The sequence below is a fragment of the Silurus meridionalis genome, chromosome 14, assembly GCF_014805685.1.
Source record: "Silurus meridionalis isolate SWU-2019-XX chromosome 14, ASM1480568v1, whole genome shotgun sequence".
Lineage (NCBI taxonomy): Eukaryota > Metazoa > Chordata > Actinopteri > Siluriformes > Siluridae > Silurus > Silurus meridionalis.
This window is the reverse complement of record NC_060897.1, coordinates 9275039-9347127: the sequence shown is the minus strand read 5'-3', so window position 1 is coordinate 9347127 and position 72089 is coordinate 9275039. Positions and strand designations below refer to the sequence as shown.

The 72089-nt window shown below is 37.0% G+C and overlaps 3 protein-coding genes and 1 long non-coding RNA gene across 7 annotated transcripts; 3 read left to right on the top strand and 1 right to left on the bottom strand.

The window, feature by feature from the left end:
- The first annotated feature begins 22559 nt into the window (after positions 1-22559).
- On the top strand, positions 22560-34263 carry cbx1a (chromobox homolog 1a (HP1 beta homolog Drosophila)). Of its 2 annotated transcripts, none has more exons than XM_046865442.1 (6): positions 22560-22748; positions 24941-25044; positions 28002-28176; positions 30704-30905; positions 31085-31176; positions 33709-34263. In XM_046865442.1, exons 2-6 carry the CDS (start codon positions 24996-24998, stop codon positions 33851-33853), a joined length of 663 nt encoding a protein of 220 aa, XP_046721398.1. In that variant the 5' UTR covers positions 22560-22748; positions 24941-24995; the 3' UTR covers positions 33854-34263. The 2 variants fall into 2 exon arrangements, with proteins under 2 accessions (XP_046721398.1, XP_046721400.1); XM_046865444.1 differs by having other exon boundaries at positions 22565-22748; positions 30728-30905.
- LOC124396343 lies at positions 25052-27388 on the top strand. The gene is made up of 3 exons (XR_006927760.1): positions 25052-25404; positions 25493-25580; positions 25700-27388. It is a non-coding gene; the product is annotated as an uncharacterized LOC124396343 (long non-coding RNA).
- A 1310-nt stretch (positions 34264-35573) lies between the features above and the next one.
- On the bottom strand, positions 35574-45331 carry nfe2l1a (nfe2 like bZIP transcription factor 1a). The gene is made up of 6 exons (XM_046865441.1): positions 45087-45331; positions 43150-43803; positions 39552-39740; positions 38588-38677; positions 38278-38421; positions 35574-37856 (listed from the first exon to the last, which is right to left on the bottom strand). The coding sequence occupies exons 2-6, from the start codon at positions 43672-43674 to the stop codon at positions 36645-36647; spliced, it is 2160 nt and encodes a 719-aa protein (XP_046721397.1). The 5' UTR covers positions 43675-43803; positions 45087-45331; the 3' UTR covers positions 35574-36644.
- Positions 45332-47396: 2065 nt separating this feature from the next.
- copz2 (COPI coat complex subunit zeta 2) lies at positions 47397-57235 on the top strand. Of its 3 annotated transcripts, none has more exons than XR_006927759.1 (10): positions 47397-47548; positions 48900-48968; positions 49365-49449; positions 50418-50509; positions 50706-50761; positions 52483-52560; positions 52987-53038; positions 53435-53621; positions 54812-54850; positions 56198-57235. XR_006927759.1 is itself a non-coding variant. In XM_046865445.1 (10 exons), the coding sequence occupies exons 1-10, from the start codon at positions 47456-47458 to the stop codon at positions 56243-56245; spliced, it is 645 nt and encodes a 214-aa protein (XP_046721401.1). In that variant the 5' UTR covers positions 47398-47455; the 3' UTR covers positions 56246-57235. The 3 variants fall into 3 exon arrangements, 2 of the variants coding, with proteins under 2 accessions (XP_046721401.1, XP_046721402.1); XM_046865445.1 differs by lacking the exon at positions 53435-53621 and adding an exon at positions 55189-55221 and having other exon boundaries at positions 47398-47548; XM_046865446.1 differs by lacking the exon at positions 53435-53621 and having other exon boundaries at positions 47398-47548.
- The last annotated feature ends 14854 nt before the right edge of the window (positions 57236-72089 follow it).

Below are 72089 nucleotides of genomic sequence, written 5' to 3'. Positions count from 1 at the left end.
ACATTCTTTTCCAACTACTGATTATGTAAATCTGAAACAGATTTTAAACCACATTATCCTTTGGATTTATTCACCGAATTCTTGACATACCCAGCAAGTCATATTGAAAGAGGCTATTTACAATGCTTGATCTAGACAAATAGGACTTCCTGCACCAAACAAGGCACAAGCTTGCCCTTAGCATATGCTACACACACCACTATGTCAGTTTTCCTTTGCGTAATTCTTTTTTTAGAGGTGACATGAACATTCAAGGTTCGACTTAATGATCACAACATAAGCATCAAGCTTTAGAATGGCCACTGTGTACTTTACTTGCTGAGTCCTTCATCACATCTGTCCATCTTCTGTCCTCCTGAACAAAAGGAGGAATGAGAAATGAAAGCCTGAGGGAATGTACAGACAAGATAAGCTAGGAGATTGGGCAAAGAAATGAAGTGTGGAAGAGGCGGACAGACTGAGCAGAAGCTAGGAAAAGAGAGAGAGAAAGAAAGAGAGAGAGAGAAAGAATTCCATCAGCAGGCAAGAAGCAGCATTATGCAGCGTAGAGAACGTGCTTCATTTTTCCTCCTGACCTCCTGATGACCCCAGTACTGATGGGGTAAAGAGCAGGTGGAGAGAGAGAAAGAGAGAGAGAGAGAGATGCAGGGGTTGTTAGTTAGGCACTAATAAGGAGTTTGAGGGAAGTGTAGCTGCCTGCTGATTATGGATATTGCCATGGCAAAGCCACATGGCGTACCTCTGATGTCATTTGTGGACCACTAGTCAATTTAGCACACATGCTCTTTTCGTGATCTACAAAAGAGAAAGAATTTTTTGCCAAAATACATCTGTTCTTAATGTTACCTCGATGTCTGTGAGAGCACCTCACCTCACTTACTCTTTCTAAACCTTGTTCGTTTTTTTTGTTCTTGCCTTTTCATCTGCTTAATACCCCCTTTTCTTTCCTTTATTTCCTCTCTCTGTCTCACACTCTCTGTCTCTTTCTTTCTCTCACCCATGCAAACACTCACGCTCACAAGGCAGCGGCACTGCGCGCCCCAGGGGACTACAGTGTGATTGAGAATGGAGAGTCTGTCATTGCCCTGCCGATGAACTCGTTGCGTACTAGATCCTCCTCCTGCTTTCTTACACATACGCACTCATATTCTCTCTTTATTTCACATACACCCAGACACATGAACACACACACACACACACACACACATACACACACACACAGTGAGAAACATTATCAAATATGCAACTGCCAAAGATGTTAAAGATTTTGGGTCACACAGCAATGTGTTTTACCCACAAATGTATTTTCTTTTCCAATGAATTCTAGTTAAGGCTGAATTAAGACTATATAATTATTTAGTTCCACACATTACCTTTAAGACCACCTGATACACTCCGTACTGTCAATCACGCTCATGGCACATTACTGCCCACAGTAAAAATGCATAGTGCATCCAAAACATAGACATGGATAATTACCATCCAGACTGCACTGTCTAAGTCGCACTAAAGCTCAAAATGACTTCATCCACTTTCTTTCTCTCTCTCTCTCTTTCTATCTCTCTCTTATGCTCATTCCTTGTCTTTGTTTGTCTCTTCCACTCTTTTTCTCATTCCCCTGGAGAGTGCATTATGGATGGCCCCTTGGAGTTATAATGGTGCTTTAAAGTGGACGTGAGTGCCTGTGACGAGTGGTCCTAATGATGCCTGTTTACGCCGCTCTCCACCATTTGTAATGATTAGAGGCAGGATAAATGAGGCTGCGAGCTCACCTGACAGGCAGTCTGCCGGCCTGGATGCACTGCCACCCTACAGTGGCTCAGAGGGCACAGTCTGCACTGACCAAAACCTAACCCTCAAGATGACCGCCAAGTGACCCCTGACTACACGTAGGTCAGATGCTGGTCAAATGCACTTCAAATAGATTTGAATAGCCATGTCCAGACTATCATCCAGTCAATTTGCTTCTTTAGGATGTTGAGTAACATCGAAAGGGGCTTGCACACACCCCACCCTGGTGACCGCCAGACAACCTGCCCGAATTCAGGTGAATATAAGGTCGCATTAATATTCATGGACGTGCAACGTAAATAAAATTTTTCCCATATATGGTATGTAACTCAAACACTATAGCAACAATATAAGAATATTCTACTATCTACTATATACTACTAACATCTTCACAATCTTAATATAGCAATTCAAATTGATAAGCCCTTACATACATAGAAGTTTCGAAACCCATCTTCATACTTGTATCTTAGAAAACGAGGCATCAAACTTCCAAAATACAAACTACAAACATCTAAATCAGCATTTAAACAACAAAAATATGGCTCTCCTGCAAAACAATGGCAAAAAAAACTATATTCTAAAAGAGGTCATCAATGTTACAAAACACTTTTTTAACTTTGCGTGTGATGCTGACCAGAAGATGACCCACAGCTGCAAATAGATTGCTTCTGGGGTCCAATCACATCAGTTTGTTTCTGTGAAAAACAATATTTCTTGAGTGTAACATACAGCTGACTGAATGTATGTCTCAACCTTAGCTACTGGATGACCTCCAGGCATGGTTGAAAGCAAACCTTTTAATTTCTCACAATGCTAATTACAACATGTGTAAACCCTGTCTGTCCTAAGTGTCTCCCTGTGGATGACCAAAAAATGACCCTAAGTTGACTTGGAAGTGGACAGGGGTTATCCCAAGGCCAGTAATACTGGATATGGGAAAATGTATGCTAGCACTGAGGCTAGTATTGAGCACAGAGCTCAAATAATCACAATTCTACACATTTGGAACTGACTACTGGGCAAACAATTTTCTGAAGTAATTTCTTCGAGTACTTTTGAGCCCAATTATATGATGTGTTTATCAGATGAGAAAGAAGGTGACACTGTTTCTTTATGTCTAAAATCTCTGTAAGTAAATGCATTCCTCAAATACAGTAACTTCAGATAAGATTAAGTTTCAACACACCTGCAAACCTAAATTCACGCTACAAAGCTGCTTTTTTATAAGAGATATCCTTCCCCCCAAAAAAGGATTTTGTCGCTTTAGGGTCCCAAACTAACACCACTGATGTTGACTGCTAAATGACCTGATGTTGACCACAAGGTGACCCGAGACCGCAGACTGACCCCTCTATCACCATGTCCTCTGGATGACCCGTAAAGAGGTCAGTAAGGGCACTGCCTGAGGTCAGGACAGGCACGGACACAAAGAGTCTCTGATAACTGAGCAGAAAAGAACAAGTGGAGAAACATAGGGTGGGAGAGAGAAAGTGAAAAAGGAAAGGAAGACTGGGGGCAAAGGTCAGTTTCTTGGCTCTTCCTTTCTTCATTATTCCTTTCGCCCACCATGCGTTCTCCTTCTTTTCTCTTCCTCTGTTCTCAAACACCTTTGACTTGGGTGTGCGCTGAGGCAGTGATGGGGTTGACCTGACCGTGAACGCAGTCTCCCCAAAACTTGAAATATTACCATGTCCTGAAGCAATGGACACAAAAAAAATCAATCTCACAATTTTGCTTGAACTTAAAAGATCAATGGAAAACAGCTAAAAGCGAATAATTACTCATGAAGCATTATATTAATCTGTGAACTCAGATGAAAGCAAGCAGGCTGACCTCATTATCAATCACTTGTTTTCAGGCAAAACAAACATATTTACTTCAATAACAAGCGCATGACCTGATGTCATATTCTAAGATTACATTTGAAATTCAATGCAAACCGTTTGATCATGCCTACCAAAGTGCAAACGCATTTCATTTATAAAAGATAGAGGACGGCCATGGAGATTTTTTTAAGTGGGGGGGTGATGGATGTCAAGAGGAAGTTAACACAAAGGGAGGAGGATCAAGTGGTAAGGATGAGGTGAGAAAAAGAAGGGAGAGGCTTGGGATGAACAAAAGAAAGATGAAGACATGACAGGACAAAGATGTCAGGCAAATGAGTGATGTGGTTAAAACACAAGGATGAAGGTGAGAACGTTTAGAGCAATGTGGGTTTTTGTGTTCCCTTTGCCATTTCAAACTCTGCATGACCTTACTTTTTAACCTTTCACAAAGATAGTGAAAATTAAACCGAGCTAGAGGACAGAAAAGACAAGAGACTCTCTCTGTGTGAGATGTGATGTATGTGAATTGTACTGCACCAGCATTGCTTCATTGCAGGGAAAAGAATGTAAAGTAGCATTGCACATATGGAGCATGGACATATTATACCACCTGACACAGCAGGACACAGAGAACAGAGAAAGAGAGATGAGGAGACAAGACAAGACATATGTTTTACAAAACATTCTTCAGGTGGAATATTTCATTTTGTGAACTCAATACAGATATGCCTGAGAACTATTCTGTGTAAAGCATGACTGTAGAGGGCTGTAACTGGTGTAAGGAAGGTTATCATTAACAAATATCATCAGGTACTCTGTAACATAAATAACAAATAATTTGAAAAAAAATAAAAATAAAGAATGGCCAGTAGTTATATGACCAATATAATATTAATATATATATATATATATATATATATATATATATATATATATATATATATATATATATATATATATAAAATATTAATATATATATATATATATATATATATATATATATATTAATATTTTATATATATATATATATATATATATATATATATATATATATATTAATATTTTATATATATATATATATATATATATATATATATATATATATATATATATATATATATATATATATATATATATATATATTAATATATATATATATATTAATATTTTATATATATATATATATTAATATTTTATATATATATATATATATATATATATATATATATATATATATATTAATATTTTATATATATATATATATATATATATATATATATATATATATATATATATATATATATATATATATATATATATATATATATATATATATATAATTTTTTTTTTAAGCCACTATTACCTGTTGTTTTAGATTGCTGTCTAACTTAATTTATTTTATGATATCTTTTCTCTGTAATTTCCTTTTAATTGTTTTGTTAATTTAAAAAAATATATTTTACTTTCACAACACATTTGCCTGTGTTGTGTATTGGTTTAATCCTGGTATTATTTTGACTGTTATTGGTGATGATGATGATGATGATGATTATTATAATTTTCTTTTTTTTTATTATTATTATGTCAAATCTGGAGCTATTCTGCACAATTATCTAATCTTTCGTTTTCAAGTTATTTAATCGTTGTTTATGGTTTAATTCATTGTTAATTTTACTTCATATTATTATTATTATATTATTATATTTGCTATTAAAGTTATTATAACTTATTATACATCTTCAAAGGTATATTTTTTACAACCATCATTATTATTATTATTACTACTACTACTAGTAGTAGTAGTTAGTAGTATTACTATTATTAATGTTATATAATTTATAATTTTTTTGTCGTTGTTATTTTTAATAATAATGATGATGATGTTGATGGATCGAATTAAACATGTCCTGAGCGCACCTGCTCTCAAGCGTCACCTGGTGGTCAATAACCGCGAAATCACGGGACAGTCGCTTGGAAAGATCCATAAACCCTCCTATTGGACAGCAGGGTTTAATTCTAGTCTGTGGTGTGAACAGAGCATCAGATAAACACAGGCTGAGCAAGGATTCCACTCCTGGGCTGCTATGATGATATATTGATTTTCATTCCCCACCAGGCCCATGCTGTAGATTATTAGTATGAGCGGCGCTCAGCTCCACGGGAGCATCAGGCAGGAGATGATAGAAAATTATACACCATGGATCCACATGCTTGAGATTTATTAAGTTTAAGGAACAGCAATCTCCCCAAAGAATAATAAATCCATGGACTATAATCCTCCGTGTTGTCATGGTGGATTAAAGTTGAAATACAAAAATATACTTGGCAGTTTTCTGTTCTGTAAAACGTTTTATGTTGGGTTTTTTTCACTTCATAATCGACTATAAAGAGTGTATTGCCTTATCATCTGTGTAATCTGTATAATCCACTATAATTAATGACTATGGAAGCGGTTGTTTCTGATGTAAAACAGCAGCAATCCGGATAATAGAAATTAAACCTAAATGTTTAAAGAAATTGTTTATACGGCTGGAAATCTTATAGCCAAATGATGGCGCCATTGGACAGGTTTTTCAGCACTCTGCATCATGCACTGTAATATTTTTGGTTGACGGTAGGTGGTAGCAAAGTATAGCATTTTGGTTCAAATTGTATTTTCGAGTAATAAATGTGTGAGAGAGAGAAATAAAGAGAAGGAAATGTATTTTATACCAAGACAGTAAATGTGTCCTGCTTCAGAAATTAGCACAAGTTATAAATATGTGGAAAAAGTTTTGAGATAATGAGATTAGGATAGGATAACGCATATTATTATACTAGTTTAAAAGCTGGTATTCAGCTGTCAAAAATCTTATTGTTTTTCTTTCAGCTTCCCCCGTTAGGGGTCGCCACAGTAGATCATCTTTCCCCAAACCCCCCTGTCCTCTACATCTGCCTCTTTCAACCCAACTACCTGCATGTCTTCCCTCACCACATCCATAAACATCCTCCTTGGTCTTCCACTTTTCCTCCATCCTCAACATTCTCCTACCGATATACCCCATGTTCCTCCTCTGCACATGTCCAAACCATCTCAATATCACCACCCTCACCTTGTCTCCAAAACGTCCTACATGCACTGTCCCTATAAAACCACGTTTCTAATCCTGTCCATCCTCGTCACTCCTAATGAAAATCTCAACATCTTCAGCTCTTCTACCTCCAGCTCCACCTCCTGTCTTTTACTCAATGCCACTGTCTCTAAACCCTACAACATTGCAGGTCTCACAATAGTCCTATACTCTTTCCCTTTCACTCTTGCAGATACCCCTCTATCACAAAACACTCCTGCCACTCTTCTCCACCCACTCCACCCTGCCTGCACTCTTTTCTTCACTTCTCTAACACACTCTCCATTACTTTGAACTTTTGACCCCAGATACCTAAACTCCTCAACCTTCTCCACCTCTTCTCCCTGCAACCGCACCCCTCCACTGCCCTCTCTCTCATTCAAACACATGTACTGTCTTACTCCTACTGACTTTCATTCCCCTTCTCTCCAGAGCATACCTCCACCTCTCCTGGCTCTTCTCAACCTGCTTCCTACTTTCACCACAAATAACTATTATAATATCATCCGCAAACATAATAGTCCATGGAGACTCCTGTCTGACCTCATCCATCAACCTGTCCATCACCACTGCAAACAGAAAAGGGTTTAGAGCCGATCCTTTATGCAGTCCAACCTCTAGCTTGAACCTGTCTGTCGTTCCTACCGCACACTTCACTGCTGTCACACTGTCCTCATACATGTCCTGCACCACCCTCACACACTTCTCTGACACACCTGACTTCCTCATACAGCACCATAACTCCTCTCTCGGCACCCTGTCGTACGCTTTCTCTAAATCCACAAAAACACAATGCAACTCCTTCTGACCTTCTCTATACTTCTCTATCAACATTCTCAAAGCAAATAATGTGTCTGTGGTGCTCTTCCTTGGCATGAAACCATACTGTTGCTCACAGACGGTCACCTCTTTTCTCAGCCTGGTTTCTATTACTCTTTCCCATAACTTCATGGTGTGACTGATCAACTTTATTCCCCTGTAGTTACTGCAGGTCTGCACATCTTACTTATTCTTTATGATCAGTACCAGCACACTCCTTCTCCATTCCTCAGGCATCCTCTTACCTTCCAAAATCCTGTTAAACAATCTTGTTAAAAACTCAACTGCTCATATGCCCTTTCGCCACATCCATCTTTACCTGCTGCTTTACATCTCCTTGCACTCCTGCCTACTTTTCTCATCACTCTGTCGATCCCGATTCTGTTTTGCCAACCTCTTTCTCCTTATGCTCTCCTGCACTTCCTCATTCCACCAGAAAATTGCACCACTTATTCCAAATCTCTTTGTCTTCCTTTCTATTTCCAGATGTCACACCAAGTAACTTTCTAGCTGTCTCCCTTATCACTTTTGCAATAGTTGCCCAATCATCCAGCACCTCTTTACCACCAAGCCCCTGTCTGACCTCTTCCCTGAATCTCATACTACAGTCTTCCTCCTTTAGTTTCCACCATCATATTCTTCTTTTAGTCCTCACTCTCCTCCTCTTCTTCTTCACCTCCAAAACCATCCTACAGACCACCATCCGATGCTGTCTAGTTACACTGTCCCCTGCCAACACCTTACAGTCTCCAATCTTCTTCAGGTTGCATCTCCTGCATAGAACCTGTGTGCACCTTCCTCCACTCTTATACATCACTCTATGATCCACCTTCTTTCCATCCTTTTAGCAAAATCTACCAACATCTGCCCTTCCACATTCCTCTCCTTAAAGCCATACCTACCCATCACCTCCTCATCACCTCTGTTCCCTTCACCTACATGCCCAATAAAGTCTGCCCCAAACACTAATCTTTCATTCCTAGGTACACCATCTACCCTATCATTTATGACCCTATCAGCATCTCTTAACCATTTCTCTTTCCATCCACACCATGATAGAACAGTTTAAACCCACATCCAATCTAACCGCCACTCTCCTCCACTTTTCCTTTTCCTGCTGTCTCTGTAGACATCTTCCCTCTCTTCTTCTCCTCACTCTGCCAACATTAGCCCAATTTTCATCGGTACCCTGTTGGCTAACAATACCTGTGGCGGTCGTTGGTAAACCGAGCCTCGACCAATCCATATGAAATTCTGATTCATGATCCGCATGTTTGATTCGGCATGTTAAATGCTGAATGCCCTTCCTAATGCAACCCTCCCCATTTATCTGGGGCTTGGGATCGGCAATAACATCTGTTAAGCTTTTAAACTCCAAAAATCCACAGTCAGACAGATTGTGTACAAATAGGGAAAATGTAAGAACATTGCTACCCTTCCAAGGAGTAAAACTAAGAAAGATCACTCCAAAAGCAACTTGTAACTCTTTCTTTTGCACTATCATCTCTGCACAACCATGTTGTGCATGGCAGAGTTGCAAGGAGAAAACCACTACTCTCCAAAAACAGCTGAACATCTACATTTTGCTAAAGATCACGTGGACAAGCTAGCATACTATTAGGAAATGTTTTGTGAATAGATAAAACCTAATCTTTTTGGTTGAAATATTTTTAGACAGGAAAACACTGCATTCCAGTAAAGGAACCTCATGCCCTCTGTGAGACATGGTGGTGATATCATGGTTTGAGCCTGTTTTGCTGCATCTGGTTTAAGACAGTTTCCTATTCATTCATCTTATATCATTGATGGAACCAAGAAATTCAGAGATATACCAGCAAACTCTAAAGGAAATAGTCAGAACATCTGTCCATGAACTGAGTCTCAAGAGCAAATGGGTCACGCAGCAAGACAATGACCTCAAGCACATAAGTTGATATACTAAAGAATGGTTAAAGATGAAAATAGTAAATGTTTTGAAATGGCCAACTGACCTTAATACAAAAAATGTTGTGGAAGGACTTGTGCATGTGCATGTAAGGAAACTAACCGACATCCTAAAGTTGAAGTTGTTCTGTACTGAATGGGCTGAAATTCCTCCAAGCTGTTGTGCAGGACTGATTAACACTTACTGGAAACGTTTACTTGCAGTTATTGCTGCACATAAGGATCGTACTTGGAGGACTTGTCTGAAAATCTGTTGATGTTTTGGGTCATATTTATGAAACAATTAAAAAAATTGTAAAGATTTTACAAACTTTTATGCACCACTGTATCATCGGTCAGAAAATTACCAAAAATTAAACAAATAGATAATGTATTGTTTTTTACTGTTTAATCCTTGTGGGTAAATTTGTGGACAACTTTGTTCCATTTAGTGTTGATGAGTTTCAAAAAGCTGATGACTCTTTTGAAATTTTTACTTAACCCAGACATGTGGGAAATTTTACAGTAAATTGCTTTATCATTTTACCTTTGCATACAAAAATACTATATACTGTAGGTAAATTTCCCTGTTTGTAGTTTTTCCTTTTACCTCACTGCAGCAAAAATTTAATGAGCAAATGGTGGTACATGAGGTCTCAGGAGTACATTTGTTTTATTTTATTTTTCTGAGCAATAGTTTCCCGTTAAGACCATTTATAACATCAGATTTGTTTCTCAGGTTTGTATATGGCCAAATGTATCTTTCCTAATGATCAAGATCAGATGTTTCAGACACACTCACTTCTTGCAGGTGCATAATAATCACACACACACAGCCATGTAGTCTTCCCAAAAAAAAAAAAAAAAACATTGGCAGTAGAATGGGCCATACTGAAGAGCTCAGCAAATAAGCATGCTATATTTTCAACAAGTCAGTTGGTGGACATTTCGTCTATGCTAGGTCTACCTGGTCAATTGTACTATTAATACTATCAAATGGAAGCAACAGCAGCATATCCACAGAGTGGAGGACTATACAAACACACAGAGCAGGGCTGCTCATATAGTTCATCAAAATCACCTACCCATAGTTGCATCACTGACTACAGAGTTGCAAACTGTTGCCTGAAGCAACATCGGCACAAGAACTGTACATTGGAGCTTCATGAAGTGGCTTTCCTTGGCTGAGCAGCTACGCACAAGCCTAAGATGACTAAGTGCAATGCCAAGTGTCAGCTGAAGTGGTAAGATATGCTGCCATCAAACTATGGAGTAGTGGAAATGTGTTCTCTGGAATTAATCACACTTCACTACCTGGCAGATATGGGTTTTGCAGATGCCAGGACAACGCTACCTACCAAAATACATAGTGCCAACAATAAAGTAGGTAGAGGAGAATTGTTTTTCACAGTTTGCACTACACTCTTTAAGTTCCACGGAAGGGTAATGCTACAGCATACAAAGACATTTAAGATAGTTGCATCATTCTAACTTTTGGGGGGGGGGACATTACACAATGCCCCTGTGTGAAAAACAAGGTCCATGACGATATAGTTTGATGAGCTTGATGCGGAGAACTTCTGTGCAATGCAAACAGCCCTGACCTCAACCTCACTGAACACACTGATTAATTGAAGTGTCTACTGCAAGTCAGGACTCATCGCCCAACATCAGTACATGACCTCACCAATGATAAATGCCATTCCCACAGAGACTGCTTTAGGTGTTAGGGGGAGGAGGGAACCAATATTTTGGAAAGGGACGGGATGCCCTCTTTAACTGTCGGTCATACAGTGTTGCAATTAAGCACAGGATCACTAGATTGTGTTTGAAATTTGGTCATATTCATTAAAAAAAACGATCTGTCAGCTACAGCTAATCAAAAATAAACAAGGTCAGTTTAGCGTCTTCAATCTCCACATATTGATTTTATCATTTCCATGGAATGAATGCAGGTTCCAAAGATATATATTATTCACTTCTTCTGAGCCTCATCTGAGGTACTCAACCCTTTGAAATGGGAAGTTCTTAACTGCATTGAATAGTACACTTTTTTAAACTATATATATTCAATGAAAGATAAGTGAACATCGATTACTAGTCATTGGTTTAAAATTCTTCACTGTTACTATTGCAAAACTCTTTCTCAAAAAAAAAGTATTAAGCTCTCCTCTGTCACTTCTGCAGTGAAGTATCACTGTGGCCCTCGACACTCAGAGTTGCTGACTTACATGAATAATGGGGTAATTAACTCAATCATGGTGCTTGTGCCAGTGATAAATTTTGTTATTACGCCTCCTTTGCTCTCCACACATTCCATATCAGAACTCTTTCCTCTACATTACCCCAGCTCACGCATACCTAAACACACACAGACACACATATGGGCACACCTATTCTACAATTTTATGTTTATTTTTTAGCTGCTTATCAGCATTCCATCATTTATGCCATGTTTACCCTACACTCCTTCAAATACAGACCTACATTTCTGCATCTGTGTGCAGTTCTTTTAGCTTTAATTTCTAATACTGTTTATTACTAGCACTCAGTGTTCCCGGGATTCGATCCCAATCTCCCACCACTTTAATGAGGATAAAACCATTACTCAATATGAATGAATGAAACAAGGTTTGATCTAAGTTATTTTAACTAAGTTATTGAAGGAAAGTAGTAAACACCAAACATCACATCCTTTATAGTCAGAGTTATAGGACCCAAGTTCTTTCAAGACATGTTTTATAGTTGTTGAAGAGCATAGGTATTGTACTAGGCAATATTAATTAAGATCGGTAAAAGCAATTCTGTGAAACTTGGAACAAACCTACTGATTCTACTTCTGCTATTTCTGATTAATTGTCTGTGTTGAACACGAAAAACTTTTCCTTTTTTTCTGTGTGTTTATATGGAGATGGTTTTATATCTTGTTGGGTACCCAATGTCCCCATAAGGATATCTTAGTGTTTTCAGGTTGTGGGGACAACAAAATGGCTGAAAGAGTTCAAGAATGATAAATTTAAAATTAATATTCAGTGTAGCATAGCATTAATTAGAAGCAGACAGTGCTTCTAGATAGCTGTGTTTATAGTCTTACTAGCAAAAAAAAAGTACAGTACATTTTACACAGCTTTTTTTCCCCGTCAGACTGAAATGGTGAAACTTGAAGATTTATTTTAAATGATTTCTTTAGAGCAGCTGCTGTTACTATTCAGACCGAGACATGAATCTGAAGTTGAAGAAAGTAAAGGTCTCTATTGAGCTCATTGATCCTTCACACTTCAAAAAAGTCTCAAAGAAAACTACAAAAACCACAGAAAGCACACAGACTATCTTACTTTTTTCTCCTGACTGCAACTTGAACACAAGATTAAGTATAGGCTTTTTCTTTTATCCACATAATATACACCTTCCACATATTGCAATGTCATGAATCACATATGTAAAAAATTACTAATATAAAAAGAATGCAAAAAGTCTATCAGTTAAAAATTGAAGATTTTTGTAATGTGGTAAAACAAATACCCAAGATAAATCAGATTGTTTTACAAGTAAAGTTTTTTGTCTTCTTTTGGTGGAAGGATGGACCACGATTTATATTAATCTGGTTGCATAAGTGTGTACACCCCTTAAATAATATATTGTTAATGCAGCACTCAGCATTTCTGCTGAGAATTTGAATTGAAATCTCTTTCAAATGGTCCTTGTCAATATACAGCAGATTTTCTGTCTCTTCCAGTCAGTCGTGGGCTGTGCATTTGGTACCTGGGCCTTCAATAGGGACTTACCCGACTTAATCCACCTCTTAATCCACATTATGTCACGATTATAGAAACCATTAATACAATACAAAAACGCAATATAACAACACGTGGCATTACAGAGAGAGAGGCATTTCACATATGGAGGGTAAATACTATTTTACTAAAACAAGCTCCAAACTTTTACACTACAACTGCAACTGTGCCACCTACGTCATCTGGAGCAGTTCAGAATCAATATTTGTCTAATAACATGACAAAAACATAAAAATTTAAATAAAATATAACCTACTCACCAGAGATGCAGACTCATAATTTGCACCGCTCCTCAGAGGCTGTAAGTCAGTGGTACTGCTCGTATTCTCTGGAAGTGGTGAACAAACCCTTTCCCTGGCTGAGACAAGCTAGCTAGCTTCGGGGTTGTACGACCTCCTCACGATATCTAGCTTTTCTGTAAAATGTATTTTTAAATATGTCCGAAACCAAATCAATTTCTCTTCCTCCGTAGGCATAAAAAAGTCTAACTCAAATGTATTAATGTGTGCAGAGCTACACACGTGTTTTGCCAGTCGAATTTGACTGTAAAAGTTTCCCTCTGATCAACCAATCAGAGGACGGAAAAGCTAGCCGAAATTTGAAATCTGTGTGGTTAAAGAAACAGAGCTATTTATTAAGAGCTCCATTCTTAACTATGGTAAAAGCCAGCAGTATTTACTTTTTTTCTAAGAAAATTACATAAATGTCAATGCTTTCAGAGCATTACATGTTTTTAGTGCTTTTTAGTTTTTTGTTTGCTTAACATAGACCAAACTTTTCCCATTTTATTAATGACTTCAACATATACATTTGTTTATTTTATTAGGATTCCATATTCATAATAAAATAAACAATGTATAATATGTTGTTAACCCAGCTATTAGGGTTGCACAAGCCAGTGCACAAGTCAGTGTACCGGACCCAAGCCCTGATAAATGGGGAGGGGTGCGTTAGGAATGGCATCCAGCGTAAAACGTTCCGAATCAAATATGCGGATCATGAAAGAGAAATTCATACCGATAGATATTCATTCTATTGTTGGCCGAAGGAGGAGAAGGAGAGGAGGAAAATGTCTACAGAGACGGCAGGGAAAGGAGAAGTGTAGGAGATTGGAGGTTCGGGTTGGTACTTTAAATGAGAGAGAGAGAAGGTTGGATGGTGTGGGGATGGTAAAGCAGGCAGTGGATAGGATTAGTAAGGAGGAAGTGAGAGCAGCAAGTAAGAGGATGAAGAGTGGAAAGTCAGATGACCAGAAAGACCAGATGACATATGGCAGTTGAGTTTTTAACAACATTGTTTAACAAGGTGAGAGTATGCCTGAAAAATGGAGAAAGAGTGTGCTGGTACCAATCTTTAAGAATAAGGGAGCTGTGCAGACCTGCAGTAAGTATGTAAGGGTGGTGAAGGACATGGATGAGGACAGTGTGACAGCAGTAAAGTGCAGTAGGAACGACAGACTGGTTCAAGGTGGAGGTTGGACTGCATCAAAGATCGGCTCTGAGCCATTTCCTGTTTGCAGTGGTGATGGACAGGTTGACGGACGAGGTCAGACAGGAGTCTCCATGGACTATGATGTTTGCGGATGATATTGTTATTTGTGGTGAGAGTAGGGAGCATTCTGAGAAGACCCTGAAGAGTTGGAGGTACATGCTTGAGAGAAGGGGAATGAAAGTCAGTAAGAATAAGACAGAGAACATGTGTGTGAATGAGAGAGAAGGCAGTGGAAAGGTGCGGTTGCAGTGAGAAAAGGTGGAGAAGGTGGAGGATTTCAGGTACCTGGGGTCAACAGTGCAAAGTAATGGAAAGTGTGTTAGAGAAGTGAATAAAAGAGTGCAGGCAGGGTGGAGTGGGTGGAGAAGAGTGGCAGGAGTGATTTAAAAAAAAAGAGTGTCTGCAAGAGTGAAAGGGAAAGTTTATAGGACTGTGGTGAGACCTGCGATGTTGTATGGTTTAGAGACAGTGGCATTGAGTAAAAGACAGGAGGTGGAGCTGGGGGTAGCAGAGCTGAAGATGTTGAGGTTTTTGTTGGGAGTGACGAGGATGGACAAAATTAGAAATGAGTTTATTAGAGGGACATAGGAGGACAAGGTGATGGAGGCGAGATTGAGATGGTTTGGACATGTGCAGAGTAGGGACATTGGCTATATTAGTAGGAGAATGCTGAGGATGGAGCCACCAGGAAGAAGGAAAGACGGATGATCCGCTGTGGCGACCCCTAACGGGAGAAGCCGAAAGAAGAAGAGGATATATGTGTGTGTGTGTGTGTGTGTGTGTGTGTGTGTGTGTGTGTGTGTGTGTATTACATTTAATATTACATTTTCTTAAGATATGATCCACTTAACTGTTCTACATTTTTCACAATACTTTAACAAATGTCTATATTCCTTCCATCCTTCATTCATTCACTCTGCTTTTTACAATATACATGCTTCCCTTAGGAAATATTATTAGAAGGCATTAAAATTAGCTTCCACTGTTGTGCTGATGATACCCAGCTATATATCTCATCACAACCAGACTATACAGCTCAATTGGCTCGGATAACTGAGTGTGTTAAAGAGTTAAAAGACTGGATGACTTATAACTTTCTATTATTAAATTCTAAGACAGAGATTTTGCTCATCGGCCCAAAAACCAGTACACAGAAGCTCCAGCATTTCAACCTGCATTTAGACAGATGGTCTGTAACTACTAGTTCAACGGTAAAAGACCTGGGAGTTATTTTGGACAGCAACTTGTCTTTTGAAAATCATATCAACCATGTTACAAAAACAGCTTTCTTCCACCCTAGAAATATTGCTAAGCTAAGAAACATGTTGTCTATATCTGATGCAGAGAAGCTCGTCCATGCGTTCATGACCTCCAGAATAGACTATTGAAATGCATTACTAGGTGGATGTCCTGCATCATTAATAAACAAGCTACAGTTTGTCCAGAGTGCAGCAGTCAGAGTTCTCACAAGGTCGAGAAAATATAATCACATAACCCCAATCTTATCGTCCCTACACTGGCTACCTGTTAAGTTTCATATCGACTACAAACTACTGCTTCTCACTTACAAAACAATAAATGGTTTAGCTCCCATGTATCTATCCAGTCTTCTAACACGCTACAATCCGTGATGCTCTCTTAAATCTCAAAACTCCAGACTTCTAGTAGTTTCTAGAATAGCAAAGTCCACTAAATGTGGTAGAGCATTTTCACATTTAGCTCCTAAATTTTGGAATAGTCTTTATGACAGTGTTCGGGGCTCAGACACACACTCCCAGTTAAAGTGCAGATTAAAAACATATCTTTTTAGCAAAGCCTACACATAACACACATCACATCATAACCTTGTGCTCCAGAACATCTGATCACATGCACATTATCAACTTGTGCTGTTAATATCATGAACAGCAGCTACGCTAATTCCTCTCCCTTAATCACGTCCCACCCTATAAAGAAATAGATGCCGAACTCGCAAACATCCCGAAACATCTAGAGACGTACCAGTGCCAATTGGATCCCACTTCATGTGAAGTTTTGACATTAGACCTCCTTGAGTGTTTAAAGGCTCTGGTGAGAAGCTGGTGGTGAGAATCTGGTGAGAAGCTGGTGCTGGATCTGTGATGATCCCAAATGTTGAGCTATTTTATGAGTTGCTCAGTAGCTCCTAGTTTGATAACCACAAATGACTGTAAAAGACTGTAGAAAGGACATTACTCATAATCTTACACTCCAGTGCTCATGTTAGTTCTCACTCTCCAGTGTTCTGTATTGTTTAAAGACTATAATCACATTCTTGATATCACCCAAACGAGGATGAGTTTCCCTTTTGAGTCTGGTTCCTCTCAAGGTTTCTTCCTCATAACATCTAAGGGAGTTTTTCCTTGCCACAGTCACCATGGCTGCTCATCAGAGATCATTGCACACTATACACCTTAACTGTTAATTTCTGTAAAGCTGCTTTGAGACAATGTCTGTTGTGAAAAGCGCTATACAAATAAACTTGACTTGACTTGACTCTCTCGATCTGTGGAATTGTCAGGATTATCTTTTTTAAGAGAAATTCTTAAAGCTGGACATAGTAGCCACACTGACACTTTTTTATACCACTGACATTGTTGTACTTGTTTAAAATGCGCTCAAATTGCGAAGCGGAGATTAAACAAATTGTGGTCTGTCAATTAATACATTCCTGAGGAAAAGCAGACTTTAACTTCCCAACATAAAAAGAATTGCATACATGTTTGTGTCAAAACAAAAGCCCTGTACAGAGAAATTTCGGTACGAATGTGTGTACCGTTACACCACTAACTTTATACAATATGTAAGTTATAAGTTATAAGTTAGCTATAAGTTAACTTATAGCTTATATAATATTCTGTTTTTATCACGTTATGAACTTGATGTCGTGTCGTTCAAGAAATTACTGTTCATGTGTGTATGTGTGTGTGGGGTGTTGCTTTTTTGTTGGGATACTGAAAACCATCGTTTGCGCAGTACTGCTGCTTGGCATCTTTAATTTTAAACCAATTCCATTTTTTAGCAGTGTTGAATCCCTTTTAAGGTTAATCCACTGATTTTAGACAGAGTAGCAAAGTAATGGGTCATACAGCTTGCTAAAAGAAATGTTGCCACAGATTGATCTTCACATAAAAATGATCTTCCTCTTGGGTGATGCTGTATAAGAGCTGTTTATTATGGCGAGGCAGGGGAGTGGGGGGAGAAGTGTGTATGGGATCATTTGAATCTGTTTGGAGTAGTATGTCTCTATAACTGGAAAGAACATCTGTTAACTACCTTTGGATCTAGATGTATGCCTATCTGATTTAAAGGTGATCTATACCACCAGCCATTCACTTGATTCAACACTTCGAAATGTACTCAGTAAAAAAAATTACCAGTCATAATTCTCTGCTAGACTCTATAATATAAGCTTTCCAGCTGTTATGAGCCTAAAACTGACAATTTAAAAGTGGTCAGGTCTAATATTCAATAACCTAATCTCACTTCTTGTTGTTGGTCTCATGGGTTAATTTCTCTTACACATCACACTGTTAAAATTTTAGTCAGAATTTCTGGCTCATAACAGGACTTAAATTGCAATAGTTTATGTTTTAATATGCTTACTTGCATATGATAATCATACTTATATACTATCCTAATAAACTAGCCTAATCATTAGCATGCCAGCACACTTGTATGAAAAAGCAAAAGGTTTTAGTGGCATATGTACTTAAGTACAGACCAATAAAATAAACTTAGCTTGGTAGAAATCAGAGAACAGGTTTACTCATGGATCAAAAAGAGCCCATGAAAATTATAGTTAAAAAATAATTGTTTGGCATTAGGGAGAACTAGACGTCAGGCTATATGTATAATCACCTAAAATGGATAGGTTCAAACAAAAAGTGCAATGCTGTTAATTGTTAAATATCTTATAAATATGGTACAAATTTGAAAAATAAAAGCTGAAATTCTGATTTACATATTCCTTCATATATAATTAGATAATATATTAATGCATTCTTTTAAAATATTGGGTAAGTGACAGAAAATGTGGGAGTAAAACCTGCAATACATAAATAAATAAATAAATAAATAAAAACTTGTGTGCATACTTATGATGCCACAGTCATCTGAGACCGAGAGCCAAGGAAGTGAAAAACACTAGCCAATTTTAGGATCATCTTGACATCAGCAAAAGTGGGAACATAGCACAGTCCTCTGAATGTGTTTGTTTGCTTACAGCCAGCAGTGTAAAAGATGCAGAGCTTGGGTCTCAAATGAAACATGTGGCTGACAAGACCATACTGTGAAAATCTGAGGGTGGTGTTGGGGTTGAGAGTTATCTGCTGGCCTGCCTGTAGGATATTACTGTCCCACTGCTGGCTTCCCTTAAGATTGCTTACTGGGTAAACAGATCAATGGATGGTGCAGTCAGCAAAAGACATTTCATACTGCCTACTCTAGGTTCCTGTTTATTGATTTTTAGCTAGTCATTCAACACAATAACTCCAGACACCTTCAACATCTGTACCAGTACACTTGGTCTCCTCCTGCCAGTGGATTGCCAATTTTCCTGACAGACAGTAAGCAGGAATTGAAGTCAAGTCCCTTTTTTAATTCTCTTTACATTTCCTAGTTTGTGGGTGGGCTTACATGACAAGACATGAAATCCTGGTTTACATGATTTCAAAAGGTGAGGATGACAATGTATTTCCAACAACACATCCCTACTTTCCATTTAAAACAGCCCTGTATCAATCTTTCAGCTTTCTGGGAGCCACTATCAGCCAGGACCTGAATTGTAAAAAATGAAAGAATCTCATAAGACGTACTTACTTTAACAAGGAGCTGTTTTACAGAGTTTGCACCTCCATTGCTGTGTGGTTTGGCTCAGGCACCCAACAACATAAAATGAAGTTACAGTGGATAGTCAAGGCCACACAGAATATCACTGGCACAGACGTTCGCTCTTTTCAGGACCTGTTCCAGAAATTCATCGCCAATTCCACAGATCCTGGACACTCCTTAATTGGACTTCTTCCCTCTGGCAGGTGCTACAAATAACCAAGTGTCAATACAGCCAGACACAAGAACAGCTTCTTTCCAGAAGCCATCAAACACATGAGCAAGCATGGGCCTTAAAGAACCTTTCAGTACACCAATATGAAACCAGTGTGATACACTTTCTTTTGCTCACTGTACTAACAAATACAATTATTTATATACATTAATTGTGCAATACATTTGTAAAGAACAGCTTTTTAATAAATACAGTGTCTCAAAAATGTCATTATGGAGGAGAGGAAGAGGATCCCATCAACAACCTGTGCAGCTCTGGTGAATTCCATTCCAAAGAGTATTAAGGCAGTGCTAGATATCAAAGGTGCTCATACAAAAAATTCACACTTTGGGCACAGTTTTGACATGTTCACTTTTGTTGCCAGCTTTTTTGACAATAATGGCTGTATGTAGAATTCTTTTCAGAGGACAGCAAATCTATGCTGCAATACACTGCACACTGACTACTCTAAAATATATCCATGTTTAATTTCTATAGTATTGTCCCATGAGAAGATATACCAAAATGGTTGCTGAAATGTGAGGGGTGTCCCCCCTTTTGTGAGATACTGTATATTTATTATTTTGTCCCAAATTGCTCTCTTGTCCTGGTGCAGTCACTAGTCATTAGAATGGGATATCTCAGTCTTGCCATTGTTGTTTAATTACTGCTCGGTTCATTTATGTGCTTATGGAACAAGATAGCTCTTAAAATATTAAAATATACAGCATGTTCAAAATTGTATCTTCTTGCGTAAATGATTAACAAACTTATTATGGTTATTGTTATCTGCAGACCTACTTGCTTTTATATTAAATTGTTTATAAGTTTGTTTATTTGTTTTTGATTCAGAATTGAATTTATGTCACTACATTAAAGGGTATTCCAGGCTAAAAACTACCAAAAAATCAACAGGATATTAGCATTCATGTTTTGGCAAAAATAGCATAATTGTGCATGCTTAGTTATTTCATTGTTGATTTGGTTTGTATTTATATTTGATTTGTAAATGTGTTATAATTGTACTGATATGATTAATAATAGACTATAACAGCCATCTGTGTCTATATAATACTATTTGGGGCATTGTAGTGCAATAGCATTGTGTTCCAGCAATGTATTGTCCTTTGTATTTATTTGCAGGTCTACTAGTAAATGCTATTTTCAATTATCTTTATTAACCACTCTGTCCTTGTGAGGGTCACAATAAGCCTGGACATAACCTGGGAATAATGGGAACAGACTCTGGATGGGACTCTGGAAGTTCATCACAGGATACACACACACACACACACACACACACACATATTCCCATTCACCCATACTCATTAACAACTACGGGAGATTCTGACACTGGTGTAATGAAATTAACTTATACAGTAAATGTTAAAGTTTAAACTCATATGAGCTACTGTATGTTCATACAAGTAATCTACCTGTAAATAAAAAATACTTGGCATGTACTCTAATGTACTAGGCCAGAAAAAAACAATAAACACTACTCTGTAAATAGTATACTGTTTTTTTATCCAACATTAGATTAATTGGAACAAGACAAGATATGTAAAACTGTTTCTTTAATGCATTTATCTTTAACTACAATACAGGTTGCATCTATGATTGCTGTCACATTTAGTGATGATGAGCTAAGTGCAGATCTATGATGCACAAGTGTTTCAGATTGTGAAATTTGGAACACTCAAGAGGTTTTACATTCCAAGATGTTTTCTGACATGTTTTGCATGGTGATCTCATGAAGTTTGAATTACATAGTTTTTACTTGTCGCATGCACATTACAGCACAGTTAAATTCCTTTTTAGCATATCTCTACAATGTTAGGAAGTCAGAGCGCAGGGTCAGCTATAATACATCAGCCAACAATACTGGTGCAATACTGGAGTCCTCAAGGGCACAAGAGTGGCAGCTTGGGGATAATGGGGCTTGAACCCACAACTTTCTAATCAGTATGAAAGTGTTCTTAACCAGTGAGCAAACACTTCCCCATAAAAGGAAACAGTGAAAGTTTCTTGGCCACTGCATTGCAGCTATTATCTCCATTCACATTCTTCATATCTATCAGTACCACTGACTGGTGGGCCATTATAAAAAAAAAAAAATATATATATATATATATATATATATATATATATATATATATATATATATACATAGTATAAAGCAGCCACCTTAAACTTTACATAGTTTAATTTGGCCACAACAATGTCCCCCAAGTGCCGACTTGGAAAAGAGTTCAATGCGACATTTGGATAAGGGGCTTGTTTTCAGCTAGATCAGGGTTTCCCAACCACCAGCCCACAGACCAGAACTGGGCACAGGATCACTGGTACCATGCCGCAAGGAAAAAATACACATTTTTCATTATTTTATTTTCAATTTGATTGACTTTCCCATATTTTAAAAGAGGACCAATTCTGCCTATGCCAATTTCCCCCCACTTGTTCCAGTTTTTTCTATGCATTCATAAATGAAGCTTGCACTGATTCTGCATTGTGGTGAGCTGACTTACATTGTCATTGTATTCTGTATGTAATAATCAAATGAATAATTAAACCATATAAGTATGATAGCAATATAATATGCACGTTATTGAGATTAGCTTTGCGCTATGCGGGAATAATGGGTTTTTATTCGGAACTGGTGCATGGTGCAAAAAAGGTAAGGGCCCCCACTAGCCTAGACACTTCTTAAAACTACAACTCCCATGATTCCGCCGTCATACGTCATCAGCCTCGGTCGGAATTGGCGGGTCGCAAAATCTTTTGTCTGGCCGAGTAACCAGTCTATTTCTGCAAAACCTTTTTCTTAAAAGCATTTCAGTCGGCCCGAGGTGCTTTAAAAAAAACCCGCCCCATAAATTAGCACTCATTCAGGGGTGTTGCTGTGCCATTTTCCTTAACCGATTCACAGGTAAGTGACGCGGTTTTGTCGCCATATTTTAACCAGCGTTCGCTAACTGGTGGATTAAGACCTGTTTTCGGTAGCGTGTACCTGCAGAGGTTTATGCATTTAATGAATGGCAAATAGGAGTCTTTCTGGTGCTGAATACGCGCTCGTCCAGTCATGTGAGGCAGGCTGTTGATCCTGGAATGGAGCTGGGTGCATGTTTATGGGTGCTCGCGTTAGTACTTGTGAGCTGCAGGTCAACATGGAGACCGAGGCGTGTTGTGCTCCTGCTTATCACTCAGCTCCTGCCACGGGCCAGATCATTATGTTTTTTTGTTAAGGGGCTACATGGGGAAATCCGAGTATTTAATTCACCACATTACGACTGTTGATAAATTTGTAACGTTTTGGGTATCATTGTATTGTTCTCTCAGTCGTGGTATGGTCTGTCTTGTAGCCCTGAGAGGAGTAATGTAAGCCAGCTAGCCTCAGATGGTTCAGCCCATTCCGCCTGGAGAAAGAAAGAAACGCCTCCCCTCCCGGTGACTTTGGATAGCCGCAGGGATGTTGCAGTTGTTCATTTTTTTGAACATGCCATAATATGTGCTTGACGTATTTCGCGTAATAAAGATACAGACCGCATTAAAATGCTCTATTTTTTTATGTCGTTGACAAACATTGTTTTCTTTTTACGCGCATGCGTACCGGAAGCGCGGTTTCCTGCTCGTAGAAAAGCTGCTGTCTGCGGCGCCGCAGCAAAATAGTACCGAGCACCTTCATATTCAGACGCCACAAAGGGCCTAGGTTAATAACACTTAACACATTATTTATTATTATTACTATTATTATTATTATTATTATTATTATTATTATTATTATGGTAGCTGGCTGTAATAAGGGAGGTGTGAGGAGATTTACCTGAGAAGTGACGCTTGAAAATGACACCCACAAAACCATGTAGAAATCATAAGCACTATATATATTTATATATACACACACACATGCATACATGCATCAAAACATTGTTTATGCATAGTTAGGAGAACTATAATAGCAGAAATAATAAGGTTTGAATACATAGAGAGAGATTTACAGACCTTTTATAAGTATTTATAATAACCCAAATATATTATACTTGTCTGGGCAAGATTATGAACTGTTTCTTTTATTTTTTCTAAAATATATATTAAGAATGAATCCATTATTGTAGTAAATGAAGAGCATGTGGGAATATGTTCACATTATCTTTTACATCAGTTGGTAAATGTCTTAATCAATATGTGCTACTATCAAAAAACTGTTAGGAAGAGATTGTAGAAACAGAAAGTCACAATTGGCAGCCATATTGTCTGAGGCATTAAGAGAGGATGTAGAAATATGTTTGCCTACAAAAAAAACATGGCCTCTCTAATTTAGGATCACATCAGCAATTTTTTCAGGATAATTAAAATTGTGCAATTAGAAGCGAGATGGTGGTGATGTGAGCTGTATTACTATATTATTATTATTATTATTATTATTAGTGTAAAGGAGCTATATGTTCTTAGTGTGATGAATTATTGTTGCCATCACAGCACTTGAAATGCCTGTAGGTGGTCTGATGACCAGGGTGTTGTCAAAAAATTCCCATTTAAAGCCCCTGCAGGTTAGCACAGAAAATTGATGAGTGGGTAATAAGTAGAAATAGTTAATTGTGAAACAGCAGGCATACTGCTGAGGAAAATACCTTAATTTGAGCTTGTTACAATTGATAAATTATAGATGCCAAAACTGTGATTAGTGTGCTGCGTAATTAATTGTTCGGCCCTGCTAAGGTGAAATCGTTCATTCTTTGGTTAATTGCTGCGCTTGGGTGAATCTCTGCTTTTATAACCGTTAAAAGGGAGTAGATGTGGCCGCACATGTGGTGTGTCGTTTCCTGGTCTAATGTTTGGCTAAAACTTGCTTGAGTTTATCAGTCTTGAAATGTAATGTTGAAGAAATGTGAATACTAGTGTACGCCACTTTTTAAGACCTGAGCTCTAAAGAAAGATTAACCCTCTCAGCTACCATGTTTTAGCTAACAAACAATTACTAATGTGTTCTTTAATGTTATTATCTTCATTATTGGTGGTAAAAATGTTGTGTATCCTTATCTATGATGGATCCCTGATATCACAAAATCCCTTGACCCCTTGACTCTTCCCTTCCCTAATCTGCACTTTCACTCTGTTCAGCTCCTTTGACGTTGACAAGGAACCAGAAGGTTCCGCAGACTCTTCCTCGACGAGTATGAGCCAACCAACAGACAACACTAGTGATGCTGCAGCTGTCACCTCAGGTGACGCACAACTTTATTATGCTAAGCTTCAGTTCACTGTGTTCTCGCTCTGTGGCATGCGTTTTGGAAGTGGGTGGTAGAGATGTCAATTGCACGGACACATTTTTCTTTGCACTGTGGTTGAAAAGTGAAATCACAAGGCTTAGAGGTGTTTCTGTTTGACTAGTTGATTTCCCTGCCATGAAATGCATATGTATACATTCATTGTTGAAAATAGGAGAAACTGTGTAAAGTGTACTCAAGCGGAACCAATGAAGGGGCAAAGGGTAATTCTGAAGGAGGTGGAGAACATCACAGCTCAGGTGGGAGCTCTTGTATGAAGAGTAGTAGAAGAAAGCCACTGTTGGGAGGGGAAATCAGGTATATGTAATACCAGGTTTTCAGACAGGATCTTATGAAAAGGGTTTTTCTATCTGATGAAAATGTAACCTTCTGGCCTTGACAATAGGTTTGACAGTATATCTAGCACTGCTCACACTTTGGATACCAGCCCTACAGTGAAGCACGATGGTGATCTCCCCACCCCTCGCATATGTGTATGTACATATGAATACATGCATATATTAACACTCAGTTTTATGTACTAGAGCCTTAGAAAGATGCTTGTTTATTTTGTATTGCTTAACAATAATGAGAATTTTTTTTTTTTTTACAGAATTTAAAACTTGAACAAGAATGAAACACACTGTGTGTAATAATTTAAAAGTTTAGATTAACCACATAAAAAAACTTTTCTTGTTACTTACTTATAATACATCACATTATGCATAATATTAAAACTGTGGTAATTATTTTCAAATATATAAACTGATTTCTGTGGGTCATTATTCTAGATCCCTATTTTCTGCTTTATAGACATATATAAGGAAAAAATAGCCAAAAAAAATGTGATTTATTTTTGGACTAAGAAAATCTCAAATATTTCTACTTTTACTTGTTTTACTGTTCTTTACACTGTTTTAAACTGTATATGTAATAGGGTTTATATAAGTGATGAACAAAGAGTGTAATTGCTTTCTATGTATTGGTGGAAAGGAACAACAATAAATGTGTTTCTGGCAGGGCTCAACAAAAGTAATTATGCTTTTTGTACCTTTATGCATTGTAAAAAATGTTTTATTTGACTTGACATTCTATTGTCTAATACCCCACATTAACACCTAATGCACAAGTATTAGACAAAATGTATTTCTCTGCTCAATTCAATTAATAAACAAATGTAATAGACTCATTTGTTTGAAAATGTGTAGTTCACATTTTTTATAGTATTTTCCCCACTTACTTTCAAATCAATGAATAAACTAGTTATTTAACAAATACTAATAGAAAATAATGTATAACAAAAATTGCTCAAGTCTGTTATGTAGCCACCCGATTATGTAGCCATTCTTCTTTTCAATAAGTGCCATGAGCCTTTAATACATTGAATCTGTTTCTTGATCTGTTCACAATCATTATGAGGTGACCATCATAGCCTCCTTAATGCTGTACAAAGAGGTGAAATGTTTTCTTTCACTAAAGATACCATCCCTGAGAATGGCCCAGAAGTTCTTAATATGATTTGAGTTAGGTGAAGAAGGGGTCAGGTTGTTGTCATCTTTGATGCCTTTGCTGGCTAGCCAAGCACTAGTGTGCCTTGGTGTATGCGATTCAGCATTGAGCATTGATTCTCTTTTAAGGTCATGGCCTTCTTGGATGTTAGGGACTTCTTCCTGTACCACAACATGAAGAGTGTGTCTTCTAGTAGGTTTTGGGGGTTGGAATTTTAGTCCATCTTCAACCCGAAGCGTCCAACACACTACCACATTACCCCTTCTCGACCTGTGGCTTGCTTGAATCGATACTGTGTCCATTAGTGATCCACCCATATGGTTCGTTTAGAGTCACTCTTATTAAATCTGTCCATATAACCTTTAAGAACTCGGTCTTCAACTATTTCTTGGCTCAGTTATGACACTTCAGTTTGTGTCTCTGGGTGCTTCAGACGTGCACTATGTATTTCTGAACATTCAGTAAAGGTTGCAGTTCTAAAATATGTTAACCTCACTTTTGCAGTCGACATGCACCTTTTCTTTGCCATACTTTAGTTTAAGAACCTGTCAATTATTTGTTACATAGATGTGCAGTTTGACTTCTTAGTCTCATTTAAAACTCTTTTTGTCCAATTTACCTGATATAGAAAAGCTGACTAATAGTTATGCACACCTTAAATATGGTGTTAGTGGATCCCTGGTTGTCTAGTGGTTAGGATGCGGCCCGGGTTCGATCCCCGGTCAGGGAACCAACCTCAGCCATTAGGGTTGCACAAGCCTTAGTGCCGGTCCCAAGCCTGGATAAATTGGGAGGGTTGCGTTAGGAAGGGCATCCAGCGTAAAAACATGTGCCAATTTAAACATGCGGATGGTCCGCTGTGGTGACCCCTAATGGGAGAAGCCGAAAGAAAGGTTTTTTTTTTTTGTTTGTTTTTTTTTATATAGGGTGTTAGTCACTTTAAGCCACACCCTCCCACATTAAACAATTAAACTTTTTAACTTTACCCAGTTAATTTTTTAAAGCTTGTTTATGAACTAGCAGTGTTCAACAGTTAAGATTCTGGATAACTGCAGCACTACCAAGCTGCCATTTTTGGGCCCTTGAGCAAGGTCCTGTGCTCTGACACCATCTTCCTAATATGTTATGATGCACTTTTCTGCTGTAACCTATAGTCAAGTCAAGTCAAGATATAGGGTTCTTCTTCTAAAGCCACAAGACAGATTTTAGTTTCTAGGTTGTAGTTCCAGAAATAATTTTTTTACACGAAATAACTGGAAGATGAGGAATTAAGAAGTACAGATTTCCATAAACCAACTAATGCAATGCAGAAAATGCTTTTGCTTTACAGTCTGTTCTCCAAATCTTTATTTGCTCTAGTTTAGTAGACACTATTAGTAATTTTTCCCTTCTTTTCTGCTCTTTAGAACCTGTGCAGGCAGCTGTCAAACTGGCATCCACCGGAGGAAAGAAGCAAACCAAGAAGAAGGTGGAGGATGTGGTAGAAGAGGAAGAGGAAGAATATGTGGTGGAGAAAGTCCTGGACCGACGGGTGGTGAAGGGCCGAGTCGATTACTTGCTCAAATGGAAGGGCTTCACAGAGTGAGTGAAAAACATATATGCATATGATGTAACATATTTAATGGTTTTAATTTACTAACATTTGAGTCTAGTTTCATTTTGGTTATTGTTCTCTTGCATTATGCAGCATACCATTAAACTACCAGCTATCTTGATTTAGCGGTATATTTTATTTTATCCCCGGGGGAAATTGTTTTATTGCAGGAGTAAAATACACAACAAATTACAAGGACACAGATGGTATGCAGAGATTACGAGATACACTTAGCTGCAATTTTATTTCAAGTAATAAATAAAGAAACGGATGAAATAGTGCTGTCAATAAAAATTAGACCTTGTTTATTTTCTAGCTAAAAGGAGTAGCAGAAAGTCACTATTGATATTATCTTTTAATACATCTACCTTAAATAAGTTCTTAACCCCCCTGCTTAACATAATAGTGCAAAAACATCATATAGCTGCCTTGTATTCTGGAACTTGGAGTCCAGATTTTATCCTTCTTACTCCTATGTTAAGATTTTCATAATGAAAATGATGAGAGAGTGGGAGTTAAGCATTTGCATTTGTTTATACAGGTGATGTATAAGCTCAAATAAAATACACACGTATGTGCATGTGTGGGATACAGCAGCAATGCAAGCAAAGACCTGCTGAAGTCATCTTGCAAATGCATAATCAAAGCAAGCCAGAACAAATTTCTCACAGTAATGGAATTAACACCACCAGCCAGCAAATTATTACCAGAATCACTAAACATTACTGTGGAGAGCTCACTGGCTAAGGGTGGAACAAAGCAGAGACAGGCCGCAGGTTCACCAACCAAAAAAAAAAACCTTCTGCCACAATCATACTTTCACTTTGAATTCTTTATAACAGACACCGAGCTGGGTGTGTGTGTTCTCTTAAGACTCTTTTGCTCCCACCCTTTAAAAAAAATAAATCATCTTTCTCACTTACTGCATCAGAAATGTTTTTTATTAGGTATATCTCGGGCTGTAACAATTCTTAGAGCAGGGTGGTCACGCGCAAGGACCACATGAGTCGCCCACGGGCCTTTTCTAAAAAAAAAAATCTCCCCATAGCCCCACTTACCAGTGAGCTGCATCTAATTTTTTTTGTTGCTATTTTTTTTTAAATCTGTCATGAATAGACCAAGAGTCGGAAACCGGAGTATGGTTAAACACAGTCTTTATTTAGTCTGAACATATACAAGGTAGAGGCTTGAGGAGAAGTATGAACCGGAGAGCGGGTATAATCCGTAATGCGGGTATAATCCGTAATGCCGGTAGTACAGGGATGATCGTCAATGTGAACCATTTAGGGCAAACCTATCTTGAGCTCTTCCTCCGAAGCAGAGCCAGTAACATGGAAGTACGGGGAATACTAGTGGTAGGAAGGCCGGTAGATCTCTCATGGCAACGAGTAGATCCGACTGTGAGTGAGGTGGAATCGGGACCTTATAAAGGGGAAAGGTAATGGGGAACAGGTGTAGGTAATTAGAGCAGGGAGCGACTGAGGGAGGGTTAGAGCCTTGGAGGGAGGCATGGCTGGTGGTTCCCTGACAAAATCACACGTGCATCGGTGTGAATTTAAAAATGACAATATTAAAATATAGAGGACTAGATATAGATGAATATCATCAATTATTAATAATACCATATAATTAAAGGTAAATTGAGCAAATGTGTTATTTTAGAAGTGTGTATCAAACTGGTAGCCCTTCACATTAATCGGTACCCAAGAAGTAGCTCTCAGTTGGTGACCCCTGTCTTAGAGTAACGAGAGTAAATCGATTACAAAAATACTTTAAGTCCATTTGACTATACACGGAGCACTGCATTTCCTGCGGACCATTATTACTGTTGCACCAACCGCTAAACTCTGGAGCACTCTGGACAGGTAAACGCTGCAGAATGAAAAATTGAGGAACGGGGAGAAAACAGCAAGGGCCAAGGAGAAGCCCGTTTCTGCCACATTAAATTAAAGTTTGCTTAATTCAGAGGTTTTTTCTTGTGATTCAGAATTTTATTTGCCAATCGAACAGCGTCTCCCTCTCTGTAGTGGCAGAAAGTTTTACACATTGAAAATGAAATGGGCTTAAATCAATAGAATTGCATGGTATAAAACTAAGCCTCTGATTTCTGTAGAGAACTCTAACAATCAGCCCTGGAGGAGATTGGACAGGACAGATGAAACAGAGGAGCCTCATTCCATGCACCAACAGCTTCAGGGGAAAAAAAAAAAAAGCATTTTAAGGAAAAAGTCGGAATTAGGCAAAAAAAAAATTATGTAGTAGAAATGGGCTTCCACAGGATTTAGGACAAAGAAAGAGACAGTTTCCAAAATTTGGGATCATTTTAAATAAAAACATAAAGAAATCAGCATACATACATATATATACACACACACACAGACACACACACACTTGCAATCGCTGCCACGTAGACAAATAATTCAGTGTATACATATTGAGTGTGTTTTTGTGTGGAGTCTTTGTTTGCATTAATTATTTCTGTGGTAATTTTGCTGACACTAATAAGCAGTCCAGTGATGCTTTTAATGTCCTAATTAGTGAGGACAACACATGGGAGCCCGAAGATAACCTTGACTGCCCAGACTTAATAGCAGAGTTCCTGCAGTCACAGAAGAAGGCTGGAGATGAGAAAAAAGACCCAGGTGGCAAGAGAAAAGTGGGAGAGTCAGATAATGAGACAGGCAGTGAAGACAGGCCCAAGAAGAGGAAAGATGAGGTGAGAAACGGATTTACTTTGGAGTGATTTCTGACTTCAATTCAATATATTTGCCCCACACCATGTAAATAACCTTTTGTTAGGGGCTTTAAGAAAAGTGGTGCTTTTTAATTCAATGAAAGATAAAAGCGTGTGTTTAAATCAGAGTGTAAATTTAGTTTTCTCGTTTGCTGTTGCAGGAGAAGCCACGGGGCTTTGCTCGGGGATTGGATCCTGAGCGCATTATTGGAGCTACAGATTCCAGCGGAGAGCTGATGTTCCTCATGAAATGGTATGTGAAGATATTTTTATGTTCAAACAGCATTTATCTCTGGTTTCCAGTAAAACACTATTAAGGCAGAGATTCTACAGTCTGGTCCTTAAGTGCCCCATGTTGGACCCATATTTTCATTACGGTTTGTTATCGATGCTATAAATAGATTTAGACTTATTCTCTAATTTTACCCCATTATATATCCTCTTATCAGTTTCAATACTGGGAACTGACATGGGGTAGAAGACCTTTGCTTCAAAAACAACACGATCTTTTAAAACAAAGCAGGTTTTGTAAATGGATTAATGTTGCTGATTGCAAAATCAAGATTTATCTGGCCAGACAATGTTTTTTTTCAGTCTTTGACTGTTCTGTTTGTTGAGCTTGTGCTCAATGTATTCCCCAGTTCCAGTTCTCGTCTTAGAAGTTTTGAACCTGATGTAGTCTTCTGCGGATGTAGCCTTAAGGTTCAGTCTGTTGTGTGTTCTGAGATTTTTCTCATGAAAAGCAAGACTATTTGATTGCCTTAGTTATCCTGTCAGCTCAAACTAGTTTGGGCGTTCTCCCCAACCGCTCAACAAAATCTCTCTGTTTGCAGAACTGCCACTTGTGAATTTTTTTTAAAAGACCATTCTGTGCAGTCTTTTTCTAGTCAAGTCAAGAGGCTTTTATTGTCATTTCTGCTATACACAGTGGTACACAGCACACAGTCAAAACAAGACCACGTTTCTCCAGAACCCTGGTGCTACACTAAACAACATAGAGCTACAACACATAGCTACATAAAGTGCATCGAGTGCAACCTAGTGCAAACAGTGCAGACAGACAACACAAGACAAAACACATAACCCAAGATAGTGCCGACCGCACTGTCTTCGCATGCACATGTGCCGCACATGTACAGGTGTTCCAAAAAAGGAGCGAAAGAATGTGCATGCATAAAGCCTTTCATTAGGAACACTATACAAATACTCGGAGCTTCGACACATTTCTTTAAGATTTTGGTTCATGCTGGCATGATTGCATCACACAATTCTTACAGATTTTTTAGGTGCACTTTCATATTGCGAATCTGAGAGTGTGGGATGTTGTTGACCATTGGATTAAAATACAGTGGCTAAGAAGGTGCTATCAGCTTCAAAAACTTTGTTTTTGAGTGATCGGAATAAATGCAATATGGCAACACGGTCTTCTTCTTTAGCCTACCCATATTATCAAGTTTAATGGGAATAACACCTCAAATGCTCAGTTTAGATGCTCTTGACATGACTACTTGCATGACTGTACATTAGGGTTGCATGATATACTGGTAGTAGAAAGGTATTGTGATACCCTGCTTTTAAAAAAAGTATGATTCCTCATTTTATTAGTACTGGTACTTTAACACTGACAGCTGTATTTCCAAGCGTTTGAAATTAGGGGGCAGTATGTAAGCAGGGCATTGTTCTACTGCACATTAAGTGCATGGCATATTTTTTTTTTTCTCTCAGATGCACTCCGGTATGGAAATCCTAAGTGGCCATGCATTATGGGGTTTTTTTGTTTGTTTAGTTTTTTTTTTTTTTTTCTCATGATCTCAGCACAACGAGTTGTTTTCTCGTGAGCGCAACATAATTTCCTCACGATCAGTACTTAATTTTGTGTGTATTCGGCAGCATTGTGTTCTAGAGGCAGCATCAGACGCCAACGCGTACTCCATAATATACACCTGAAAGATTTACTGGGCGTGAGATTTTCTCGCGATTTAAGTCCATCGTGAGAAAACAGGGTTTTACTTTGAGATCATGAGAAAGCACCTCGTTATGTTGAGATCACAAGTAAATTCAACTGTAATCACGATAAAAAGAAAAATAAATATTATAACCACCAGCTTGTAGATAAAGTGAATGCAGAAAGTAAAATAGGGCATTATGACGGTCAGAGCGACATCACAAAACCCGTCTGTCAGAAATGTTACAAAACATTGCTAGCGAAGGGAGCCAAAACATCCAACTTGGCAAAGCATCTTGCAGTCAACACATCCAACTTGGAAAAGCATCTTGCATCTTACAGACATCCCGACTTGTTCAAATAATTTAAAGAGCGACAGGTTAGCGAATATGATACCATTTCTGCTTATGCCTTCAAATATAATTCAAACGAGTGTGATTTATTTTGTGGTAAAAGCAAAGAGTTGCATTGAGTCTAAGTTACATTAATTAAAAAGACTTTTCAATGATAAATAAAACGAGAACAAGAGAGAAAGTTTTCATATCGATATTCGGTTAACCAAAAACTTTCTATTGTGAACCATAGTTAATTTAAACAAAGCAAAGAAAGCTCATTAGCTGCAACAATTTTATTTTTGTTGCTTGACAGCTGTTTATTAATAAATAAAGACAAACTGCAATTATTCAATGACTTTTCATGATTTATTTTTTTTATTTTTATCGAATGGTATTGTTATTGTATTGAGTCACAATTTTGGTATCGCGACAACACTACATGTGTTCTTAATAAAGCGGACAGTATTTGTGTATATTTTGTAATTTTTCTATTTTTTGCCTCCAGGAAAAATTCAGATGAGGCAGATCTTGTGCCAGCAAAGGAAGCTAATGTAAAATGCCCACAAGTAGTTATTTCATTCTATGAGGAACGACTAACGTGGCATTCGTACCCCAATGAGGAAGAGGAGAAGAAAGATGACAAAAACTAAAAAGCTAAAATGCGCAACAGGGTGGTTATTAACAGAATGGCAGAAATTGTTTTTCTTTCTTTCTTTTTTAAACTTTTAACTTTTGCCATAAATCTTGGACACTTTGGTATTGTGTAGAAGACACAGAGTGGTGGGGGTTTCTGGAGATTAAATATTCAAGAGTCGGTATAGCAACTGCAGCAACACTTCCATTTGATTTGTCTTTCTCTCCCCCTCCTTTTTTTCTTTTTAGATTTTTTGTTTGTTTGTTTGTTTGTGGGAAATTTAGTCTACCAAGCTTCAAGTTAAAGTTCTAAGTCAGTGTTTGTCTCAGATACGGTTTTATGTAACTTGTAACTAACTTATGTATTGTGTTGTGAAACATGTCCACTGGTAATTTTAAGCAAGAATAAACAAACAGTTCATGAATACTCATTCTTAAGTTTCATTAAATTCTCATCATCAATATTCAGATCCCCAGACCTGTTCTTCAACGAAACCTTTTTCTCTGTTCAGAACTTTACATAGCCCTGGCTTTGAAATTCTCCTAATATATTAGCAAGAATGAATATTGCTGTCTGAGGACATTGACTTTTTTTTGTTGGCATTCTTTTTTTTTTTTTATGTCTGGTCAGTTGCTGTTATACTCATTGTCAAATGCTCACATTTAATATTAAGTTTTTGATTTTATTTCCTACCTACATTTAATATAACTTTCTCCAAAAGGGTTTTTCTGTGTGCAACAAGTCAGATTGTACAGCATAAAATGGATGCAGGAAATTCAGATCTGTTGCTTTTCACTTTCAACAGAAGCATAGCTCCACCCACCCCCCCTTGTTCTTTCAAATGCTATTATTAAATGGTGGCCTGTTGCTTTCATTTCATAGAACATGTAAATGGATAAGGCTGTCTGTGACTGCAGCATTATCTTGAAAAGAATAGAAACTGGAATTTTTGGTTTTAAAATGTATTTTTTAACTGTTCTGTTTCTTCATCTGCATACTTCATGGTTAGCTGTTGGGGATCTGTGAATAAAGTGGATTTTCTTAATTGTCAAAATCACATCCCTTTTTTGTTGTTGTTTGTTTACTGGTTAGAGATTTTGCACCTGGCTATTTTACAATTCAATAGATGGAAGCCATGGGATGGTTTATATTTGTATAAAAAGCAGCAGGTGATCTGGGAGTGTAATGGAATGCAATGTACTGGTTGATAAAACAGTCAAACAGATCTAACTAGATCAATATCCAAGATTCAAGTTGATCAGGCTAATGGTGACCTTAGCTTTAAAAAAAAAAAAAAATGTGTTTAAAGTTCTTTTAAAAATGGTTTAATATTTCAGGGGGAAACAACTCAGAATTGCATCCCATTAGTTAGAAATGCTAAACATTCTTGTTCAGTTAGTGAGTAGGTTGCAAATTTGATAGTAGTGTTTATTGAAGTATTTTTTCCCCTTTACTTTTACAAAGCTCCTTTTGTGTTTTTTCACTTGGTTACTTGTCAATGTTTTTGTAAATTCATCTGTATTTTCCCTCTTTTACATCTTTACTAAATGTCTAAAACAAGCTTGCTTTTTTTTTTTTTTTTTTTTAATATATATAAATAAATCCTTTTTTTTTTTTTTTTTAATGAGTGCTGTGTCTCTCTTTAAGAGGTCATTTTACAGTTTCATGTTTTGTGGTCTTCATACAATGTGTACATTTGACTGTGTTTTAAAGAGCTGAAGCAGAGCCACTAGACAGACAGTTTCTGATATCTTTAATCAAACATAGAAAACAAGTCCGGCTTGTCAAACACAAAAAGACAAAACAAAAAACCAGGAAAACATCACAAGGTCTAAGCAAAACTCGTATCAATGCACCGTTAAAGTACAATACACCAGGGAAAGATCGAAAACAAAAAGCAGTGTGCCCAACCAGTGACTGTGTTGAATCATATTGTTCTACAGATAACCATTTGAATAATACATGAGTTATACCTTAAACCTGATTAACATTAAGGTGTTTACAATCCATAAGTGTTTCATAGTTTGAGACTTTGATCCAGTTAAACACTAACAGTATTGCTTAATGTTGTGTTAAGGTATAGATGAATATTGGTTTCAGAGGAAGAAAACGATGATGGACACAGCCTTAAATCTGGGATCCAAGAATCTTTACTTGTTTATTCCAAATGTTTTGACTTGCACCTTACAGTTCCATTCCTGTTCTCCCAACCCAGAAACCTTTTAATACAATAGGGTTTTTAAACAGTTTGCAGGCAGGGACCCCTTTAGCTGCAAAATGAATTTAAACATTTATTTCATGAGCACTACTATTCAGATGTGTATAGTAACTTCTTTGTTTTTTCAAGATTTGGGTTACAGTTACTGAATTAAAGGGGCAGTGCTAATGGGCAAATAAATAAGTAAATAATTTTAATAATAAATTATTAAAATGTTAAGATGGTTTATAATTTTCTCCATTGTTTAAAAAAAACAAAAAAAACTCGTTGCTAAGACCCGTCAATTTTAGGATGAATCCAGTGTTACGAGCAGTAATTTCTCCATTTTCATGGATTTCATGTTTGTTGTCAATTACAAACATTGATTTCCTGTCACAGTGAATGTTTTCTTCCTTATCACAAGCTGCACCTCTTTATCAAATTACTTCACGTAACCACAGCTTTGTGTATTTTTTGCCACTAAATTACAGCAGAAGTCAACTCCGCTGCAAAAAGAATGGTAGGTAAATTCAGTCATGACCTGTCCATTGAATCTAGAAAAGTCTGGCTTGCAGGCACAAAAACAGCATAAATGTATTCCATCTTATTCTCACTCCTTGTCTTTCTGCTTCTTGCCAGACTTCCGTCTGGATTTCGAAGCATGACTGTCTTTGCCTGGTTGCAGTGTAAAGTCCATAACTGGGCAGGGAATCCTTTCCACATCCCTGAGTCTACTCCTCACCTCCTGATAGAGGTCATTAAGGTGTTGTTTCATCTCTCTAACTGAGTGCAGGACTTCCGATTTCTCCCGGAGAAGCCTTGCACGATGACGCCGTAGGCCATTAACGCTACACTCCAAATCCTCCAAGACATCCAGCTTCCTGCGACGACAGTTTTGCGCAGCGACCTTGTTCTTGCCCCTACGTCGAATGTCTCTAATAAGTGCGAGTTGAGCCTCACTTAAGCGGTGCTTGGCGAGAAGATCGTTGAACTCTTCAGCAGGTAAGTTAATAATATGATCAGTTGAAAATGGAATCCTCATGGCACGTGCTCGCTTCTCATCCCTGTTACATAGACCTTCTTGGAATTTATATTCCAGCACCTCCTCTGAGTCTTCTTTTGGAGGCTTTCTTTGACTGGTATATTGGGGCTGGTTGTAGGTGTGATCATGGACTATATGCTCAAGCCAGGGTGAATATTGGAATTGCAGGTAATTTGTATACCACATTTTGCCTTGTTCTGTGGTGTAACCTCCAACAGCGCCTTCCTCATCCGTCTGCTCATCTTTGATGCGAGTGTAGCCTACAGCACCCTCCTCAGGAATCGAGTATATCGATGAACTGGATGAGCTGGATGATGATGAGCAACATGAGGATTCAGATCTACTTGGGGAAACAGGACTTTGACTGTAGTTTAAGGAAAGACCAGAGTCAGAATCTGTTTGGTCCTCATTTTGGAAAACCTCCGATTGTCCCGAGCTGTTCCCCAGAGCTAGATCCAACAAGGCATTCTCATCAAGCATGGGTTCTTTCAATAGTGGACCAAAAAAACTCAACGGGCTCGGTTCCTCCATAGAGAAGCCAGGTATACTGACATTTGTACTTTCTGGTGTAGGAGAAAGAAGAAAGTCTATGATGTCTGAGTCAATGGAACTCAAATTTACATTAGAGGAGTTGGAAACATTCAAAGAGATGTTATTCTGATCAGAAAGTGAATGGTCTTGTCCAATTGTTGTGTTGCTTGGAAACTGAGGAAGACTTTCTCTTGCTCTTCCTGCATCATTGAGGTGAGAACTGTCCAAGAAGTCTTCAGCATTTATGTCCTGCAAAGAGAATAGTGGTGCATAAAAATAAAGTACAGTTCATTTTATTTCTAAAGTGGAGTTCTAAAGAGGTCTAATGTAGCACTGGGTGCTGACTCAATTGAAGAACTGTAGCAAATACTAAGTTATAGTTATCCTTATAGGCTTTTGTTTAAGTTGCTAAGATCTTTATTTTTACATATTGATCATCTTCAGTAATTACTTCAGCCAGTCCACCCAATGGCATGTCTTTAAATACTAGAAGGAAATTAGAGAAACACACATGCAGAAGTAGTATTTTTATTCTAAGTTATTTAAACCTGCTAGTTTATTTTGTGCTTTTTCATAACCAAACTTCCCCTGATGCTGAAAGCATGAAAAACATTTTTAACATGAGGAAACACTAGATTATTAACAAACAAGGAAATGGTGGTGTGGTTACCTGTGGTTCCAAGACTGCCAAAACATCATGCCATTGCTGTTCTAGGTCCAGCAAGGGCTCATATTGAGGCAACAGAGGTGAGAAAAGAGGCACGTGACGTTGCATTAGGTTTTCATCAGCTCTCACGGGATCAAGATCTGCCAACTGAGAAATGCACAATTGGAAACACTGATGCATATGATAACTCAGAATATGTAAGGAATCTGGATGACAGTTGATTACAAAAGACTGAAAGTTCTACAGATGATCTGTTGGAATTGTTCAAATATTTGAAAGCGTTTGTGTCAATAAATCTATCTGGGCAACTTACATATTGATCTTGTCCAAGAGGGAAAGTAGCCTCCATTAATTGCAGACCTTCCTCTGTGGACAACAAGGTATCCTCCTGCAAACCTGTAAACTGGTAGAAAATAACAGGAGGAGGGTTTTTTTTTTTAATGCCAGTTAGGTTATGTGTACATGCTTTTCTGGAATGCAGTAAGGCATCATAAATGGAAAATTGAAGTGCATAAACAAATCAGTCAGACAGATGTTGAAATGAGTTTCAGCAACTTATTTGAATCCCTACCAATATTATTCAAATGCAAACTAAAAGAGAAAAGATAGCAGCTGACCATTTCTTTCAAATAGTTAGATATGTCAGACTGAAAATAGTGTCCCTAAAAGATTTCTCAAAAACCTTTCAAATGTCTGATTGTGTTCTGTACATATGCTGTAAATAAATGATTATTGTTCTCTCTCCCCCTCTCTGTATCTCTCTCTGTCACTCAAATAACTTTAGCCTTGCTGTAAAGCATACAACAGGTGCCCTCAAATGAGTTTCAAATGACTTCCTGCTTGTTAACACCAGATCATTTAACCTTGCTGCCAAAGTCACAAGCTGTAATTATAGCAAGAGCCAAAAACACCACATTAAAGCACGGAAATGAAAGAATGAAACATTATAAATAAGTACAATTTTACAGTGCATTCAAAATGTAGCTGTTCTTTAAACCCATCCATTTATAAATTCAAATTTGAACAACAGGAGTTACTCTAAGTTTGCTCTAATTCATGTGCATAGTAATAATGCATACAAATAGGAAGCAAATCATGTCTACAGAAAAATATTTGTTTTAAGCACAGCCAGTGTTTCATTGCTTTTACAAGAAATCATGTGTATGTATGTATGTATGTATGTATAATATATATATATATATATATATATTTTTTTTTTTTTTTTATGTGATGTTTATTATTGTTCATATTACAAAATATTTAAATTCTTCCAATACCTGTACATTCCCCCGCACACTGGTCGCTGGGTAATGAAACGGGTTTGCATGGTGCCACCTGTCCACCATCAATTCATCCTCATCATCTTCATCAAGCAGACTGATGTAGTGATTTTGTCCTTGAAGTAGCTGATCCTGGTGAACATTTTGGTGTAATTCTTGCTGCCATAGTGGAAATTCCTCTGCTTCCTGCAGACACAAGATTTTAAAGTTTAACAATGCATCCTCATGCTCAGATAAATAGCTTTATAGGGGTTGTGGATCAGATTATTACCAGTATATCAGAAGTATTCTACATGTCCTATATATCCTACAGTAGTCAGAATGAAGTCATACTTCCTACCTTGGCAATCTTTGTCTATGCACACAGAGTGTAAGATAAAGTACCGATGTATGTTGTAACATTAAAATTTATAATTGCACTTTTATAAAATATATATTTGAAAATATATAGTTTCATTATGACAATCAGTGGTGTACAGTAACAAAGTAAATGTAATTCGTTATTGTACTTATGTCATTTTTTCCCCGTACCTTTACTCAAGTATTTCCATTTGGGGAGACTTAAACTTTACTACATTTTAAAGTCAAATATCGTACTTTTTACTCATCCACATTTTGGCGGATTTAGGCGACAAAATGGTCACAGTCGCGTCAATCATTTCATGTCACGGTCAATAAACCTGGTCAGGACCAGCGACTGTGCACCCACCGCCTGGAGAAGTTCCCTTACTCATACACTCAAAGGAGAGGCATATTGGTCAGGTGACATCACGTCAGTAAGGAGAGCTGAACCCTATTCAGGTTCTAAACGGACGGAAGCTAAAGAAGAGAGGAGCTTTTCAAAGCTAAAACTAATCAATGGGGAGACATTGGGTCATGGAGTAGTTCACCCAGGGTGTCATTCAAGCTAGAACCGCTATTATTATTTAGTGGTATCTACTTAGCACAAACATACAGTTCAGCGTTAGTTCAACACCGAGCAGAACATTTTGAGAGGAATAAATGATGGGAAAAACTCTTGACTGGCCACAGCCCCAGTGGCCTTATTCGCACGATTCTTTTGAAGTCGTTGAAAAGGTTTTGGGCCGATGATCATTTATTAGATATCAATTAGTGTTTAACTGATTGTCATTCTATTAATAGATTGGTGCGCTAAGAGTAACAGAGTATTTTATTAATGTCTGCATATTAATTGTATGGTCCTGAAAATCCCACCAACAGCACACACCACATATAATGACATTATTTATTGTTTGGACATACTTTTTTCAGATATTGGGGATTGGATTGAACCTATACAATACAATATTGTGTAATTGACATATTGTATCGTATATGCTCATTTATTTTCAGAGAACATTAAATCTTTACTGCTATTCAAATGCACATTGTGTACACTAAAATATATATCCAAGTTTCATTGCTATTTTAATGTCCCTTGAGAAGATGTACTAAAATGGTTGCTGAAATATGAGGGGTGTACTCACTTTTGTTAGATACTGTATATTATATATATCTACAGTATATATAGATTGTTAGCAAATTTAGTTAATCAAGCAATCATTTTTATACATTTACCCATAGGTTTTGGGACATGTTTTAAAAGGTAGCTGTTGTCTATAAATAAACTTAACCTTTCTGGCTGGGACACAGTGAAAGCAACAGCATGTCTGTGTCATTGGGATAATATAATTAGATTTGAAAACCCCCTTCTCACTATGGATTAACCCTGTGAATCTGCAAGCCAGTACACCAGAAGTAAGAGAACACCTGTTATCTTCTTGGTCTGGACCGAACATTTATAAATACTAAAATAAATATCATTCAGTTTCTTGTAGCAATGTCTTTGCTGTGTTTGCATGTCTTGAGGATTCAAATATACTGAAGCTTCAGAGTTACTTAATCATCAGCTGGTAAACAAGCTGGTCCAAGTGATGCCTCCTTAGGTTACAAAACATCTTAGCCTGGGGTCAGACAAGCTGTGTTGCAAACAAACACAAGCTCTGATGCCAAACTGAATCCATACTTCAGGGTACAGGTCACAACTAGCCTGTATCGTAAACCAAAGAACCCTTTTTAAAGCCTTGTAGTCAGACAGTGAGGGGAATTTCGGATGGAAAGAGGAGGGGGTAGCAAAAGTCTCAAATAAAACCTACTCAGCTGTTCTGCTATTGTGGAGTCTATGTCTATTTTGTTAGTTCCAGTGGTCAGGACTGTGCTACAGTCATATACAACAAAAGTTACTGAGTGCAAAAGTCTGATTTGTTTTTTTGTTTTTATAAGCTGCAAGGTTAGTGTTAAAAAGAATGGCATAAAAGGCTTGTTGGACTCATCAACAACTGTTTCTGTACAAGGTCAACAAGCATGTTTCTTATTCCAAAAATAGATTGTTGGGTCATGTCCAGGCAAGTCTATCTGACCTAGACTGATAACTGTATAGATTTGACAATCGAAGGATTCTTAGCATAAATTCATATGCCTGAAAATTTGTAAGAGAATGAAAACTTTAGTTGTTTTTTTCCCCTCTCAAATGCATATTGGTTGTTTTATTACAAGTGAGTGACACTAACCTGTATGTAGTTTTTGCCTTGTATAGGGTGGGCAGTTTGAGCCAAAACTGGCTGCTGTTGCATATATAACTATGTGTAGGGATGTATTTTTTAAGTGAAAGTGAAAGATAAACAAAAGCAAAATTCCCCAAGCTCTCTGAATGAAAAGGGAGTGAAAGTAAAATTGTGAAGTCCCTGACAGCAAGTAATTTGGGCATAAAACCAAACACATTCTGCAACATGGGCAGTGATTTAAGTCCCTTCAGCCTAGACACAGAATTACTGTCTATGACCTAGTGTGACACTGTCTGTCTTATACATATTAATGTATTAGAACTGTGGCTAAATATTCATGAAATTAGATTACTATATTTCAAAGAAATCTGTCAAAAAAAGCCCAAAGAAATGCATGTAAAAGATCTTAAATAGAGTAATAAAATACATGCTAATGAAATACATGATACATTTGCTAGCCAAAGCACAATATCTGAATCCAGCTGTTGTGTAACAGGGAAATATTTGACCTACACTGAGGAGTTCATGCCAGCATTGAATGCATTTTGTCTATGACACTGTCTGACTGTAATAAATATTCATGTTTTCATTGTGTATTGCTCAATAAGTCAGTTACAGTTGCAGATCAGAAGAAGCCAGTGTTCGCCTGTTCTTTTCTTTTATGTCAGATTTTTGTGGAGTGCATGACATTTAAACAGTCAGCAAAAAGAAAAAAAGTACATTAAATGAACAATTTTAAGTGACCTCAAACTAGCTAGCTTTGTTTTGGAACATCACGTTCACTGAACAATTATAAAACTCTCTGTTAATCCAGGCATGTAGAGCAAAATTACTGACGTGTATTGTTGGGGAGGGGTGCGTTAGGAAGAACATCCTGCGTAAAAACACATTCCAAATCGAACATGCGGATCATGAATACGGATGATCCGCTGTGGCGACCCCTAATGGGAGAAGCCGAAAGAAAGTTTAAGTTTATTGTTGCTTTTGAGTCTTAAATTATTCGTAATCATCACTCTACAAAATGCACTTACCTCTTTAATGTCTTCATAATCCATTTGATTTCTTGAGAATGTGGTTGCCACCCCCAAACTCCCATCATCCATAGCAGGATTATTCGAATCGAATTCTCCAATCCCTTCACCTCCCATCCTCATGGTCAAACTTGTTGAGTCCTCAATGTCCACCAGCTCATCATTACCATCCCAGGAACCAGTTAGGCTAGGCATAGTCATCCCATTGTTGTCCGTCTCACTGTGGACTAGCCAGGCTACAAGCTGTGCTGTTGGAACGTGCACTTGCTGAAGAGAGCGTATCCAGTACAATAGCCTAGAAATAGGTACAGAGGCCTCCACATCTAGGCTCTTCATTTGGAGACCATATCCTTCTGGAGAGTTTTGAAGAATGCTGGACTGGGTCTGAGTCAGATCTGGGCTTTGGATGTTGAGGTTATGCGGAGGATGAAGGTAAGGATCTACATCTACATGCATCCCAGCAAGACTAAGAACAATGGCCACCTGAATTAGACCTTCAGTGAAGTACTTCTTCAGGGGTTGCATGGTCCTTCAAAAAGACACAGTGGGAGGGTCTTTTTTTGTTTTGTTTTGTTTTTTTAACAGTATGGTGGATGTCGGGGTGATTTCAAAAAGCAAACCAGTTCTTGGGAAAGTGGAGTGTCTTAGAAAGTCCTAAAATGAAAGATGATATTATGATTAAGATAACATGTTGAGTTGATAGGAAATGTGCTTCTTTTTCGTGTGTGCTGCTTTGACAATGAACTCAGACAGCTTAGATTTTCCCCAATCATCAGCACATAATATTCATTCAGTATTTGGACATGTTAAAATGATTTTGGGGAATATACATGTATGGATTTTTATCCTGGATAAAGATGCTGTTTGTCTCATTCCTTTTCATTAGTCACTTTAACCCGTAGATTTAGCAGTTTAGATTATCTGGAGCCCAGCCCAAAAACACTGGGCATGAAGCAGGATGGGATGCACCCGGAAATGGATGCCAGTCCCTTTTGGTACAATAGGCACCAACCCATTCACACACTCATTCATACCCAGGGTGAATGTAAAGTCACCAATCTACATAGTGACATGCTTTTAGGAGGTAGAAGGAACATTGAGTGAACACATGTACAGAGGGAAAACATGAACATTGCTGACAGAAGGTTCCCTGATCTTGGGATCAAATAGCCATGAAGTGGCAATGCCATCTCGTATAACTCCTTTAAACTCTATATGCAAATAGGATATTATAGGAGCTCCATATATGGTCGTTACATTTCCTTATGGGACTGCATCCATCTCGTGGTGTGTCTACAAACTGCCAGAAAGTCTGGATTGATTAAAAGCAGTGGGTGTGAACTTGTGCACGATGATACCATACTGAGGCTGGAGAAATGGGTTATTAAGACTCCTTGCCGTGCCCCGTTCACCTCTTCTTTGTTTGTCTCCAACGGCGGTTGAGATTCAGAGTGTGACGTAACCTGAACGCTTCCCGGGAAATAAAGCCGGCAGTTTGTGCTTGGTGTGGCGCTGGAGTTACTCAACACAAACTTTCCTTTCGTAACCAAGGAACGTGACAAGGGTTCATTTGAGATGAGGAAAACACTTGCAACATGTTGCGCCTAACCGATCTAGGAAGTCTGTGTGGTGTCTATACAGCAATATTTTCAATCTGAATGAGTTTTTACACTAATAACTAAAAGCGCATCTTGGTTTCAACAATGATTTAATAGATTCGTATTTAATGACGGTAAACTACAATCTCTTCATTATCTGCAAAAAAATCTCGCTCACTGAAACGCGTTAGTAAAATATTTTAAAACAAATTGGAAGCTTTTCCATTTTCCAGTTTGCATTAGGTGTACCCCCCCATTATAGTTATATCAGATATATTCTTAAACTCTGAAAACTATAATAATAACCATGATCCATACGAGAAACAAATCTGTTCTTACCTCGGCAGACGGAGTTTCAGCTATTAGTAGTTAGAAGGCAGATTTTTCTTCTTCCTACCGGCGACCTGGCTTCAGTGTTGCGCTCTGTAACAGGGGGTGTGTATTTATGTGCTGAGTGGCTGCTCAGTAATCATCCCTCCCAGCTCCACGCCATAACACAACAATCTTTTTTCCCCTTCCTGTTGGATAAGCCAATGTTAAATTTGCTTTAGACAACCCGGAAACAAACAGGCATCGTTCGGATTTTTTTGGAAAAGAAAAGAGAAGAAAATCTTGTCCGATTGGTACTCCACCCACGTTTAACTACATTTAGATGACTAAATGATAATCTCTGAATATTATGCAATAACAACCCGTGACAGTTAGTCGTCCTGGCATGCCTTATTGCTGTTTACACCGGTGACAGCTGACCATTTTAACCCTGCTTTACCTTAACTAACTGTTTACATATGCAGCATGTTGACTTTGATAAAAACTTTTTGTTGAAGCAGGCTATTGAGAATGATACACTTTTCATTAGACTGCATTGACCAAGAAAATCAAGTGCGTTTTAGACTCACTTTTAGTAGCTATATATAATGATCAGGACTGTGGTGGATCTGGAGCCTCTCCCAGAAACACTGTGAGCCAGGAACAAACCCAGTTCTCCTACTGATGTGTAAGCACATGTAACTAGTGCTGTATTTCACCACTTCTGTGGGTTTAAATTACCATATGGAACTGACAGTCTCTGGACAAACTAAAAAAGTGTTCAGTGATGTTTTCCATGCTCACTCCTTCCGTTGTTAGGATAAGATTTATTCTTCCAGATCCCTTAGAAGCTGCAGTGAAGATTCTTGGAGAGTCCACCATCAAAATAACAGGAGTAGGCACCCCTTGTACAGTGGCATGTTATGGTCTCCATTATGAAATGCGGCAAAGCCAATTGATTTATTTACAGAAATGGGTAATATATTATAATTAGCACTTCATTAAGAAACCTGAGTTCAGCCACAAGGACTGGCTGAGCCATCTCCAGTGAATGCATGCTGAACATCATACTAGAGTGATAATTAGTAAAAACTCATTTAGAGAACTTTAGATTGACACGCATATGCTAATAAGGAGAGGCCCAAAGGGGCTTACTATTTAGAGCCGTGGTGAAATCGTAGGTGCCTTGCTTCTTTTTGGGAGGTTGGAAAAAATCCTGTGAGCCCCCATAGAGAAGTTATCCACCGTTGTGATTTGAGCAAGGGCTGCCACGTATGACTTTCCCTTGCTGCTCTCTAGCAATTACTAAGGTATTTTTTGTAATCAGATGCAGTCAAAAAGATGCATACCAGTTGGGAGACAAATTTTTCACCTTAGAATTAACATAGTTATGCAAGGATGTACAAAAAGTTCTTGCATAAGGTTGTACCAGAGGCTCTGGCAGACAAGAGTGTTTACACATCAGGGAAGACATCAATACACCTGTCTTAGAGACCAAATAGGAAAGGAATACATTGGTGAAACCATCTGCCCAGTCCCAGTACCCTGTCCAAAATGAATGAACACTATCTACAGTGTATCGACTTCATTGACAAACCGATCCTCCGGCATGTTGTATATTTCAAATGCTTCACAGTCTACAAACATTTTAATATCTTCTTGATGGGGAAATCTCACTCCTGTTGTTGGGAAGGTCCATTCTTAGTCAGAGAAAGATACATCTCTGTGGCATTTGGGATCATACAGTAGTGGTTATACAATAATTTGTATTAAATAAAATGCTGTTTTAGATGCATTAGGTATAGGCTATGCTTTATCTTTTTTTTTTAATTGAAGAAGTATCTAAACTATATTTAGTTAAAATCCTAATAATATTACTATGTATGGATGTTTGTCTGCCCTGCAGTCAATGTGGAATCTCTTGTCTTTCTTTTCTGTACACTTACCACTTAATGTAAACATGTAATAGTCAATAGATACAGATAATAGTGTAATATAAAATTTGTCATATGATATGTAAAGATTGTTGGAGTGTTGTCATCTTTATTAAATAATTTTACATGGGTTCACCCAACTATGAGAATAATTTAAATATTCATTAAAAAAAAAAGTATACACAAGAAGTGAGCAACGAGATTCCTGACATCCTTGGCCTCGCGTAGGGTTTCCGCCATCAAAGTGCAACTGGCGCCATTCTGTGTCTTGTGCAGGAGTCCTACAGAATCAATCCTAAAGGCAGTCGAGATCCAAAATGGCGGCTCTTGGCACCCAGTTTACCGCTTCCGGCTGACTGACTCGACGCACTTCCGCTATAAACGTCAAACCACGCCGTGTAGTACGTATCAGCGAATACTATGTAGTTTTTTAGTGCGCATGATGGTTTTTGCTCCGCCCCACGTATGAGTCAGAGTTTTTTTTACGAGCGCTCCAGTAGTGACAGCTCAAAGCTGTCCACGTCAACACTAAATACCGCCATGGACTCCGCGGCTCTGGTAGGCTTTCTGTGATTCTCTCTTTTCATTCAGAAATATTTATGGTGGCCTGAAAGGACACACTTGTTGATTAGATTGTTTTGTTTCCTCAAACCCTTAAGTGATACTGTTCGCATAGATAGTCCCAAGAACAAACATTACGGTAAATGTAAACATGCAGTGCTAACATGAGTATTTTAAAGACCTGTAGAGTATTACATGACGCAGCTAGATATGTCATGAGTTTATATCAGTCGCATGTATGTGCTTTGGAAAATATAAACCATGCAGTGATACTTTGCGAACCACTTAGTGATACTAAGTGATACTAAATGCGTGGAGAGGCAAAGGGGGACTGTAACAGATGTTACTTCTTCCAATATGGCAGAGCAAAAAAAAAAAAAGTGTCTGTAATAATTTCATTGAGGACAAATCAGTATATTTGCACACGATCAGTATTGTGATCGAGTTGCAATGCTGAGTTTATTGTGTAATGCTGGGGTTGACTTGTAGTAATATAAAGTTGTGTGCAGCAGTGTGGAGTTAAAGTTGTGTGCAGCAGTGTGGAGTTAAAGTTGTGTGCGCTGTGTGTGCGCTGTGTGTGCGTGCGTGCGCGCGCGTGTGTTTGCCTGCGTGTGCGCACTGCCTGGTGGGATGCGGGTGCCACGTCTTCTGTTATGCAGCGGCTCAGTACAGCAGTCTAATTCATTCCACAGGTGGATCCCTTCAGCCCTGCTTTTCTGAGCTGAGAAGCGATTTTTTCATTGCTCATTCTTTATTCTTTTGCACTCACTAGTTGACACTTTGGTTTAGCAAATAGATCCATATCCACGCACCACCATCAAGGTTATTCTTATTTTTTTTTTCACTCTCACTTCCAAAACAGGCTAAAACTGTGCTCTTTAAGCTTGCCAACATTTGCCAAGCCAACATGTTAGTGCACACAGTTCCAAATGCTTTGTCTAATGTTCATGCAACTATTTGGGAAAAACAGGTATCCTTCTATGGAGTGTCTTTTTTTTAATGCATTTTTAAATGTACTTCTGAAAGTATTTTATTTATGGCATTTATTGAAGCTCTTACGGTATATACATCCTACTTCAGTTTTTCAGCACTTCTCCAACATCAGTCCTCCAGGCCCAAGTTCTGTGGTACACTCCGACTCTGAATCAGTGGCAGTCAGTGCATAACAGAACTTTGGTCTGAAGAGATTCTGCGAAATGGATGACAAAAGTTTCCTGGACCACCTGCTTGCTTCTCCAAACTCATTTTCTTTGTAGTATTCATATTTTTAAGTCTGTATTAATTGGTATATATTAAGTTTAGAAAATGTGGAAAATCATACAAATTTTTTATTTTTTTTAATATGCAGGACGCTTCATTGTACACTGTTAAGGCAGTTTTCATCTTGGACAATGACGGAAACCGACTTCTTTCTAAGGTAAACTGGACATCATTTTTGCTTATTGTCATTTATTTACAGCTGTCCCTATTTTGTGTTTGAAGAAACACAGCATTTAAACATTTTAATTATTTTATTCGTATTCATAATAAAAGAAGGATAAAAAAAAAAAAACACACCCTTAAGCCTCACCTTAACTAGAATGAATATCAGCTGTAAGGCGTAATCTCGATCATACACACACACACACACACACACACACACACACACACACACACACACACACATGCACACTTCACCCAATGAACAACATTACCATTAAAGACTATTATTATGACTATTATGTAATAATTGTGAGGGTTTTTTTTTTTTTGTATTATTTGGTGCAGTGTATGTGTAAAATGTGATTTATATTAGATTGTTGTGTGCTTTCAGTACTATGATACAGAGCTGTATCCCTCAATGAAGGAGCAGAAAAATTTTGAGAAGAATGTATTCAACAAAACACATAAAGCAGACAGTAGGTTTTTCAGGTTTCTTTTTGGCTTTGCGGATGTGTGTGAGTGAAATGAGGTAATACTGACTGTATAAACTACCAGATCATGTAAAAATATAGCGATTAACTAAATAGTGATCAGTGACTAATGGTATAGTGAGAATAATAGGCTGTTCATAGGTTGTGTTCAACATGTCTATTTAAATACTTTAGTTGTGGAAATTATACTGCAAGTTAAATAATTAATATCATAACTTCATAAAATATTTCTTCAGGTATGATGAAGTAACAATAAAGGCAAGACTGTTTGAATGTTTTTTAACGTTTCTTGAATGGTTCTAAATAAAACGTTTGAGTTTTTTTCCCAGAAAGAGACAAAGGAAATGTAGTATTCTGATAGTAAATTCAGCACGTTTCTTATAAAAACCTTTATAATGTCAAACTGTTTATTTTATACCCACTTTTCTGTATACACCTGACCAGTTTGACATTTTGACAGATTTATTTATTCAAATGATTTCCAAATATCTACAGCATCTAGAAACAAAGTCTCATTGTAATTAGAAATCACACAGTGTTTCTTTCACACCTGTATCTCACATTTCAAGCTAACAACAGGGCAGGGACAACAGTAGTTCCACTCTCAACTGTTTCTCTCTGGGTTATGAATGAAACACCCACACAATAGAAAGTTCCCTTCCAGCCTATAGGGTGATACTGTGGGATATTTTCCCACTCTTTTGTTTCCACCTTTATTTTAAACTCTTATGTCATGGTTATAATGCATGACCCACATGTATACTACTTCTTTTTTCTAAAAGAAATGAAATTGAATAGTGAATCATAGACACTGTTTCTGGTTTTTTACTTATCATATTTGAAGCCTTTATATGTTTGTCCCCAGGCAAAGTCAGTGTGTGTGTTTGAGTGTATGCAGTCTCCTGTGTTATTGAATAACAGCTGGAGCTTCTTCCCTCCTTATGACCTTTCAGATGAAATAGCCTTCCTGGAGGGCATGACTATAGTGTACAAGAGCAGCATAGACCTGTTCTTCTATGTGGTGGGAAGTGCACAGGAGAATGAGGTGAGCCTTTCTATACAACACAAGTAATAAATATGTAATTGTTTACTATCCATAAAATGTTCATCATAATAGATCTGGGTAAAAATATTTTTTTGGGGGGGAAAGCTTCAGATTAAACCACTGTGTTCATTTTGATTTATATATCAGTTATCACAGGTCTAACTAATCTTGCATATCCCTCTCCCATGTTTTACAGCTGATGTTGATGGCAGTATTAAACTGTCTGTTTGAGTCTCTCAATCAGATCTTGAGGTTTGTACACCCTTATGACACTATACACTTCAAGTATACAGTTGGGTCCAAAACCTCCAAGCTCTTATTTGTATTTGGAGCTATTTGTTTTTTATGAAAATCGATGAACATTTAAATGCTTACAGTGGCTGGCCATGCATTTCACACCTACGCTTTTAGTGGTGTCCTACCTGAGTCAATCCACCTCTTAACAGCGTTTAAAAAACACTAAAACTACAGAAATGCAGTATAAAAGAGCGTTATTATGCCATTACTAAAGCAAGAAACCCAATGAACACAATTTAAAAATAATTTTTTCACTGCAGCCACAGTTGCACCACCCGCATACATCATCTCTAGCAGAAGCATCAATATTAAGCGCGTAAAATGACGTGATTTTCTCTGCGTTTTTTAAGTGAATTACGGTTTTCCTGGGGATTTGAAATGATGGTAAATTTAGTGATTTTTGTGCAAATTCTACAGAAAACACAAAAGTATAAATGGTTCATGAAAAAGCCTAATAACTGTTTTAAACTGTTTTGCCTGACCTTTCCTCACGATGTCCAGCGTTTCTTGAAATGCACGTTTTGTAAATGTCCTGGTTAGTATATAAAAATAAATCATTTTCTTAATTTATTAATAAAAATACATTTTATCCTCTGTCACCCATTGTGAAATGAAAAAACAGCTATATATAGAGATATATTTAGCTGGTGAACTCTGACTAGAATGCTTTCTGACCATCCAATCAAAAGACTTGAAAATGCTGACGTATTTGGATGCCAGTGAGCAGACCTTGGAGTAAACAAATAACAGTTTGATTGGTTAAAGCAACAGCTTCAAGCAACATAGAGTTTATTTTATAAAATCCCCACAGTTCTCCTAGTGCTGGCCTTATGGCAGATAGGTTGCTTTGACCTCTGCAAATCTGATTGGATAGAAACTCCAGCTCATACAGACACTGTGGTGCACTGTGCTCCAGAGAGAAATGCTATAAAATGAAGAGAGTAGGATATTAGTAATAATTTAATTTATATTAATGGACAAAATACATTAAAAAAAAAAAAAAAAAGTAAATGAAGCCCTTGCTGGCCCTGATGGTCTGCCACTGGATGCTTATATAATTCCTAGCATTTTATTTACTACAACTTTACTAAATACTCATCAAATAAAATAATTATCGGTCTGGAACTTTCTGAACACTTTCAACTTGAAAATATTTGACATGTATTACAGGCAAACAGATACATAGAGGATGAGTTTGTCTCCTCTGTGAGGATTACATAGAAAATTAAGCAGTTTCATGATTATTTATTATCAACATCTAGCTAGATATTCTGTGTGATTAAGTATTGACCACAAAACAAAAATTATATTTAGCTTTGTATCCAAAAAAAGTGGAACAATATTAATGTGAAGTATACAATCTGAATCGACTCCCTCAGCTCATAATTACCATAATGTTCATTATGTCATAGACAGCTGAATAGTTTATAAACAGGATATTCAGATACATTTACATTTTTTATGACAATTTTTCCAAAAGCTAAAAAAGTGCATATAATATTATCCTAAAAAATAAATAATATTAACAATCAAATACCAGTAGACTCCTCATTGTTTTTTGATAACAGATAAAAAAAACCCTGGTATCTGGACCCTCGCACCTTCTTGTTAAATATTGTAAAAATAAAGTAAAAGATCTGTAAATGTATTCAATAAATGTCTGTTTTCACATGTAGGAAAAATGTGGAGAAAAGGTGTCTACTAGATAATATGGATGGTGCCTTTCTGGTGGTGGATGAGATCATTGATGGAGGGTGAGTACTTTACTTTAGTACATGAATACGGACTGAATACTAGGGCTGCATGAAATATTTTTTTGTTTGAGTATTAAATAAAAATGATACTTTTCAGTAAAGAGAAGGAAGTAGTTTGCATTGTGTGAATGTAGGGTATAATAAATGTGTTCTATAAACACCCGGACTGAAATCAGATTGAGGTTACTTTGGGGTTGTTGTAAATTGTGCATTTAGTGAAATTCATTGGTGCAAATAAATGACCAATCAGAAGAAGATGCTTAATGCAGTGACATATCCAAACACACACTTCTGTTTTAATGTATTGTAAGTTATATTTTTGTAATATGTTTATGGTATGCATGGTACATTATCATTAACCCACAGTAATTGAGCAAGTTCTTTTCTCAAAATGGCCTCTGATTCTTTGCTGGTCCTGGTTGACAGGGTTATACTGGAGAGCGATCCGCAGCAGGTAGTCGAGAAGGTCAACTACAGGGTAAGAGCACTAACACAGTGAGAAAAAGCAAACACATTTAACAAGCATAAGTCAACATGACCGCTGCAGGCTGTACATGACCTAATGGCAAAAGCAGACAAATGATTTTAAGGTTCTGCTGCAGGCTTTAGTTTGGTGAATTATTATTTTTGTAAACAAAGAGGAGTGTTTAGTACTTATTTGGTTAACTATTGTTAAAGGCACTGTGGCAGACTGGTGAAAAAGTGATTGTGCTACATGCCTTTCACACTATAATAATAATATATAATAATATATAGTTCTCTGATCCTGACATGTTTTATGTACACACACACACACACACACACACACACACACACACACACACACACACACACTGTTTCAAATATTGATATGTATACTCTTCTACCTTGCCAGTGTTTGTCAGAGCAAGCTTTTGGCTTTGTCATGTTTGATTACATCACGGGTAACATGGAGGGCCAGGCACAGAAGAGCCAGCCTTTTTAACAGAAAAGACCATTTTCCTCTCCACCTCCTTCTCAAAGTTAAAAGAGAAATGGAGAAAACAGAATGGGGAGAGAGAAGAGAGAAAGAATATAGGCAGGTAACTGCATGGCGTGGATAAGTGTGTTCTCTTTCTGAAGAAGGAACAACACTTCACAGCAGTGTGTACGTTCTAGCTTGTAGTAGGGGTGTAACGATACACTCTGGTCACTAATTAATGTGCATTATTTTCTATAAAACAAAGTAAATATAAATAGGCACAAACAGGTTTATAAACAAAATATACCACAGGTTCACCAGAGCTGTAAAAAAAAAATCATTACATGTAAAAGTTCTCTCAAAAATTCTGATTCAATAAACAATATGTCTGTCCAAAACATTGATCTCTGTAGAGGCAATAAAGCTGCAAAGTCTGCTAAAGTGCCAGATTTTCAGTGCTGTAAAGGATAAAGGTACAGGGTGTTGGTGATTGAAAGTACTGGAGCTCTTTTAATCTTATAAAGTGGTTGTGTAACCATACTCTGTATAAAGCATGTTGGCCGTTGTAGATCTATTATACCATCAATCACTAAACATAGTTTAAATAATTGAGATAATTATTTTTTTTTTTGGTAATTAAGAATATCAGAATCACAAGATCTTTGTGTGCATATATCTGTCTCTGTTGGCTGTACTTTAGTGACCTCTGGTGTTCAAACAGTGAAATTGCATTACATGCATAATTAATAGGATGTTGTTGCACATTTTCGTGGTGCTTATCGTCACATCTTTTTTTGCATTCCAATGCATCGATGTATTGTTACACCCCTAGGATGCACTAATTTATACGTGTTTGTAAACTTATCATGACCCAGTCACATTGCTTATATGTCATTAACAGCTGGCGCCTAATACTTCTCAATAATACATGTTCATTGGTGTGGCATGGTGTTTACTTTATTTTAATAACTCTTTGTAATGTAATGTAGTGTTTTCTCATAAATGTGTTTAGGAAATTAGACATTATACACACAGAACAATTAGCATATTAATCTTTATATTTCGTGTTTAATATTTTATGCTGTTGAAAGCATATTTGTAATAAAATCTTATTTTTAATTGTAGTTTTAAAAAGTTCTGTTAATTTAAAGGGTCCTATTACCCACAATTCCATTTAACTACCTGCTGAAAGCCATGGAATATTTGTAAATGTTAATATATGATTTTGACCTGTGCTTGTTGCCTGTGTACTGTGTGTATGAATATTCTCTAGTTTCTCTCTCAGTATCTCAGTTTTGTCTTCTCTTTCAGACTGATGACAACCCTCTTTCAGAACACAGTGTGGCGCAGGTGAGACAATTGCAAAGATGCACGCATTTATAAGCTCTTTTTTTTTACACCTTTATCCATACAATAAATCACACAATGAATGGCTGGTGGTGGAATGTTTCTGAATCACATGCATAGCAGACCATGTTTGTGCAGTCTTAGGATAAATCAGTTGTTAACCGTAATTTCCAACTAATCATTTATTGTGTGGTGTCCTTTACACATTGCAGCTCACTTCCTCTTCACAAATAAATAAGATTTTAACTAAGTCAGTGCTGCTGCATGCCACATTTCACTAATACGTTGTCTTTTGTTCATCTTTCTATACAAACTTTGCTCTCAAACCATAATTTATTCAGCATATCTCTGAGAAACTGGCTATCACAACTAATGTAAGTGTATTCATGCTAAAACACACTACATACACACACTATATAACTTAAACGGTTTAGTCACTATTTGCCGTTATACTAACCTCCTCTTTTCTGGAAAGATGTTCCACTAGATTTCAGAGTGTGCATGTGGAAATTGTTTCTTGTTCAGCCAAAAGTTCATCAGTAATGTCAGGTTCTGGTGTAGAGTGAGGAGCTCTTGGGTGCATTTAGCCTTACGTTTCATTTCAAAGGTGTTCAGTGGGGTTGAGGTCTATAGCAGGCCACTCAAGATCTTCCCTTTCAACCCGTGCAAAGCATATTTTCCTTTATCTCGCCCTGGGCACAGTAGGCTGTGGCACAATGTCTTGAATCAATGTGTGTTTTTTTCCTTGCAATGTGCAGAGTTTAATTATTCCAGTTTTTCAGCAAAACTTGAGTTTCTTGAGTGGTCATTGAGCTCTGATCTCAGCATAGATATTAAATCACAGAATATTTTAATATTGAAGTGAAAGTCGATTTATATAGATGTATATAATTTAAATGTGCTCATACACAGAAAACTGTTCTGTTGTCATTTACTCAGGCGCAATGCTGTTATTTAAAGAAGGTTTCCATCCGCCCCCTGGTGGCGAAAATAGTCAAATCAAGTCAAGTTTATTTCTATAGCGCTTTTCACAACAGACAGTGTCTCAAAGCAGCTTTACAGAAATGAACAGTAATAGTCCATTCCCATTTCATTGTATATCACGTGACAGATTATTTTAATTTGTCCTATTTTCATGTGGTCTGTCATTAGTCGTGTTTCTCACTGTAGTCTTTAACTTGGTATTATTTATGCACCACAATAAAAATATTTTATCTGCTTTCCTGAATCAATATAATATAAAATATTAAAGTAAAACTTTACTGACTAATGTACATTTTTGTCAAACAAATACATTGGCACTGTATGTAAAAGTAAAATAAGATTGTTTTTGTTTGTTTACTTTTACAGGTGTTACAGACTGCAAAAGAACAGATCAAGTGGTCAATACTAAAATAATCTACCTTACCAGTGAGCGGATCTGTAAATGATCTGAAGTGATTCGGGGAATACTGCAGCCATTCAACTTGATTTTTTAATAGAACCCACTAGGCTAATTAATTCTGGTACTAGCTGTAGGTTCAGCTGTGTTTATTGTTAAGCCATTCAGACTTTAATGCTTTATTAAACAGGTTATACTGTGCATATCACTAAGAAAAAGGCTCATTTTCCACACACTTTTAAGTTTGATAGGCACTATCCATGAAGTTCCTTGAATTTAGTAATGTGCACAGTAACAAAGACCTGATTTGCACTGAATATTTTCAGCATGTGCACTAGATGCTAGAAAAAAAAACACAGTTGTGTGAGAATTGTGTCATTTAAAATAATTTTGTATTTATATTTAAAACTATAATACTATAATATTTGTGATTACAATTGTAACACATTGTTGTTGTGTTCAACATTTGGTGTATTATTTGTGGGTTTTTATTTTTACAACCTTATTAATGGACTACAAATCTCACTTTATGGGTACGTTTGTCCTGATCTTTAAAATTTAGATAGGAGCCACTTCAACATCTGGCATTGTTACATTGGCTTTTTCTGTAAAAAATGGGCCTATTGTCAGGTCTTTTACAATCCAAATATTATATTTTGTCCAAAAAAAAAAAAATCAATTCTTGTTGAGAAACCAAAGATGTTGATAGGCAATGAAAAACCATACTTTATGTTACTGAAGAAATAAAATAGCATTATATCCATGTATTGTCTTAACTATACTCCAATATTATTAAGCTTTTTCTAACGAAAATATCAAATTTTAAGACATGATATTTTAATGCCCTGTAGCCCTACTGCAGGTTGAAGATTTACATTTTATTATCATGCCATAAGTTGTTTTTCATTTTGGTAGAAATAGTTTTAATGAGTGATCTGCTATTTTAGAAACACTAAACGATATCTGGAAGTTGTCTCTGGATGTTAATAAATCTAATTTTATTTAAACAGTCTGTTTTCTGTGTTCTTTTCTTGACTAGTCCTTTACTCGCTCTGGTGGGAGGAGAGACTGGAATAAACGACTGGCCAATTACCTTCGAGACAGCTTGCATACTTTGCATATTTTATTATTAATAAGGGAGGGGGCGTTTCTCGCACTGTCATTGGCCACCTAAAGTTTCTGTGATTTACGTTGGAGCGCCGCCCATATTTCTTGGACCAATAGAGTTTTTAAGCGAATCTGATTGGCTTTATCCAAAGACGAGGAGTCAGGTCATTATCCCACAGCGGGGTTTTACTACTGCTTTTAGTTTTATCGAATTAATAAAGTTTTATTAGTATTCAAATAAAAGATTTCGTTAGAGGAAGACAAATCGGATATAATTATCTATAATTAAATAATTATAATAACCATATAAATACATATAAATATATAAGAAATGTCCAACTTCTAATATCCTCTGGATTTAGATCCTAGGTTACAGGTTACTTTATGTATATTAATAAATTTAACAAGTTGCAAGTCAATGATATGTATATATGAATAATTATTTAACAACAATTATCTGATAGATAGAGAGAGAGAGAGAGAGAGAGAGAGAGAGAGAGAGAGAGATAGATGACTACAGAATTTGTGGCGAGATTAAGCATAACGTTTGTAACTTTCATTCATAAATATAATTTCTAATAAAAAAACATTTTTTTTTTAATAAAAAAAAAAAATAATAAATGCTAGTAACACTGAAATCATATGCGGCTGTCCTTCCTATAAAATAATATACAAATCAGTGCTTAATTCCTCAAGTCCTTAAGGTGTACCTTGGAAATTTTAGTAATAATTCACATTCGGAATATTAAGCGGCTCGTAGATAAGTTTACACAAAAAGACAAAAGTCTTCATGGATAATTTAAGTAAATAAAGAAAAAGTAAATAAGATAATAAACTTTTAAATACAATTTTTCTAATAATTGTTAAAATGAAGAAAACTATCTAAAACGTTAATTAGCCATGGCAGTCGGAAGCTGAGGTTCCAAAAAGCATATTCAAGCTGATAAGTGAGAGAGAGAGAGAGAGAGAGAGAGAGTGACAGTTATATGTATAGTTTGATGCTTGTTTATTTATTTTTGTGTCCGTCTATTCTATACATATATTGTCATCTTTCCATGTACATTTAATATTAATAATATTATTAATGAAAAATAACAATAATAAGAAGACCAATAATAATAATAACAATAATCATAATCATAATAATAATAATGAGATTACATTTCCTACATCGTGCGCGTCTTTTGTCGTGCGTGCGTTTTCTCCACAAGGGATTTTGGGAATGGCCCCATCTAGTGGCCAAAAGTGAAATGATGTGTTCTCGGTGATGCACTTATGATTCATTACTGTGGTGTATATTTATATTTATCATTATTATTTCATTTTGAGGTTATAATTTAAGTGTAGTGATGTTCACCTAAACAAAAACCTTTCACTCAGTCACCAGTTATGCTCGTATTTTAATTCCATTTCCTTGCGTGCGTTGAGCCTCTGACATACAGAGCAAACAGGAGAGGGATGTCACACCATACCAATATCCTCAGGAAGGATGCAATAACGCACACATCCAATAGTGTTAAAAGATATCGGACCTATTTCCAGCTGTCGCAAGCTGTTCAAAGCAATTGCAGCAAAACAAGACTCACAAAGCAACGTTCCTGTATTACAGCTGCAAAGACAGCCTGAACTACATGAACTTCAGTTGCATACATCCACATTGACATTATATAGGCTTGAAAAAATATGTAAGTACTTTATGGAGATAAACAGTAAAGGGTTACTCTGAGGTGGCCTAAATCAACCCTGATATGATAGGTAAATGTTCCATGTATTTGCCAGATGAAGTTACGTACAATTGTCTAATTTATACAACTAAGTAATCGAGAGCTAAGAGCCTTGCTCGAAAGCCTAGAAATGGCAGCTTTGACTGGGATTTAAACTCATGACCCTTCAATCAGAAGTCCAACTTAACCACTAAGTCACCACTTCCATAATTCCCTTATTACAGTTTTGTTCTCCATGGTATTGTGAAACTTATGGTTAACTTCAACACACAATCAGATTTATTGCTAAAGTGCAAACTCTAGGTAAACTGGAAAAAGATGCAGCTCTAACTGAGGTACTCCAAGTATATGTTGTATATAAGGTAGAATTGAAACCTGCCTTTTATCTATAAATAATAAGTAGAAATAAGGTTTTTCACATCTCAGAAAACTTAATCCAATCAGTCCAGGTCAAACTGTCAATGTTCCCAAAAGCATGAAAATACTTCATCTTGTCTTTGTATTGTAATGTTTTCAGAGAAACCCAACCTAATGACTATAAGCAAGATTTCAATCTAATTCAGTTTTACAGCATCGTATACATAGAAAGTGTTGAGCTTTTTATAAGTTCAGATGTAGATCCACAATGAGCAAAGCAGAGGCTACAGTCATAAAGAAAAAAATTTCTGAAACAGCATGGAAGAAACCTGGAGAAGAAGAATTCTCAGTTTGGGAGTTTGCTCGCTCTACCGGATGCTGCCTATGACAGATGGCAATCAAGCAAAACTTCAGTACCATAGACAGCGCCTCCTAAATTCCTAGGAATATAGTTAGCAAACTTTTTCTTGGAGTGATATCATAATGTGGACTTAATAATAATATTTCTTATTTTGTTTCATGTGATTTTACAAGCAAATAAAAGACATAGACTTAGCCTAAAGGTTAGCAGGACTCTGTGGCGGCGTCTCCCTGGTCACTAACAGAACCTTAACCTTTGAGCTCTACCCCTGCCTTTATATACTCTTAATAGATGTTATATAACGACTTTGAACTGCGGTCCTCTATGGTGTCATGTTGTCTCTCTTCCATATGGCATGACTAGAATAAAATGATGTCATGTTGTGTCATAGAGTCAGCTGGTGAATGGCAAGACCTTTGAACTAATCCTCATTTTTCAAAGTATTGTACGTCGCTGACGTGCGCGCGGGTACTGGTATGTATGTATGTATGTATGTATGTGTGTGTATATGTATGTATGTGTGTGTTTGGCGGGGGTGCATGCGTTTTGCACGTGTCGTGTATGTTTTTAAAATGGGAGGGGCAGGAATTGTAATGAAAATAATCAACAACAAAAAAGTAATGACATTTTAGTGCATTTGGAAGGTTCTGTGATGCTCATTCTGTATGATCACTGTGTGCATTTGTGACAGTTCATAGACAAATCAAGAAACAGCACTAATCCCAAATTACCAATAGATACCAATTACTTTTTCTTTCTTTATCGCAATTTTATAACTCCTAACGTCTTATAAATCTGTAACTCGATTACTCAGGACTGAGTCCGCGCATATATACGGAGTGATGAGAACACGCAGTGTATGATTGGCTGGAAAGGGTTTAATAAGTCCAATCTGATTGGTGAATAAGAAGACATTGATGGATCGGTCCCTGAACTATTGGTTCTTTTTGAAATGACGTGTCTGTCAGATGGGCATGGCCAAATGTTTGGGGGTGTGGCAAAGTTAGTGTGAGCTGTCAATCATTCGGACCTCTCACACAAAGGACTTCTCAAGCATCATTGACTGTGTTAGAAGAAAGTTTTTAATACAACTTTAAAGCGACGATAATAATAATAATAATAATAATAATAATAATAATAATAATAATAATAAAAACTAGACCCAATTTTATATGGTGGTGTTAGTATTTATGAAGAGAGCTTATAGAATAAAATGGACAAAAAAAAATCACTGTTAAATAATTTAAAAAGATTATACAAAGTAAGATTTGTATTGCCTACTCTTATCATATGCAATATATATATATATATATATATATATATATATATATATATATATATATATATATATACACACACACAAGCAACACATATTTATATTCAAATATAAAGATTAATAGATTAATTACACGTTTATTTTAATAAGTCAGACATATATTTTATTTGAATAATCCGGGCTCATATTTAATATTATTATTATGATTATGATTATGATTATTATGATCATTATTGTTGTTGTTGTTGTTGTTATTATTATTTATGACCCAAATTTCTGCAGAAGCTGCCAGAGTTAGAAATGAGCATTAAGATAGATGTCTGAATTCGTGGCTTCTTTCAGTTATTCCACTCGTGAAGCCAGGCGCTTTCCGTATGGAGGTTCGCCCGGCCGCTCAATGAGAAGCGCTCTGTGTACGCCAGCGCCATTTTCTCGCCTGCTTCTTGTCAGAAGCGGCGGGCGCCTGGCAGCCTCGCGCGCAGGCCCCGGGAAGCACATGGCGCGCGAAGGCCTGCCCGCCAGGCTCGCGTGCCACACGGTCATTTTAAATAAACACGCGGATGCAGCTTGGCACTGCTCGAGCCGCCATCTGCCCAAACAGCGCGGGAAATAAATGGCACAGCCGCCTTGAACAAATAAGCCCAAAACGCAACTGTAGGCCTCGGGCTCGACCCGGGTTAGGGGGAGATGGAAGCGAGCGAGCGGATGGGAAAGAGGACGATTTATCCTCGCACAGAGTAAACATGGAGACAGGTCCCTGAAAATAATGTGAAGGTGGAGTGTTTTTTACATAATATACTGAGAACAGGAAAGTAATCAGGGCCGAACGGAGCCGAAGTCGTTTGGAAAAAAATAATGAGTAGCGACCTCTAAGTTTTATAATATCTGACTAAAGACTCCGAAAATTGAATAAATATAAATATATATATATAAATATATATATATATATATATATATATATATATATATATATATATATATAAAATAGTGTTAATAGTGTAATTCTTACTAATATAAAAAACAATATATTATTAAAAAACACCAATGCATGTTTAAAAGTAATACAAAATTATTTTTTTATACAAATGTTGGCCTACATTTTTATCTTATTATTCGTAATAATAATTACGCATATTATAAATAATGTTTAATACTACGGCAAATTTAAAGGAAAATTGTAGCTCAGTGGTTTAGGCATTGGACTCTGGATCAGAAGGTCATAGTCTCAATATCCCAGCACCACCAAGCTGCTACTGCTGGGCCCTTGAGCAAGGCCCTTAATCCTCAACTGCTCAGTTGTGAATCGCGCTGAATAAGGGTGTCTGCTAAATGCCATAAATTTAAATACTGTACTATAGTTTACGTTATAGTTAATAACCATTTGCATTAGGTTAATTTAGTAATAAACTAAATTCATCACAATAGCTTTATTTGCTGCACGATTCAATATATGTTTTAATAATAAATTATATTTGGATATTTGGATATATATAGTACAACTTTGGTTTGGTGGTTTATTACAAAAATAAAACTGCTCAGAAAAATTAAGGTGCACAGATTAATATGACCACCAGAGGGCGAACGAGTATTAACTTGGAGTTCAAAATCTTCCACGTTCAAGAGCCACTTCAAGATTTCCAGATATTCATTGCGTTTTAGTTCCGTTATATACGTGTTTGCTTATCTTGATCTGGTTTTCTAATATTTTTGCATAATGTAACATGCATGCAAGTGGAGTTTGGTGCAAGTGAGTCCAGGACTAAGATTTGCAAAAACACTAATGGATATATTGTATTTACTTTTAAATACTTATATTGTAATTCGTACCTCAATGAAACACTAAAACCTTTAAGCAGACATTAAAGATCTGTAGTAAAAGAAATTATTTAATTTCACTACACGGATTGGTAAAAATGGGACGAAATGGTAGCGTAATTTCTCATTATAGTCAATATATTTTTGTAAATATATCTTAAATCATGCAACAATAAAAAAAAAGCTTTAAATAAAACTACATTGAAAATGTGTTTCATGTAATGTGTATAATAATTGGTTAAATAACACATTGTGATCATGTACACAGCAAATATACAAAATGTAAAAATCTGCATGATTTTCTATATGAAATTATGGTAAGGATTCTTTTATTTGAAGCTTGAATGTAGATTCAGTTTATTAGCCTTATTTCAAGCCTTCTAACATACAACACAATATTTTCTGAAATTTTGAACTATCTAAATTTTAATATTTATCATGACTAAGAATTGATATAATTGAAATAGCACTATTAACAAAATTTTGAAAATCTCTTGATTAAATATGCAGTTAAGCTACAAACCCTTTCTTAGACGCTTAGTTTCATGTATATGCAAATTCTCTCTCTCTCTCTCTCTCTCTCTCTCTCTCTCTCTCTCTCTCGCTCTAGCTCTCTCTCGCTCTCGCTCTCACTCGCCCGCTCTCTCTGGGTGGTGAAAGACTCGATTGGTTGTTTCAGTGTTGTCACACAAGAGGTGGAGCTTGTGCCTGGACTTGTCCCTTTTGGTCTGTAATTGAGGCAGACAGGATGGCATGCGTGGGTGTGATAGGGCGATTGTGCCACAAAAAGTGAGACTGACAGTAGTGACAGCTCCATTCATTGGCTGTTAGAGTCTAGTCAGCATTAAGGGCATTCAGGGCCACTGGCTGCCTCTGTTGTTGGCCTGTGCAGTCAGCACCTAGTGAGTAAGCATTCAATGAATAGGCTGTGGAGTGACCCTCTGTAGTGCAAAGTGTTGGGGAAATATCTCTGTCAGGACTGAGTCTAATCTCTGATGGCAATCTTAAACTGTGGGCCAAACACACACACACACACACACACACACACACACACACACACACACACACACTGCATGTTACAATGGCAAATATTTTTCTTACCCATACAAAGAATTTCACCAATTGATCACCAAACACATTTCTTTTTCCATCAAACAAAATACACACTGAATAGCACAATAGGTATTTACATAGGTATTATTGTAATACTGGTAAGATTTGCATTAAATTAACACTTAAAGTAGTCCATTTTGCCTACTCATTCTATTACATTTCAACAAACATTTACTCATTTTACATACCCAAAGCCTTAAACATTCAGCCTCCACTTCCTTTATCCATACCTCATTGTTGCATAAAATGTTTTATTTGACTAATGTGTAATAATGCTTGTATTAAACACAGTTGAATTTTAACATACCTTATCAGAAAGAATGGTTTTACCTTTTATGTCTTTTGATGTACAAACAATGCCTCCGAAAAGCATTCATCCTCTGTGATTATTTCTCTTTTCATGGTATTGCAACATCAAATTAAAGTAAATCATAAGATAATTTTTCTGCTCATTTCCGAAGTGACCCTCTACAGAAATACAATTAAATAATTGAATAGTATAAATAATAATAGATGGGTTTTTTTAAAAAAAGGAAGGAAAATAAACCCCTGCTTCATAAGTGTCCATCCAACCTTCTTTTAACCATTTCAATTAAAACTAGAATCTCTAACTTTGGAAGGTCTCACAGCTACAATGGTAAATCAGATTAGTCATGCAGTCCTGCAGATAAAGACAATGCCATTTTATATAAAGATGTTAGGAGAAAAAAATCTAGAAAAGTCTTTAAAAACATTAGCAAAACTTAAAAATTTCTTAGGTGTGATAAAAGTGTCTTTCTTTTTATAAGTGGAAATATTATGACACAACCCAGACATTACCAAGATCAGGCAAAATGAAATTTTTATGCAAGAAAGGTAATTGGAGGAAAAGAGCCCAGCTATAATACTGAAAGGGTTACAGAGCTCACTGGCTAAAAAAGGAGAACTCAAATATATAATCAGCTCTCCACAGACTTGACCTCCATGGGAGTGCATTTAGGAGGAAGCGATTTCTGAGAAGTACCATTTCAGAAAAGAGTGCTTTTGTTTAAAAAGATCTTGTGGTCTGATGAGAGGAAAAGCCATTTGGTTTAAAAGCAAATCATAATGTTTGTTGCAAACCAAATACAGTCCAAAATCCAGGTAATACTTACATTCTTGATGTCGGGTATGTTGATGGTATCATCATGCTCTAGAGGGATTGGAAAGCTTTGTGCCATTTCAGGTATAACATAAATGGAGACAAATATAGGCAAATTGTTGAGGAAAACTCATCTATATTTGGGGTGAAAATAATTGTTCAAATGTGACAATGAGCTAAAGAATTGCTTTTAAAAATAGAATTTGTATTTTGAAATGGTTAAGTGAAAATCTTCGGCGTGACTTGATAATTGCTGTCTATGCGTTCTTCATGTAATTTGGCTAAGATGCCAGTTTTAGAAAGTCTTCGTTAACAAATAGGATAGAATGCAGAAATAAAAATACTCCAAACTCATGAAGAGAAAAAATACCCAAGAAAACTCAAACCTGCAAATGTATATTTTTTAATCATTCAGAGGAAATCTCAAAAGAAACAGGTGTATATAATCTAGAAGTACTGTAGTGTGTATAAGTTATTTTAATTCTAAATATTTATTTGTAACTGTCTAGTAAAGGGTAAGTATGAAAATTTACCAGATGAAGCTGTGATAACCTTTTAAATAAATATTATTTAAAGCTATAATATTATTGTTATATTATCATACATCTTCAACATTTATGGTCAATAGCTAGTTCCACTCAAATATGTCTGTAAAATCTACTTTACATAACTTATCTATCTGAATTTACCTGGCTGCTGAAATAACAATTTTTAAAATTAGCTCCTTTAAAAAGTGGTAGTCCTAGCAGTGAGTATCTGGAAGGACAAAAAAAGATTTTAATTATTTGGCCCTCTTTCAAATAATGTAATGTGGACATCCTTCAGGCAAGTTAGAATGAATAACAATTTGAACACCATTAAGGCAGAACCAAGAGCCAATTCAAAGAAATGTCCTCAAGTGCAAAAGCAGCAAAAGCAGCAAGGGAAAGTAGCTAATAAAGTAAATCTGTCATGCTCAGCAAATCACTTAATAAGGCACATAATCATATGGAGGGGTTGAGACCTGGGATGATAGTAAATCAATTGGCAGACGGTGCTTCCTCGAGCGGGCCGCCGCTCTTAAGCTCTGAGTTATGACTTGCAGGGGTGCCCCAGGTCTCGATACTTGGCCTATTCGCAGTGCTCACTGTCCAAACTTCCCCCATGATTTAATTAATTCTTACCCCAGTGGACCTGACAGGTAGTGTGTTACTTAGCACTTCTCTAGCTGGGCTTTGGTGGTGATTAAGGATCAATGTGGAGAGTGCAGGACAATGGCTTATTCTTAACTTCTACGTAAGGGATGGAGGTTCGTTGTGCTGGTTATATTTCCCTTGTGCAGCATATGACACAGCATCGTGTGTTAGCAATGTGCATCAGAAGACTTCCTGCCGGGTGTTTATTTGATTTACTGAGATGTATTTTTAATGTTGTTTGATGTGGAGATCTAAATCACGACACTGGCATAATTACAGCTCTTGATATATTTTCCTCAGTCTGGCTTCTTTATGGTTTGCTTTATATATCCAGCATTGTAAGCAGATGTCAGTAGTCTGTGACCTGGACTAAAAGATCCCTCATTGCTAGTCATTGCACAATGCAAAATTTGCCATTTTCCCTGCCGCAAAAGACCCTTTGTCCCTGTCACCTTTTCCATTGCAAAACAGTTTCACCCATGCATTATTGTTTTTCCCGTTACACTGCTCATCACAATCCACAACAAAACTCATTCGTGCATGAGAAATACCAGTGGATGTTTCTTCTGCAGCTAGTTGACCACATACTCCTGTAAATCAAGAGTCATTGCACAATAACAATTAATCTCCCACTTTGACGTGTGGCGTAAATAAAGAAAACAGGCCATGGTTTGATTATCCAAGCTCCTTGTAAGCAGACAGGCATGAGAAGGGCTCTGTTATTCATCAGCCTGGATCTGCTTTTCTCTCAATCTTTTGGTGCACTCACGAAAAACGCACTCGCTGATTGCATTTAATGTCTAACACATGGCCTGGCCGTGCATTCCCACCACTGGTGAGGAAGGCATCTGGGTTGATCAGGAGACCACAGCGTGGCAGTGGAGGCGGTGTGTTAAATGCAACAGTTGCGGTGTATGATGGTCATGTTGCATCTCTGAAGTTCACTGTTGGCAAAAAGATGTTGGGATCCTAGTGACTTTTCAAGGAGATTGTATTACGTGTCTTTTTGTATTAACCTGTCTTTTCACAGCTCTCTTTCTCCCTGTCATTTCTCTCTCTTGCTATCACTCCCTTTCTCCTTTCTCTATTCAGCACCTTATGCAGCTCTGCAAAAGACCCCATTTGAAGCAGCCCGGGGTCACATTTAACCTGGAAATGCTGTGATTGGGCTCAGGGTCACTTCACAGGCCGCCGAACTGCCTTCACCCATCCGTCACTGTCAAACCATTATTAGTGCTATTATCATCAAAGTCAAACTCTGAATTATTGCACATGCAAAAGCCATGCTGCTCAGACTTAACGGTGACCTGCAGCAGGATGACTGCCAATAGGGGTGAGACCTTGCCAATGACATCACTGTAATCCCTTAAAGGCCAAAATAGCTGATGCTGAGCAGAGCACTTCTTTGGGCGAGGGCATGCAGATTGCTCTGAAAAGTTCTAGAAAGTGGTGAAAACCACAGGGTGAGATTTAAAAGAGATTTTCATGCAGCTTTTCATTTAGTTGATAAACACAGTGTAAAATGGATAGGATAATTTAATAAAATACTGGCCTGGATTCCAACTTATAATGTTAAGTTGATACCACATCATCAGCATTTATTTGTGTCATATTCCTTGGTATGTCCCTGTAGGGGATTCATTTTTGTGTCCTTAACTATTTTCACATAAACTCAAAACTTTAAACCGTCATACAGCAATTTAATATGTGTGAAGTAAAAATCACTGTAAAAATCAACCTCTACAAAGTCTAACTTTTAACTAACTGCACATGGCCTTCCTACTGTGGCATCATGTCCATGCTGGTGCCCTGGACACGGAATGGCCTGCATTGTCTGGAACCAAAGCGCCGGCCTTTGCTCTTTCCATGCCAAGGATTTTGGAAAAGCTTTGTAGATTCAGCTTCTGCATATTCATGAACTCAGTATGGGGATAAAGCTTTGGCCATAAAAGAAGGCATTGGCATGGCAGGGAGTCTCACTGAGTCACAGACTGCTGAGTATGCCTTCAAGCTGTCCATCAGCAATGAAGAGCTGTAGAGATGTTTATGTGTGGAGCAAACCACACACACACACACACACACACACACACACACACACACACACACACACACACAATATTGACTGAACACAACAGCCCTTTTGAATTTACGTGTTAACACAATATATTCCTACCCAGACTTATATTTTTATTTTAAACCTATAAATACACTGCTTATTGGTTCTCAAAGTACAAAATGCCAATGTTAGCCTAAATGTGTATTCCGTCCCTTGCTTGGTTCCTCTGAATCATTGTCGCCTGCGTGACTGGCTCCTCTCTTCATACCCTTAATAGTTTAAGCTGTCCCTCTTGCTGATGGGATTGGGTCAGAGGTCACCCCCGACAACCCCATCTGGTCAATCAAAACTCACTCAGTGCCAATGTATGAGCTCTTTTTTTGTGGTCCTATCAACTCTCAAACATTGCAGGAAGAAAAAAAATAGATAGTAATATGCAAGAAACAAAGCCATGCTTCAATAAAAAAAATTTAAAGTTGCAGTTTTTCTGAAAGGAATAGCTGTGTGTACTTTTTTTTTTAAAACATGTATTCAATGAAACGCAAAAGGGTGTGCATTTATAGGAAAATAATCAACAAATGGGTGTTTTGTTACCACCCTGAAGTCCTTCCATACCAGCACAATTTCCTTTTATGCCACAGCAATTAGCTCATGATTGTTTTTTTTTTAATAACAGACTATATATATATATATATATATATATATATATATATATATATATATATATAGTCTGTTATTTATCAAATAATGGTTGTATTTACTCATGTGCATTATTGAATGAATACGTTTCAAGTAATAGCTTTTTTTAAATAAGAGCTATAAACTGTTAGTTTATCATTTTCTCTTGTTGTTGATAAGACAAAAAAAAAGGGGCAAGTTATCCCTATTGTAGTCTCTTTCATTTTGTAAAAGTTAATGCAACAGCTTTACCCCTGACTGTTTTGCTAGAGACGCCTTCCATAAACATTAAATAAATACCACAGAAACCTTCACCATTTCATATATTGCCTTATGATTATATGGATCATCTGTCACACAAGTCACTGCCAGTTAGCTGGTAGAAAATATTAGAACAAGTACATTAATATAAACCTGTGGTTTCCCAAGCAGCCAGCACGACAGTAAGAGCTGCTGTTATAGTCAATTAATTGACACTTTCTGACCAGTCAAATTAGAGAATTCATCAGGACTGCGGTACAAATCCAGATAAATGATGTGTCAAATTTTCTTACACTCTACAGTTACACTCTATTTATAAAGCTATTGTTTATACACTTGTATATGTTCTTCCAATTACATGGACAAACTGAAGGCTCTTTTTTCATAATAGATAAAAAAAAATGTAAAGTGCATTATGGCATGTAAAAGCCTTTTAATAAGAATAGATGAACAAAGGAGAACAAAGATAATATTAAAATCATTATCCTTTTTTATCATTATTATCAGTGTTCATGCTTTAAAGTGCTCTATCACTTTCTTCTTACAATTTCTTATACAGTAGTCCCCTGGAACTCGTGGGGGTTACATTCTTAGACGAGTTTCAAAATGCGAATTTTGGACGCACCCCTGCAGCCCCTATGGTACCTTAGTGACTTCTTCTAGACATTATGTCACTAATAAACATAGTAGTGTACAGTATTTGACCAAATACATTGTTTAAAATGTTATTCCTAACATTCCTGAACTTTCGGTCCTGCTGCGGATTCCCGCGAATTTTAAGATAACCTGCAACTTGCTGTTAGTTAGGTTCCAAACGAAAACCTGCAAATCTTCCGAGCCGTGAATTCCGAACCACGAATTATAGGGGGTTGACTGTATATTATTGGAACCTATAGTACTGTTTTTGTTACAATCAAGCCAACATTCTGTACCATTACATGAACTTAGCATGTGAAATTTACACATGTGGATTTAGACACTGAATACATGTTGTGTTTTGTGTACTTGCAGTGTTTAGGTTTCTTATTCAATTTTCACAGTTGTTAAATACTTTAAAGGCATGTGTTTTCAATTGTCAGTTAAATATTTTGTAACATAAATTTTTTTTTCAGAGCACAAGATATTTTAATTGTTTTCACATTTTTCAACTAAGCTATAGCTTAGCTAAACATTGAAGTTTGTAATGTTGTATCTTAAAGAAATACAACTGAATTCCATTCATGCATGTGACAAGGAAATGACCATTAAACACAATGGTCAGGATACCTTCAGGCTGTACAGCATCTGTTCTGCTATCCAAAGATCTACGTGAGGGCAAGCAGACACTTTATTAGCCTTTGACTCCTAGTTCTGTGAACATAGGATGTGTTAATAAGTGCTCAGCTCTCTTGCAACCCTAACCCCGTGTGCCCACCCCCTCCACTCCAATTCTTAATCCTGCCGGATTTCCCTTAGGAATCTCTGCTCATTCTCCACTTGCAGAACCTCAGGTGTTTCCGGACACATTTAGTATTCCCCCTGGGTCACCTGGAACTACAGCAGGTCAACTTTTGCACAACCTTTCTCCAGCATCTGCGTTCAAACAACCAAATTTAAAGGGTAGTCAGAGAGTGAACTGGGTTTTTGAAGAGAATTGTAGTTTATTGAAGAAAAATTATTGTGAAAATTTGGACATTATGAATGGACACTTTTAAATAATAAATAGATAAAATAAAATTACTTCTTACTTCTTAAAGTCCCAGCGATAACTATATAGCTTGCATAGCTTTTTATCTGAACAGAGACTTTTAAGAAATTTAGAATGCTACAAAAAATGTTTTTGCTTCAGTGACAGTGCATTCTTACAGTGCATTGGACTTTAAAAGTTTGTGTAAAACCTGACGATTTGTGCCATATTAAATGTATCATAGCACATGTGTCGTCAATACATGCTTGAGTGGAATGTAGAGAATGTAGAGTTAACATTGTCAAAATCACAAAATTGCTTGAACAATTTCTTAAGTGGTCAGAATTAATAGCTTGCATGTATAGTCAAATAACTGTTCTTGAATTTAAATATTGTAACATGAATGTATAAAATTTTTGTTTTGTTATTCAGATTTTCAGTGCAGTTTCAGACCATTGGACCCCACTGTAAAAAGAAACTAATTATATTTACCATAGTCAATACACAAACTATAAAGCATTTAAGAATTCTCTGTCAGTGTTCATATAGCATACACATATAAACCACCTTATTAGTAGAAGAGAAAAATTAACAAGGATGGAACCTTACAAAGCAAATGTAAAGCAGCTGCAGTTCAGATGTCATTGCTAGCTCTCGGGACGGATGTAAACATTAACTATTTGGCTAATTAGCCTGTGTGGTGGCCACCCAAGGGAAGTCTACAAGTTCATGTTATCTGGTTAATGATGCCAACTGTCTTGCAGTCTACTAGGTGATGTAGATCCTCTGGTGCTGATAACCAGGATCTGCTTTCTCTCACTGTAATAACAACAGCCTGTTGAAACAAATTCTCTCACTGCACCTCCATCTGTGGATTGTTACACAAACTACTTAATTGGCTTATTGTGCTCTTTTATAAAGAATATGTCCTATTTATTTTCACCTTCACTAAAAGAATTTGGAGCATGCTTTCTGAATGAATCTATATTTTCATCCGGTTGAATCCAAAATACTAATAATGACACAATAGCATTCTAATATAAATGTTCTGATATAAATGTGATATTCTGATATCGATGTAATTTTAATATGTTCATTACTTGTATCTGCTAATATGGTGTCCATATATCTCTTTCCATTCAAGTTGATGAC

Coding starts and splice junctions, on each gene's coding strand:
- cbx1a (XM_046865442.1), top strand. CDS start 24,996: ATGAGCCAACCAACAGACAACACTAGTGATGCTGCAGCTGTCACCTCA. Junction 28,177..30,703: donor AAATGGAAGGGCTTCACAGA/GTGAGTGAAAAA, acceptor TAAGCAGTCCAG/TGATGCTTTTAATGTCCTAA. Junction 30,906..31,084: donor CCAAGAAGAGGAAAGATGAG/GTGAGAAACGGA, acceptor TTGCTGTTGCAG/GAGAAGCCACGGGGCTTTGC.
- nfe2l1a (XM_046865441.1), bottom strand. CDS start 43,674: ATGCAACCCCTGAAGAAGTACTTCACTGAAGGTCTAATTCAGGTGGCC. Junction 39,741..43,149: donor ATTATGAAGACATTAAAGAG/GTAAGTGCATTT, acceptor TTGTGTCTGCAG/GAAGCAGAGGAATTTCCACT. Junction 37,857..38,277: donor TGGCAGTCTTGGAACCACAG/GTAACCACACCA, acceptor TTCTCTTTGCAG/GACATAAATGCTGAAGACTT.
- copz2 (XM_046865445.1), top strand. CDS start 47,456: ATGAGTCAGAGTTTTTTTTACGAGCGCTCCAGTAGTGACAGCTCAAAG. Junction 49,450..50,417: donor CAAAACACATAAAGCAGACA/GTAGGTTTTTCA, acceptor ATGACCTTTCAG/ATGAAATAGCCTTCCTGGAG. Junction 50,510..50,705: donor GAAGTGCACAGGAGAATGAG/GTGAGCCTTTCT, acceptor CATGTTTTACAG/CTGATGTTGATGGCAGTATT.